General features: G+C 35.8%; 3 protein-coding genes and 2 long non-coding RNA genes across 6 annotated transcripts; 3 read left to right on the top strand and 2 right to left on the bottom strand.

Annotated features, from left to right (window-relative positions):
* Positions 1-26,750: 26,750 nt before the first annotated feature.
* Positions 26,751-27,294, bottom strand: LOC108838599 (uncharacterized). Its single transcript, XR_008937672.1, has 2 exons — positions 27,187-27,294; positions 26,751-27,073 (listed from the first exon to the last, which is right to left on the bottom strand). It is a non-coding gene; the product is annotated as an uncharacterized LOC108838599 (long non-coding RNA).
* Positions 27,295-35,231: 7,937 nt separating this feature from the next.
* On the top strand, positions 35,232-35,729 carry LOC130498851 (S-protein homolog 2-like). Its single transcript, XM_056992522.1, has one exon. The coding sequence runs from the start codon at positions 35,244-35,246 to the stop codon at positions 35,727-35,729; it is 486 nt and encodes a 161-aa protein (XP_056848502.1). The 5' UTR covers positions 35,232-35,243.
* Positions 35,730-41,023: 5,294 nt separating this feature from the next.
* On the bottom strand, positions 41,024-42,523 carry LOC108820691 (uncharacterized). Its single transcript, XM_018593690.2, is given in 7 exon segments — positions 41,024-41,255; positions 41,258-41,309; positions 41,392-41,499; positions 41,571-41,662; positions 41,745-41,928; positions 42,005-42,097; positions 42,288-42,523. Coding segments are annotated over 7 exon segments (732 nt in total). The 5' UTR covers positions 42,384-42,523; the 3' UTR covers positions 41,024-41,148.
* Positions 42,524-46,889: 4,366 nt separating this feature from the next.
* Positions 46,890-49,052, top strand: LOC130498421 (uncharacterized). Of its 2 annotated transcripts, none has more exons than XR_008937317.1 (6): positions 46,890-46,997; positions 47,297-47,339; positions 47,421-47,472; positions 47,550-47,626; positions 47,728-47,822; positions 47,966-49,052. It is a non-coding gene; the product is annotated as an uncharacterized LOC130498421 (long non-coding RNA). The 2 variants fall into 2 exon arrangements; XR_008937316.1 differs by having other exon boundaries at positions 47,550-47,632.
* Positions 49,053-58,388: 9,336 nt separating this feature from the next.
* Positions 58,389-60,284, top strand: LOC108821397 (uncharacterized protein At4g06598). Its single transcript, XM_018594437.2, has 5 exons — positions 58,389-58,548; positions 58,664-59,233; positions 59,435-59,510; positions 59,611-59,737; positions 59,838-60,284. Exons 2-5 carry the CDS (start codon positions 58,665-58,667, stop codon positions 60,005-60,007), a joined length of 942 nt encoding a protein of 313 aa, XP_018449939.2. The 5' UTR covers positions 58,389-58,548; position 58,664; the 3' UTR covers positions 60,008-60,284.
* Positions 60,285-72,089: the final 11,805 nt, after the last annotated feature.

Below are 72,089 nucleotides of genomic sequence, written 5' to 3'. Positions count from 1 at the left end.
CTGGAAGCTGCTGGATATAAGGTGTAGAGTTTGAATTTTCGTGGCTGGTGTTGTCAACCTTATATACCCATGTGTTGTCCTAATTGGTAAAATTCCGATTTTGTCCTTTAAGTCGTCCGGGTTAATATCGATCGATGTGATACTGGCGATGTCGATCGATGGACGATGTCGTTTTGCTGGATGGAGTAGATAATCGATCGATGGTGGGCGCTTGATGTCGATCGATTTTGGGAATCGATTTGAAAATCTATCATTCTCCAAGTAGTTTTCCCAAGCTCTCGCTTCCCAATAATCTGCATCATGTTCTTCACTGTGGTCTCCACTGTGGGAAGATCTAGCTATATCTACTGCAAAACTCTCATGAAATCCGCTATCTGCCAAACTCCTTACTGAGTAATCATCTTCTTTACTGCTGGGTGGGATGGCGAAATTCGGGTAGCAATGATCTGGTTGATCGAGTTCATCATCTGATGGGTCTCTGTCGATCGATAATCCATGTTTCTTTTACCACTTTGGCTGGTGGTTTGCCAAGATTTACAGGGTCGTAGTGGATCTCTGGATCTATCATAGTCAAGCACATCCTGTTGGTGTTCATGTCACATATAGCTCCTACTGTAGCCATAAATGCTCTTCCAAGTAAGAGGGAAGAGTTCCAATTTAGCTTGATGTCTAGGACATGAAAATCCACAGGGACAATAGCATTACCAATATGCATTTCCAGGTCTCTGATCAAGCCTCCAGATTTTTTCTGAGTGTAATCCACAAATGTAAAATGCTGACTGATGAACTAGTGTCACATAGTGCATGAGGAAATTCAATCCCTTGTACTACACAGGGTATTGCAAACTTCCCAGGATCACTCTTCTTCTTCAAAGTAATCATTTTCCTCATATCTTCTCTAACATTGTCAAACCTTCTTCTAATGTCAGTTTCAGTCTCCCTTGTTTCTCTGAAGAACATCCACAATCTGCTTGTGAAATAAACCTCCTCAAAAGGTTTCTCTGGTGGGATTCTGATAACTCTCTTAGTGAAACCATCAATCTCCTTTTCATTAGCTTCCCTCTTAAGGTTCTTAGGAATCTTCTCCTTCCTACTCCTTAACCTTCTTCCTTCAGTTCCCTCTGATGTAGGTGTAGTGTCTGAAGGGTTACCAGTAGTTTCTGTAGGGTTAGCTTGTGGTTTCGGTGTGGGTCTGAGTGCATTGATTCGGTTGCTGTCTATCGATGGTAGTTGCACTCGGTATGTGAGAGGTGCGTGTCGATCGATAGGTGGAGAAAATGGTCGATCGATACGTTTCTCATCTTTGTGTCGATCGATGAGTGGCTCGTCTCGTCGGTCGATATCTTCGTAGGTGTGGGTGGTTGGGTGAGGATGCGAAGCCGTGAATTCAGCATGTGTCAATATCCTAACCGCGTTGCAATCTGCAGTCGTATCCGGAAATGACATTGTTGATGTTGATCGATGTGGACTAGTTGGTGTCGATCGACACCATTGTGATCCACCGAAACTTAGTGAACTTTCCACTTCAAAGTCTCCTTCTTGTAGCTTATCCTGTTTCACCACTTGCCAGAAATCATCATCTATAATGGCATTCACGTGGTGTTTCCTATTTCCTTCCCCTACTTCCTTAGAAGTTCCAATTCTCCTGATAGAGTCTTCAGTCTGGACAATCTGTGTCTCAAGTTTCTTAACTTGAGTGCAAATGGTGTATATCCTTTTTGGTTAGATTGTTGAAGACAGAGTCAATCTTCCCATTGAAGTCTACTGTAAGCTTCTGCTGACCTTCTAGAACTCTATCAATCATGTCATCAAACTTACTCTTCTGGGTGGGTGGTGGTGGGTTTTGGTAAGCTGAGTTGCCGTAGTTCCTGGTGTTGGTGAAGGGTTTCTGATACTGTGAACTCTGGTTGTAGTTACTCTTCTGACCACTGCCAAAAAAGTTTATGTTCCCACTCTGGTTTCCATATCTCTGAAATCCAGTACCTCCAATGTAGTTCACATCTTCCTCTGTATCATCTTCTCTAGCCTCTCCTTCTTCAGCTGAGCAGACTGGCTGCCCCAGAAATGCATGTAAAGCATCTATCTTGGCTCTGACTTCATTCTTCTGGTCTTCCTCGATGGCTGCAACCGATTTCTTCTTGTCAGAGTCAGTGTTCTTGGTGCTGCTGCTGTTGGCTAGGTTCTCAATAAGTCTCACAGCCTCTATTGGATTCCTAGTGTTGAAGTTCCCCTCGCTAGCAGTATCAAGAGCCATCTGATACCTCAAGGCGATACCTCTGTAGAAAGTGCTTAGCAGCTGCACTTCATTGAATCCATGGTGTGGACAGTCTCGCTGGAAGAACTTAAATCTGATCCACGCGTCTTTAAAAGTCTCACTAGGCTTTTGCGCGAAAGTGGCGATTTTGCTCCTTAAGTCTTCAGCACGTGAAGGAGTTTTGATGTCGGCCCAGGATGTCAGTTATCCTGTAGGTAGCTGCTTGAGCCAGTGTGAAGCTTCTCCAATCAGTGAGTATTTGAAGAGCTTGCAAAGTAGGTAGTCCTCAGGGACTCCATCCATACGAATAGCAGCGATAAGATCCTCGAACCTCTCCAGATGGTCCATAGGATGCTCGTGTGATAACCCAGAATAAGGTATCTGAGACACGAGAGAGTAGTACTGAGGCTTGAGCTCGAAGTTCGGCTTCTGAATCTCTGGAAGTCGAATAGCTGATCTGTTGGTGTAGTACTCGTCTAGACGATTGTAGTCTGCCAACGATCGTGTTTGAGCTTCTCATGTAGCCTCAGCTTCAGGCTCAGGGATTATGTTTCCCTGTGCATCTAGCTTCTGACTTGTTGCATTACGCAGATGACCATCTTGGTCATACAGGTTTCCATTCTCGCCCTGCGTGAGAATAACAATCGTGACCATGCTTCTCGGGGTAGTATCGATCGATGTACGATGAGTAAGATCGAATGATGTGGATCGGCGAACAGTATCGGTCGACGGTGCTGTCTGAGTGTCGGTCGACGGATGAACGTGAGTATCAGTCGATGGTACTGTGACAACCCGTCCCGTGGAACACCTGCCCATGGACCCCAGGTTCACAGCGCTGCAGCGCACCGACCCCAACCCCAACCCCTCTATTATGAGATCTCACTATCTCCATAATTAGGTTGTTGGTGAGACTCGAACCCAGGTCCTCACCCTTTAACAGCATTCCCACAGGTACTGCGGTTCTGTCGATCGATGCGGAGCGTAGGTCTTTGCGGATTGAGCGTTCCAAGTGTGCAGGATCTTCTAAGAATAGTAGTTGATTTCCCCTATTGCTTCTGGTACTGCTGGGCATGTACCTGAAAAGACAAGAAAATTTTAATCAGAAAGGGGATAAAAAGAAAAACCTAAGATTAATAAGATTAAATCTAATGGCGATCAAGGCTCCCTGGCAACGGCGCCAAATTTGATAGTGCTCAAATTACCCAGTAGAGCTTACTCTATCAAATAAGAGGTACAGCTGTAGTACTTAGGGATCGAATCACGAGGAACTAGGAAACCAATTAAATATAATCTACTAATCAATCCTAGGTGAAGTTGTTTTTAATGATGGAAATAAAAATAGCAATTCCTAAAATGTCGTATGTTGACACAGAAAAAGAGTCGATCGACATCCTTTAGAGATATCGATCGATACACCTTTCGCTCGGCGATCGATTCACCTGTCGGGATATCGATCGACGGCTTCTAGATATGCCTAGGCGAGAGCCGATAGTGAACACTAGGTCTCAAGGAGGGCTCTCGCTCTTCTCAACAGGAGACAAACTAGTTCAAACGGATAATTCAAGATAATCAAAGATCCTAGTGATCTATATTCTAGTTAGCTAATCTAGAACAAGCATAGGATGCAATCCATTTGATGAGTATCACAACTTAGCAATTATAGTTTGGGGATAATCCCACAAACCTATTTAAACCCTAGATCTAACAAGTAGACTACTCAGACATAGCTAAGCAATTCATGACAATGGATAGATGAAAGAATTGCATAGATAGAATAAAGTAGAAATACAAAAGGAGATGAGAAATCTCTCCAATCTTTCAAAACAAATAAAACTCTAGTCTCTCTCTCACACTCTCTGCTTAGACTCTCAAAGGTTCTTCAAAACTTGCCGTCAAAAAATACTTAGCAGGAATATTTAAGCATTTCCATTAGGTTAAAAACTCGTCAGGGGCAATCTCGTAATTTGGTGAAGTCTTGGTGAAGTAGTCGGCTAAACCATTTCGTCCTCGATATAGATCGACAACACTGGATGTGTATCGATCGATAATAATCTTCTAGTACGCAGATCTTCTCAGCTACATCGATCGATAACTCTGGATGAGTATCGATCGATTCTTATCGCAATGTTGACTTCCGACTTGGTCTTGAATGGTCAACTCGGGTGTATCATCTCTTGCACTCCAAAATGCTCCAAAACATCACTTTATCACAAAACGCTCCCGAACCTGAAAACATACCTAACAGGCTAGAAACAGATTAAATATATAATAAAACACTAGTATACCATGGTTAAAACGGGTAAAATCCATGGTATATCATTTAACTACCACAATTTTGATTTATATGGGAATGTTTCCTAGTTTAATATTTTATCATGATTTTTCTTGGGTGAATTACCAACTAATCATAGTTTGCCAATTAATGCACAGCTTTTTTTAAAGATAACAAAAAATAATAATAATTTGTGTTAAGTTTTTAAATAAATGAAAAATATTAGTAGCCGCCAAAAGATGAATTTTTTTAACAATTTTAAAACCGTCACAAAAGAGTAAATCATAAACACTAAACACTATACCTTAAACCCTTGGAAAAACCTTAAACCCTTGGGTAAAAGCCCAAACACTTAACTCTAAATTCTTGGATATACCCTAAACCCTTAGATAAATCCTAAACACTAAGCTGTAAATCCTTGGGTATACCCAAAACACTAAATCTCTCTCTCTCTCTCTCCCCTCATAGTAAACCCTTTTTTGAAAAATATAAAAATGTAAACATTCTTTTAATTCACTGATTATCTTTTTACTACCACAATTTTGATTTATATAGGAATGTTTCCTAGTTTAATATTTTATCATGAATTTTTCTTGGGTGAATTACCAACTAATCATAGTTTGCCTATTAATGTACAGCTTTTTTTTAAAGATAATAAATAAATAATAATGATTTGTGTTAAGTTTTTAAAATAAATTAAAAATATTAGTAACTGCCAAAAGATGAATTTTTTTTAACAATTTTAAAACCGTCACAAAATAGTAAATCATAAACACTAACCACTATACCCTAAACCTTGGACAAAGCTTAAACCCTTGGGTAAAATCCAAACACTAAACTCTAAATTCTTGGATATACCCTAAACCCTTGGATAAATCCTAAATCCTAAACACTAAACTGTAAACCCTTGGGTATACCCAGAACACTAAATCTCTCTCTCTCTCTCTCTCTCTCTCTCTCTCTCTCTCTCTCTCTCTCTCTCTCTCTCTCTCTCTCTCTCTCTCTCTCTCTCTCTCTCTCTCTTCTCTCTCTCTCTCTCTCTCTCTCTCTCTCTCTCTCTCTCTCTCTCTCTCTCCTCTCTCTCTCTCTCTCTCTCTCTCTCTCTCTCTCTCTCTCTCTCTCTCTCTCTCTCTATCTCTCTCTCTCTCATCGTAAACCTTTTTTTTTGAAAAATATAAAAATGTAATTCTTTTAATTCACCGATTATCTTTTAACTACCACAATTTTGATTTATACGGGAATGTTTCCTAGTTTAATATTTTATCATGAATTTTTCTTAGGTGAATTGCCAACTAATCATAGTTTGCCAATTAATGTACAGCTTTTTAAAAGATAGTAAAAAAAAAATTGTGTTAAAAAGGGACGTCTACCACAGCAACCAAACAAAAATAAATGATTCGATTAATTCTTTGTTTTATTTCATATTTTTTTTATTTGGAAATCTGTCAAAAGATGAATTTTTTTTAACAATTTTAAAATCGTCACAAAAGAGTAAATCATAAACACTAAAACACTATACCCTAAACTCTTGGACAAAGCTTAAACCCTTGGGTAAAAATCCAACACTAAACTCTAAATTCTTGGATATACCCTAAACCCTTGAGTAAATCCTAAACACTAAACTGTAAATCCTTGGGTATACACAAAACACTAAATCTATCTCTCTCTCTCTCCCCCCTCATCGTAAACCTTTTTTTTGAAAAATATAAAAATGTAAACATTCTTTTAATTCACCGATTATCTTTTAACTACCACAATTTTGATTTATATAGGAATGTTTCCTAGTTTAATATTTTATCATGATTTTTTCTTGGGTGAAATACCAACTAATCATAGTTTGCCAATTAATGTACAGCTTTTTTAAAGATAATAAATAAAATAATACTAATTTGTGTTAAGTTTTTAAAGATAATAAATAAAATAATAATAATTTGCGTATTACTTACGCAACTTGGTATCATATTTATTGCTTTGTTTAAATAATTTACCTTTAGTTAATTTGGTTTTAATAACTTACCTTATATTAAATACGGATTACTTTGGCAAGTTGATATCATATTTACTGCAGACCAATTTATGATAATATAATAGGTATCTTAATGTTCTAAGATCACCTTTCCAATAAAACAAACAGATATGTTGTAACATACACTGAATTCACTGTTTGAATTTCGCATCACAGACTCAAGTCACTCAGCGCGAGTATACTATTGATAACACGTTTCAAAACTTAAACAACGTCAACGAACTTCCGTTCAAATGCATGATTGATTCAGTATCCTCCAAAAATAAACTCTCAATTTGATCTTCTGATAAACTCAAGTCTGAAAGAACAGGTAAAAAATTATATTTACCCAATCACAATTTCTAATGACGTTTTCTTTTGTAAAAACATGAGCTAACTTGGTTTATCCGTACTTTTTCTTTGGTTGCATAATATATCTTGTGATAGTTTTTCCCAAGTAGCATTCCAAACGTTTTCTGGATTTGTGATACTATGTGTTAGCAATAGGACACAAAACAACTTGCGTAGATCATTTGCTGATGCCCAATAACATGCTTATTTAATAGTTTCAATATTTTATTCATCATCGTCCTTCCGGATAACAGAAGAAGTTATTTTTTCGAAAAAACGTCATTAGATTAAGCTTTGAAAAAAATAAGCAACTTAAAATGTAGACCATAAGAAAATGTAAGATATATATATATATAAGCAATGTTGATATGATTGCACGACAAGCTAGTATCAAATAATATAGTCATACAATTTATTGCATTCTTTTTATTGCTATATAGATGTTCTGAATTTAATGCGTTAACATAAATCATTCTTACTTATTACCAATCAATCTTGTGAATTAAATATGACGAATATATGTTACGTGATGTTGTAATCATCATTAATTGCTCCTCATTAATGTGATAAACATGGACATATTTTTCATTCAAGATAAATTGTGACAACTAAATAATAAACAAGTAATAATATCATTGTTAAATGATGATAATAATAATTATGAAAATGACCTTATTATAGAGATCTGAAAAAAAAAATAATCCAATAAAAAATAACTAAAAAAAACAATAACGAATACATTGACTAAATAATAACATGTCATTAGAACGAATATTAGATAATTTCATCTCTCCCAACAGATTATTACTAAAACATGGGCATTATTACAATGCAATTGTTTTAAAAAATTTCATGAGCACAAGAAAAGAAAAGACTAAATGTGTTTTTCTTTGAAATAAATAATAATGAATAACGCGGATAGTGACAAAAACCATTGCAACATAAGTAAATTTTCACTATTTAAAAAAAATCTCAAGCTAGATATAATAAGACAAATCCATTTTTATCATAGTAAGAATGCGGAAGTAAGACAAAGCCACAACAATAGGAAATAAATCTTTTTAAAAATCTTCGAGATCACTCCCCCTTGATTTTCTTGTGGGAATGTCTCTTGTTGAGAGAGTGTTGATCATCAAGGCTACTGTCATGATCTTCTTGGCTTTTTCTTTTAAACAAGGGAGTTCCTGAAAAATCCAGAACCAGAGAAAATATCACCTGAGGACTGTAACATCAGGACCTGCAAAAGAAAGAGTTCATCTCATTAGTATGCTATTGTAACTATAAAATGTAAGCAATTATAAAGTGTAATACATGTTTAGGAGGCAAAGCAGGAAATATTAATACCTGTACAGGGTGCGGGCCGGTCACCTAGGTCTGCGCATATATAAACTAAAATTGTAAATTAAAAAACCAATAGAAAAATACATATGACTTCTCCTTATAAGCTATAACAAACAATCATTAAATAGAAAGACACTGACTACGAAAAATATTAAAAAGTAAGAATTAGAATTCAAATAAATCTACGATTAATCAAATCACATAGAGAGATAAAAAAATTTACCTGCATCGTGGTGAAATCGTTATAATAGGGCATCTGCATATAAACCAAAAGAAAAGTCAGCTCTGATGAAATATGTATATATAAAAGCTTAATGATGTAAAATAACAAAAACAATATCAACATAAAAAGTTCCGAATAAAAAGTCAGTGGCTTCGTTTCTTCTACTGTGAATGTCTTATATATAGTAAATTGGTGGACGTTTCTCAATGATTTAGCTTGCATGATAAGCTAAAATATCATAATATTTTAATTCTGAATTTGTAAAAAGTAAACTTATTAATACACGTATTTATGGTAATTCTTGCGCAAGTTATGATTAATGAGAGCAATTAATGTAACTTTCCAATTAAGTATTTATATATCATTAAGAATATAAATTTCTAATATTCTTGCGCAAGTTTTGATTTATGAGATTAGGAATTAATGTAAATCCACTACAGAAAACAGCACTTTGGCGAGGAAAATTAACGAGGAAATATAAACCTCGTAATTTTACGTCGACATTACGAGGAAATTACAAGGAAAGAAGAAAACGTCGTTATTTCCTCGTAAAGTAACGAAGAAAACAATTCGTCGTAAAAACAACGTAATTTTACGTGGTTTTAACGAGGAAATACTCTTTCCTCGTAAACACAACGTAAAACTCGCATCTTCTTTACGAGGAAATGAGGAAATATATTTTCCTCGTAAACACAACGTAAATTCGTGTCTTCTTTACGAGGAAATGGTTTACGTGACTTTAACGAAGAATTTTAAAGCACGTTTTTTTTTGCTACCTACCTATTCCTCGTAAATTCCTCGCAAAACTTCAACTACCAGATTCAAAATTTTTCTATAAATATGGAAGTTTGAACATCATTTTAAACACACCAACAAGAAAAAAAAGAAAAACGTGAAAGGAAAAAAATGTCAGGCTCCGGGAATGTTTACGAGTTGCGGAGGTGGATATATACGCATAGAGATGCGAACGGGAGAGTGACGAAATAATACATTGCGGGACTGGAGACATTTATTCATCAAGCAGATTCCACATCGCTCGCCTTAGAAAGCGGTAAGATGTTCTGTGCATGTCGAAAATGCAACAATTCGAAATTGGCAAATCGTGAAAATGTTTGGAAGCATTTAATAAATCGAGGTTTCACGGCAAATTACTATATCTGGTTTCAACATGGAGAAGATTATAATAATTATGATCAGAATGAAGCTAGTAGTAGTAATAGCAATTTTCAGGAAGAACCAGTTGCTCATCATTTGCATAATGAACATAGTTACCATCACGAGGAGCAGAAGGTAGATTTTGATAGGGTTCATGATATGGTAACTGATGCATTCGTAGCTCATGATGAAGATGAAGAACCTAACATAGATGCAAAAAAGTTTTATGAAATGTTAAATGCGGCGAATCAACCACTTTACAGTGGTTGTAGAGAAGGTCTCTCTAAATTGTCGTTGGCTGCTAGAAGAATGAATATTAAAACTGATCACAATCTACCTGAAAGTTGCATGAATGAATGGGCAGACATGTTTAAAGAGTATTTGTCGGAAGACAATGTGTCTGCTGATTCTTATCATGAGATTCAGAAACTGGTTTATAGTCTTGGGTTGCCTTCGGAGATGATAAATGTTTGCATCGACAACTGCATGATCTACTGGGGAAATGATGAGAAGTTAGAAGAATGTCGATTCTGCAAGAAGCCAAGATTCAAGGCGCAAGGACGGGACGTAATAGGTTACCGTACCAAAGGATGTGGTACCTACCAATTACAGACAGATTGAAAAGATTGTACCAATCAGAGCAGACTGCTGGAAAGATGAGATGGCATGCCGAGCATACTCAGACGGATGGTGAGATGACACATCCATCAGATGCAAGAGCCTGGAAACATTTTAACAAAGTATATCCGGAATTCGCTAGCAATATCCGGAATGTGTATCTCGGATTATGCACAGATGGATTTAGTCCATTCGGAATGTCAGGGAGATAATATTCATTGTGACCAGTCTTTCTTACGCCATACAACCTGCCACCGGAGATGTGCATGCAACGGGAGTTGTTATTCTTGACTATATTAATTCCTGGTCCGAAACATCCAAAAAGGTCGCTGGATGTTTTCCTGCAACCACTGATAAAAAAGTTGAAGGATTTGTGGTCAACAGGGGAGAGGACGTATGACTGCTCAACGAAGACGAATTTCACGATGCGAGCGATGCTTTTTTGGACCATAAGTGACTTTCCTGCCTATGGGATGTTATCGGGATGGACTACACATGGGAGATTAGCTTATCCATATTGTAATGGAGCGACATATGCGTTTAAACTGAAGAATGAGAGGAAGACAAGTTGGTTCGATTGTCATCGTCGATTTCTTCCCATTGGCCATCCGTACCGAAGAAACAAGACATTGTTTAGGCACAAAAGGGTTGTGAGAGACACTCCTCCTCCATATTTAACTGGAGAAGAAACTGAAAAGCAACTCGATTACTATGGAGCTTTGGAAACAGTTCCTCATGGTGGTAATTGGCATGTCCCCCATAATATGTCTGATTCTTACGGTGTTCATCACAACTGGCACAAGAAGAGTATATTTTGGGAGTTGCCATATTGGAAGGATCTTCTTCTGTGCCACAACCTCGATGTGATGCACATAGAGAAGAATTTCTTTGAGATCATCATGAATACAATATTGAATGTCCCGGGGAAGACAAAAGACAACATAAAATTGAGGTTAGACTTGCCGGATATTTGATCAAGAAGTGAGTTACATATAAACAGCAATGGGCAAGTTCCTGTTCCGATATTCAGATTGTCTTCAGAAAAAAAGTCGGCGTTGTTCAACTGGGTAGCATCAGAAGTGAAATTCCCCGATGGGTATGTTTCAAATCTGTCTAGATGCGTTGAAAATGGTCAAAAGTTCTCCGGGATGAAGAGTCATGACTGTCATGTCTTTATGCAATGACTACTTCCCTTTGCATTTGCGGAGCTACTTCTTACAAACGTACATGAAGCACTTGCAGGTACTATATTATATATTGCAGTAATTTTATATATAATGATTTAGTTTGCAATAATATATGACTAATAATGTGTATAATTGTTTTTGGAATATACAAGGCATTGGAGCATTTTTCAGGGATCTGAGCACTCGCACTCTTAAAGAAGAAGTCGTGGAACAGCTTCAAGAGAACATTCCCATCTTATTGTGCAACTTGGAGAAGATATTTCCTCATGGGTTTTTTGACGTCATGGAGCATCTAGCTGTCCACCTCCCATATGAGGCATTGCTTCGTGGACCTATACATTACGGATAGATGTATCAGTATGAGCGAGCCATGAAATATTTGAAGGGAAAAGCAAAGAACCTTACAAAGGTTGAAGGTTCTATAATTGCTGGAAGTTTGACGGAAGAAACTTCTCACTTCACATCGTACTACTTTGCGTCAAAAGTACGTCCCGGAAAAGAGCTCCAAGGAGATATGATGATGGTGGTGTCGCACCAACATACGCAGTTGCTGGTGTTCCAGACATCTTTAGCCAGATTGGACGACTGGGTGGGAAATCAAAAGAGGTTTGGTGGTCGAGTGAAGAAGACGCTCATAGTGCACACACCTATATTCTACTCAATTGTGAGGATCCATTGATTCGTTATTTTGAAAGGTAACATATATGGACACATATAAATTAACACATATATATAATTGCCAAATATTAATTAATATAAAACATGATTTTACAGCCTATTTATTTCACAAGTCGAAGAAACATTCTCAGGTATATCCACAAGTGACGTATACAAAAGGAAAGATCAACACTTTATAAAGTGATTGAAGAATCAGGTATTAACTCAAACTCCTTATTCATAAATGATCTGTATTTTAACGTTCACTTTGTTTTTGCAGGTTGATTGTGACGACGATGCAGATTATCCTAAGTGGTTACACGAATTATTCAATCTCCACATGTAAAGGTCACCACCTCACAGATGTATTTCACACGAGGCTATACTTTTCACACATATGAGTACGGTAGACAGCGGACGACCAGTAACTATGGAATATGTGTGAAAGGGGAAACCGATTACTACGGTATCTTGACAGAGATTATTGAAGTGAAATTTCCAGGGATATTGAAGCTGAAATGTGTCCTCTTCAAATGTGAGTGGTTCGACCCCGTCGTCAACAGAGGTGTTCGGTTTAACTAATTTGGTGTAGTTGATGCCAATGGTGGACGAAGGTACAACAAATTATTTATTTGGCATACATGAGCAGAATAATCTTACTTCTATGTTTTCTTTATAATTGCAGGTACAACAAATTCGAGCCTTTCATCTTAGCTTTACAAGCAGATCAAGTTAGCTACCTTCCATACCCTCGGATGAGAAAATGAGAAAAAAATTGAGGTTTGAGGTTTGGAATGAAAAAAATAAGATTGAGGTTTGGGGATTGGAATATGAAGAGTAGAAGATAAGAAAGATGGTGTTTGTGGTTTGGGGTTTTTGATTTTAGGCGTTTAGAAAACAAACCTCGTTAATTCCTCGTTGATTACGACGTAATAACGACGAAACTAAAAAAAAAAAGAAAAACGCGGGCCTCGTTAATTCCACGTAAAACCAAATCGTCATAAACACCTCGTAAGGTTACGTGGAGTTACAGAGTCTTTTTTTTTCCTCGTTATTTTCTCATAGGTTTACAAGGTTTTAACGAGATTTTTTGTCTAAACCCCAAACCCCATCTTTCTTATTTATTTTGTCTAAATCCCAAACTCCAAACCCCATTAATAATTTTATAATTTTCAAAATATTATATTTTATAATTTTCAAAAGATTATATTTTATAATCTTCAAAAGATTATATTTTTGTTGCTAAAAAATTTAAATAAATAATTTGATTTTGTGTAAGTTTATATTATAAAGAAGAGATTGATATTAGAAGTTAAAGAATTGTGGTTTTAAAATTTGAGGTTTGAAATGTTAAGAAGATATTAAGGTTAAAAGGAAGATAGGTTTGGAATATATGAAGTAGAATATAAGAAAGATGGGGTTTAGGGTTTGGGGTTTCTGATTGTAGAGGTTTATAAATATACCTCGTTAAAAACTCGTAATTTACGAGGAGTTTACGAGGAACAGAAAGACGGGCCTCACTATTTCGTCGTTTCATTTGGGACGGGCCTCGCAATTTCCTCGTAAAGTTACGTGGTCTTTACGAGGAATAGAAACACGGGCCTATTTAATTCCTCGTAAAGCTACGAGGAAATTGCGACGCCTCCTTAAGTTATATATACAACCAAACCTCACACTCTCCATTTCGTCCCAACTTCCTCTCCAATTCCTCCCCAATTCCTCTCCAACTCCTCTCCCATTCCTCTCTCCTTCGAAAATGGTAATTTCCTCGCTCCCATAATTAGTTTTGAATATATTAGGTGGTTAGTTTAGGGTATTTAGATAGGTTTACGGATTTTTTGTTCTTTAGTATTGATTATTGTTGATAGATTTTTAATTGTTGATGATCATAAACTCAAAAAAATATATTTTTGCAGGTTCGCAAGAACCTGCTTACTGCTCACTACAAAGAGATGTTCGGTGAGCCTGGTAGTCAGTTAGACCCGCCAGGTTCTTCTTCAGATGCCGGCGGTTCCGGTTCTTCGGATCAGGAGTCTGTTCCCGAGACTCAGCACTTCTTCCCTCCGATGGCTCCTCCGATGGCTCCTCCGATGGCTCCTCCGATGGCTCCTCCTCAGATCCCCGCCGCTGTTCATTCCGATCTGATGGTGCCACCTACTGTTCCCTTCTCGCAGTACACTGTCGAGGATATTCTTGGTATGCCAGGCAGAGCTGGTTTACCAATCATAGACCCCGACAGACCCGACGGGACTATGTGGTATGTGCATTTTTAAAATAATTATTTTATAACTTCATTAAATCATTTAAACTTTCATTTTTTTTTCAGGTTTGGGGTTGACAATTGCCTTGCAACAGATGTAACCGAGACGATTAAAGGTTATTTCTCCATGGAGCATCCAAACTGGAAAAAGACGCCGATCGACATCAGAAAGACGTGGTTCAAGATTTACGCTGTAAGTGATTCTATTAATTAATTATTTTATATATTTTTTTTAAAAAAATAACAGATTATTATTTATTTTTTTGCAGCAAAAGTATCATTGGTCTATCGGGGTCAGTGAGAGAGTGAGGAAGGCGTTTTACGCGAAGGCGCAAGTTCGCTTGTCGGACACGGTCTGCACCTGGAAGGGTGACTGGATCGTCAAGGGGTACACCCGTGGCAAACCCGCTGAGCTTACCAAGGATGTTTGGTATGGCCTCATTCGTTACTGGAAGGATCCCGACTCCCAGAGAATCGCAGCTATTTGTTCTGCCGCCCGTAACACGGTAGACGAGCACTGTAACGGCCCGATGCAACACTCTACGGGCCAAAAACCCCATGCCGGTGTCCGTTTGGAAATGGTACGTAATTAAATAATAATTTTTAATTATTATTTTTAATATAAATATATTTCTAACAATTTTCTTAAATGTTTTTAGGCCAAAGAGTTGGGACATCTCCCGACTCTTCCAGAACTTTACGAGCGGACCCACAAGAACAAGGCGGGCCAGTATTTAGATGGCAAGTCCGAGCAAATCTACAACGACGTAGTTGCTCGGGTTGAAGAGCGCCAGACTCAGCTGACCCAGCAGTCCGCCGACGGATTACCCGTTACCTTATCCACAACTGAAGTGGATAAGATTTACGAGGAGGTAAATTTTTTAACATTTTCTTTTTTTTTTAATTATTAATTCATTAAATTTAACTTTTAAATTTAACTAACAAATATAATTTTTTGTTTTTAAGGTTGTTCCTAAGAAAAATGGACGTACGTTGGGGATCGGTTCCGTCAATGATGTTCCGAGAGCGACATCGTCTTATTCTCAGAGACGGACCGAAGAAGTCACTGAGTTGCGTTCCGAGCTGGGCGCGACCAAAAGCCGTGTGAGTAGACTCGAGGCCTTCATCAACGTTATAGCGGCCACAAATCCAGAATGGGAAACTTTGTTGAGGAACATGAAACAACAAAATCCCATTCCAGGCGAGTCATCGGGCACACATGACGAGGACGATGTTACAAGGAGGAGTGAGTAATTCTACGAGGCGATGAACGAGCCTTAGTTTTTTTGGTTAATGTATTATAAAATCCAAAACTTATTTTTATATAAAATATTTTATTGCATTTGAATTTTATTTAAAATTTATTCATAAACCAAATATTTAAATACTTTTATTAAATAAAATTAATAATTATTAAGTTTATTAATATTTATTAATTCGAAAATTCTCACTATACGAGTTATTTACGTCGAATACTTAACGAGGAATTTACGAGGAATTTACGAGGAATGTTTTACGAGGTTTTTACGAGGAAAGCATTTCACGGAATCTGTAAGACCCGAACCCGGCCGGCTAGGCCGCGGTCGATGCCTCACGTCGCTCGGTCCATACCCTGACCGAACCACTCAATTTTTCGATCTTTAACTATACTTTCGCCTATGGGCGAAGTCTATCTTAGACCTTAGCTTAAGACTACCTTAGTCATTCCCTAGCTTAGATCCTTTCAACTTATGCACAGGGGAATATTCTCTACTTAACCATTGGTCTAAAACCAATCTAACACTGGTCAGATCCAATCACCTTAGCCATGGTCAGTATACACAACTACTACCAGCTCCAAGGTTGATCCTGAACCTAATCCAAGTCATACAATAACCGAGGTTTCATTCCCCTAACCATTCTATCTAGATCTATGCAATATTGCTAGATCATACCTTTGCCACATCCACGGAGCTTGTTAGCTCATTGTCTCAGCTATCCCCAGCTTGTCAAACAAGCTTGTCCAGCTCAGCTGAGCTGAACCACTTCACTTGAGGTTCACTCTCTCCCAGCTGATCGAGCTGCGAGGTAGCTTTGCCTAGCTCCCCATCCACTCGTCCAACTCCTCATTATACATGTATAAACTCTCCCCTTAGGTACTTAGTCATTCAACCAACCATCCCCACAAACCAAGTACCTTTGGGAAGTCTTCAGCTGCAAAATCAACCTCAAGCAAACATGCTCCAAAAACTAATTAAAATTCATGATAAATCATGATAATTCATAACTAAGAGAATGGTCAAGTCAGATTTCTCAGAACTGGCCTCGATCATACTGATCTCGCCCTTGAACAATCCATATGGCCATAACTGACCACCTCTAAATCAATGAGATAAAACTAATCTCTCACCATGATAATTCATGATAAATACCCATTAAGAGATATTTGAAGTCGGATCCCAACAATTCCTTCCGGAACTATCAGATCTCCACTTACCTGCCCAACCAAGGCCATGGAGAGATTTCTCTGAATCGGCCACTCTATGGTTCAGTACCTCCATGTCTGAACATCATAGAATAGGATTAATAATGCCCACCAGTTCCTGAGTCAATCAACCAACCACCCCACATGACTCAGAACTGATGAGTCTTCACACATGCCTAACCGGCCATGGAACTATGTCCCACTGAACCTGATTAGTGTTGCTCTTACCACTGGTGCATCCTTTGATCAATCAGATCAGACACCTTGATCCATCATCCATGGATCAGGTCGTCCATCCTTGCCCATGATCAGATCACACACAGCCTTCCTTGTATAAACACACCAGCACAATACTTGTGGTCCATACCAACAAGTACTAGCCTTACTCCTCTCCTTTGCTTGCTGTTGGATCCAAACGAATTGGACCTTACACTCCACATGGTTCCTCTGGTACTAGGACTCCCATGTGTCTCATCAGTGGGTCGGACTCATGGTTCACACCATGATCAAACCTAACACCAAACCATGATCCATCATTGATCACTATCCAATGAACAGCATCTACCCATCATCCCACATGGATGAGTTAGATCAGTTATGATCCACTCCTTTGTCCATGGTCTTGGATTCCTAAGACACATCACAATATACATTTCTCAAGGGGCGTGACATGCCTGGCCTTGATCCCACCCCAAGAGACACAACACATACATAAACATAAACATAAACATAAGTAATCAACACATGTTACCTCATACTTGATCTTGCTAGACCTTGTGCTTCCCTGATCAGGTCCGGCCTTGTGCCTCTTGCACTTGTCTTATTCAGGTCTTATCACATACCTCCAGTATTGATAAGATCCATTCATGGGTCGCATCCATCATCCCTTCCATGGAACTTCCATGAAAACAGTTTCTGCACTGCATCCACCTTCAAGGCTGTACATGCCTTTGGGAGTGGAGTCCGGCCTTCTCCATTCTCTTCTGGCCATTTGCGTGTGTCCCTAAGACACAGAGGAAGCCTAGGGTGTGTTCATCCATGATCAAACACCACCCAAGGGTCGTCCATCACTTCTCACTTCAGTGCCCATGAAACTGCCTTTCTACACACCACTGCCCTTAAGGCTGCTCTTGGACTTTGAGAGTGAATCCGGTCATCTCCCTTCTTCCCTGGCTATTTGGATGTGTAGTAAGGATGTAGAGGAAGCCTATGGCGTGGCAAACCATAATCAAAACACACCAGAGGGTCGTTCTCAACTCCCCTCTTGATTGCCATCAAAACTGCCTCTTTGCTGCCTTCAAGCCTCTCTTGGTCTTGGATTGTGTAATCCGACCATCTCTCTGTTTTTCTCTGTTTTTCTTTGTGTTTCAGGAAGAAGAATGAAGTCCTGGCGTGCCTGCAAAGGCACGGACTTACCCTCCTTTTATAGAAGAAGTGGTGGTTACTTTCCAACCATTGCATCCCTTCGGTTTCATTTCTGGCCATTGATTTAATCAATGGTCCAGATCACACCTGTTCGCCTATGGCAGTTACCAGACGTCCCTGACAACCCTAACTGCCTCTAGACATGTCACAAACAAGTCCTAGCTGGTTGCCCAAGCCCCTGGTCTGATCCCAAGTGCCCACCAGCTCACCGGCACACCCGGGTGGTCCACATGGTCCGACCACTGTCCGGACTTGGCCCAACTGCCCAAGACTTGAACACTCAGTCTAGCTGAGTTGAGCTGATCCCCAGCTGACCCAGCTGAGTGAGCTAGTACATCCAGCTCAGGGAGCTGACATACTCTTCAGTGAGCTACACTGAGCTGCATTACACTTCATCTAGCTGGTTGAGCTTGCTCACTGCATCGCCCAGCTGCCATACACTCTGTACAGCTCCTTTATACTTGTCTCCTTCTTGGTTTAGCTATATCTTAGCTTCCTGATGCCCTTAACCTTTCTTCCAGGCCATGATACCCTTGTGTTTAGGTCACATGACCTGACTGGTGCATCTCCTTGCACCATGGTCGATCCTAATGATCATAACCAGGATCGGGGACATGACAAGTCTCCCCCACTTAGAATGTATTCGTCCTCGAATCCTGTGGTGCTTACATCCCATATCATGACAAAGGTTCCAACTGAACTCTTTGCTTCCTGCATATCCGCTAAGGTTCATGACCCCAGTCATAACTTATTGGATCATTCCTTAACTGACCACAGCTTATCCCAGCTTGGCCCTATTGCGATCTTAGTCCCTACTAGACTAAACCGCCTCATACTTGACTTCTGTCCATCACCAGACATAGTCATACTTTGATCCTAGTCCATGACTAGATCATTTTCAGTCCGTAAGAACATACTGCATACTCGAGTCTTAGTAGATTTACCCAATCTCCAAGATACTCGATGTATCAGTCAAGTCTTAACGAACTCGATCACATTCCGGTCCTGTCCACTCCGGGACTCCACCGTCTCAATCCAACCATAGGTTAATCTCCGACTTGGTTGTGCTGCGACCCTCGTCCCTCATTGGACTTAGTCGACCTCATCTCAGCCATCTAGGCTGGTGCCAAACGATACGGACTTTTGGACATTGGGACCGTTCCCGGTTCTAGTTCGATCATGCTCGGGTCAGCCCCTGCAGGAGGCACACCCTGCAGCGCCCGAAACACATCCTTGAACTCTTGAACCAACTGAATCCTCGTCCGGGCTACCACCCTCTACAACCTCCTTAGTGTTAATGGTCGCCAACCAGGCCTCATGACCACCTCGCAGCATATTTTCCACCTGGACCGCTGAGATCACTAAGCATCCAGAGGTTGGTCGGATCCTTGGAATCTGATCGGGGGTCCACACCCACTCTCAAACTGCACTCTTCCCCGGTGACAGTCTAAGGTGGCCCGATTCTTTCCAAGCCCAATCCATCCCTAAGATCACTTCATGATTCTTAAGGCTAACCACAACCAGATCCATGGGCATCGCCCTTCCTTGGATCATCACTGGGAAGTCCCTAACAAGGCCTAGTGAATGCATCCTTTGGCCTCCGGCCGCACTCACTATCCCGGGATCATCCCCTATACCAATACAAACAACCCCTTTCCGATCATATCTGGACTCACAAATGGTGTGTAGCTCCAGTATCGAAAGGTATGTTGTTTCCACACCACCGATCATTAAGTACTTAGATGAGTAGGATCTCAGTTTGATCACACATTTGGAAAACGTCCCATAACATCCTCCAAAGTGTCACACTTCTATGAACGTCCCATACCATTCACAAGAGTGTTTATAATATACCTCAATCCCCATCATACTAAGCCACTTAACATCGTATTCCCAATCCATTCAAATTGATCTAAGGAATCCTACCTTGCCTTATACCGAGTCCCAGCTGATCCATCTGATCCCAAGCCACTCGTATACTAGCCATGTAGTGTCTCCCTTAAACCAACTTGAACCTCGCAAATGCTCACTTGTTTTGAATGGCCACCAAGGATAACACTTACCCACAAAGAGTGCTGCACGTTTCTTTCAACCTAAGCCACTCTCAGGTTCATGTTACTTCCCTGGTCCAGGTCATCCATAAAAGATCTTGCATTGCATTGATCCGTCCAACCCGTCTATTATTTCCAGATAACTAGATCAACCAACCTTCTGTTTCAGGATCTTGCCCTTGGGGAGTGCATCTTGGCCAAGATGGTTCACCTTGGAACTTTCCCGTTCACAAGCATTATCCCCTATCTTGCCTCAGCTCCCTCTTGGCTCACCTAGTAAGGTTCCATGGTCATCTTAGTTTCCAGAAATAATTTCGGTTTGGAACATAATACCTTTGAGCAGTTAGTTGAGCTGAAGTTACAACCCAATCAGAACCTCCACTCATCTGCCTCCAAAGGATCCACACTACCTGAGAAATAATTAGTTCTAATCTGAGCTATGTGCTCCAGCACCCTCAGGTAGTCCACTAACCAAGCTGCCCTAGCTGGTGGATCAATCTAGACCACCTCAGCTACTAGCCCAGCTTGATCATTAACTGCCAAAATAGCTGCCCAATCAACCGGTTAGTCCTCTCATTGTTTGCAACAATTGTTTGGATCAGCCCGGTTCACATCACAAGAGGATTCAACTTCCCCTTCCTAGCTGCAGCTCAGCTCTCCCCCACTAGAACCTCAGAAGGGTTGAGCTGACTTACAGTCAATCCAACTTCATAGTTAACTTCCTCCAGCTGAGTCAACAATAAAACTGGTTGAGTAACCACATCAGCATCTACTTGTCCGGATGCATGGGTGAACAACCACAACCCAACAATCCTAGAATCAAGCATGCTCTGATACCAACTTGTAAGACCCGAACCCGGCCGGCTAGGCCGCGGTCGATGCCTCACGTCGCTCGGTCCATACCCTGACCGAACCACTCAATTTTTCGATCTTTAACTATACTTTCGCCTAAGGGCGAAGTCTATCTTAGACCTTAGCTTAAGACTACCTTAGTCATTCCCTAGCTTAGATCCTTTCAACTTATGCACAGCGGAATATTCTCTACTTAACCATTGGTCTAAAACCAATCTAACACTGGTCAGATCCAATCACCTTAGCCATGGTCAGTATACACAACTACTACCAGCTCCAAGGTTGATCCTGAACCTAATCCAAGTCATACAATAACCGAGGTTCCATTCCCCTAACCATTCTATCTAGATCTATGCAATATTTCTAGATCATACCTTTGCCACATCCACGGAGCTTGTTAGCTCATTGTCTCAGCTATCCCCATCTTGTCAAACTAGCTTGTCCAGCTCAGCTGAGCTGAACCACTTCACTTGAGGTTCACTCTCTCCCAGCTGATCGAGCTGCGAGGTAGCTTTGCCTAGCTCCCCATCCACTCGTCCAACTCCTCATTATACCTGTATAAACTCTCCCCTTAGGTACTTAGTCATTCAACCAACCATCCCCACAAACCAAGTACCTTTGGGAAGTCTTCAGCTGCAAAATCAACCTCAAGCAAATATGCTCCAAAAACTAATTAAAATTCATGATAAATCATGATAATTCATAACTAAAAGAATGGTCAAGTCAGATTTCTCAGAACTGGCCTCGATCATACTGATCTCGCCCATGAACAGCTCATATGGCCATAACTGACCACCTCTAAATCAATGAGATAAAACTAATCTCTCACCATGATAATTCATGATAAATACCCATTAAGAGATATTTGAAGTCGGATCCCAACAATTCCTTCCGGAACTATCAGATCTCCACTTACCTGCCCAACCAAGGCCATGGAGAGATTTCTCTGAATCGGCCACTCCATGGTTCAGTACCTCCATGTCTGAACATCATAGAATAGGATTAATAATGCCCACCAGTTCCTGAGTCAATCAACTAACCACCCCACATGACTCAGAACTGATGAGTCTTCACACATGCCTAACCGGCCATGGAACTATGTCCCACTGAACCTGATTAGTGTTGCTCTTACCACTGGTGCATCCTTTGATCAATCAGATCAGACACCTTGATCCATCATCCATGGATCAGGTCGTCCATCCTTGCCCATGATCAGATCACACACAGCCTTCCTTGTATAAACACACCAGCACAATACTTGTGGTCCATACCAACAAGTACTAGTCTTACTCCTCTCCTTTGCTTGCTGTTGGATCCAAACGAATTGGACCTTACACTCCACATGGTTCCTCTGGTACTAGGACTCCCATGTGTCTCATCAGTGGGTCGGACTCATGGTTCACACCATGATCAAACCCAACACCAAACCATGATCCATCATTGATCACTATCCAATGAACAGCATCTAACCATCATCCCACATGGATGAGTTAGATCAGTTATGATCCGCTCCTTTGTCCAGGGTCTTGGATTCCTAAGACACATCACAATATACATTTCTCAAGGGGCGTGCCATGCCTGGCCTTGATCCCACCCCAAGAGACACAACACATACATAAACATAAACATAAACATAAGTATACAACACATGTTACCTCATACTTGATCTTGCTAGACCTTGTGCTTCCCTGATCAGGTCCGGCCTTGTGCCTCTTGCACTTGTCTTATTCAGGTCTTATCACATACCTCCAGTATTGATAAGATCCATTCATGGGTCGCACCCATCATCCCTTCCATGGAACTTCCATGAAAACAGTTTCTGCACTGCATCCACCTTCAAGGCTGTACATGCCTTTGGGAGTGGAGTCCGGCCTTCTCCATTCTCTTCTGGCCATTTGCGTGTGTCCCTAAGACACAGAGGAAGCCTAGGGTGTGTTCATCCATGATCAAACACCACCCAAGGGTCGTCCATCACTTCTCACTTCAGTGCCCATGAAACTGCCTTTCTACACACCACTGCCCTTAAGGCTGCTCTTGGACTTTGAGAGTGAATCCGGTCATCTCCCTTCTTCCCTGGCTATTTGGATGTGTAGTAAGGATGTAGAGGAAGCCTATGGCGTGGCAAACCATAATCAAAACACACCAGAGGGTCGTTCTCAACTCCCCTCTTGATTGCCATCAAAACTGCCTCTTTGCTGCCTTCAAGCCTCTCTTGGTCTTGGATTGTGTAATCCGACCATCTCTCCGTTTTTCTCTGTTTTTCTTTGTGTTTCAGGAAGAAGAATGAAGTCCTGGCGTGCCTGCAAAGGCACGGACTTGCATTACAAGAAAAATGTGTTTTAATAGCAGACCAGGATAGCGTTTTTTCGCTTTCTGCTATGGTTGACATATCCGTTAGTTTTAGATAGCGTTTGTATTTTTGGAAATGCTATGTTTGGTTGGTCCGTTATTATTGCTACAAACTCTTTTTAGAAATGCATTATACATAGCACTATCAATTTCAAAACGCTATGTATAACTAAGGCGAAAATATAATTGTTTTTCCCTCTCATTCTTTTTCACTTTTCCTCCTACTCCATTTCATTTGCCTCTAAAAATCTAAATCTTATACCCTAAATTTTAAACCCTAAAACCCAATTTTTTAAAACACAACCCCTAAAACTCAAAATTGTTCTTATTTTAATATCAAATCTTAAATTTAAATCTCTAAACTATAAACAAGTTTTCAAACCCTAAACTCTTAAAACAAAAATTTAGCCCTCAAACCCTATATTCCTACTTTTATTATAAGCTTCAAAAATCAGATCTAAACTTTATCAACACTTTTCAAAGTTATATAATGCATCAAAATGCATTTATAAATTTTCACTAAAAATGAAATGTAGTCACTTTGTCAAAGTTATATATCATTCATTTTATAAATATAAATTCAGTAAATATTCACACAGAGCTTAAATCTTCAATCAAACTATATGCACTAGAAGAAAATTTAAACACCAAATCTAATATTTTCATTATTTAATATTAAATCTTACCATAAACTATAAACTCTAGACCCCATACCACAAAATTTATATTATAAACATTAAACTGTAATAAAACTCTAAATCATAAATCAAACTCCAACCTTTTAAATCAATCTATAGTTATTACTTATTATACGTACACGAACCTTAAACAAAAAATAAAAATATTGTATATTAAAAAAACACAAAAGGTTGTCGAAAAAAGGTAAAAAATAAAAATAAAGAAGTTTGTCTATTGGTCAATTCATGAATCACGTGGATTGCAATACAAACCCTTAGATTAGTTTTGATCTAACGACCACAATTCATTTGTACTTCTCTTCTTAGTTTCATTTTTTTTTCTTTTCTTCTCTACGAGAAACAGATCTCTCTCTCTCTGTCTTTCTTCTTCCCTTTGGAGTCTTCTCTGCTTTATCTTTCATCTTCTTCTCAACTAATTTTTTAAAGTTCGGATGTTGAGTTTGATTTAGCAATGCGCCTTTGTCTCTGCCTCTGGCACCTTCGACTTCGCCTCTCTGGCGCCTTCGACTCTGAACTCTGCTGCTGCGATTGTCACTCAAGATACTTGGAGAAGACGACCGGGAAGACGGCGAGCAAGCCTCGTGGAGAGGAGACAATGACGACGAAGGTGGCTGGATGCGACGACGAGTAAGCCTCCTCTCTGCAACTTGACTATCAAATCCCACAACGAAGAAGAAGAATCATGGCGGGATGCGACGACGAAGGGCGTAAAAGAAGTTGACGAAGGTGGTGGTGAGGCGGCTGAGGATTGGAAGATGAAGAAGACGATGTAGGTGGTGGTGTGCGGCGGCATACGTTAGTTAATTAGTAATTAGGTTTAAGCTTTGGTTTAGGTTTTTGGTTTATTTGGTTTAGTATTTTTTTTATCTAATTAGATTTATTTTTTTATTTTTTCAATTTTTGTAAACCAATTAATTGTAAATAGGTTTAAATAATAAAGAAATTTTAAATATATAAATCAATTTCTAAATTTTATTATATTTTTATTTTTAATAATTAAATTAAATAATTTTAAAATAAACAAATAAATATTAAATAATAACAAAAAAAGAAACGCTATTAAAAAATATTTAATTGCAAATCAGAAAACGCTATAATATATAACAATACGATAGCAGCGCAAAAAAGCGCTATCTAATGTGCCTGATCTATTATGACGGGCGATGATACAGCGCTTCATAAACCGCTATCGTATCGTTAGATAGCATTTTTCGTCCGCTAATAAAAGCTTTTTTTCTTGTAGTGTTGCCCTCCTTTTATAGAAGAAGTGGTGGTTACTTTCCAACCATTGCATCCTTTCGGTTTCATTTCTAGCCATTGATTTAATCAATGGTCCAGATCACACCTGTTCGCCTATGGCAGTTACCAGACGTCCCTGACAACCCTAACTGCCTCTAGACATGTCACAAACAAGTCCTAGCTGGTTGCCCAAGCCCCTGGTCTGATCCCAAGTGCCCACCGGCTCACCGGCACACCCGGGTGGTCCACATGGTCCGACCACTGTCCGGACCTGGCCCAACTGCCCAAGACTTGAACACTCAGTCTAGCTAAGTTGAGCTGATCCCCAGCTGACCCAGCTGAGTGAGCTAGTTCATCCAGCTCAGGGAGCTGACACACTCTTCAGTGAGTTACACTGAGCTGCACTACACTTCATCTAGCTGGTTGAGCTTGCTCACTGCATCGCCCAGCTGCCATACACTCTGTACAGCTCCTTTATACTTGTCTTCTTTTTGGTTTAGCTATATCTTAGCTTCCTGATGCCCTTAACCTTTCTTCCAGGCCATGATACCCTTGTGTTTAGGTCACATGACCTGACTGGTGCATCTCCTTGCACCATGGTCGATCCTAATGATCATAACCAGGATCGGGGACATGACAGGATCTACGTGGAGTTTACGAGGAATTTATATCAAGGAAATTACGTGAAATTTACGAGAATATGTTTTCAAAGAATTTACGTGTAAATAACGACGAAACCTTTGTGTGGTATCTAAGAGGAAAGCCCGCGAGTGATTTACGAGGAAACGTGGCGACGATCTTACGACGAAATGTTTACTTCGTCTTTACGAGGAAATAAAGGACTCGCTACTTTACGAGGAAATGGCGAGGAATAATGTGTTACGACAGACGATAAACGACGAAACCCTTTTCCTCGTTAATTCCTCGTAAACTTCCATTTAAACAAGTCAGTTGTAGGCCAGACCTGTCATCAGTAGATCGTTAAACATCTTTTCTTGTAGTGATGGTCGATATTTATTAAAATTATTGCGCAAGTTATGATTAATGAGATTAGCAATTAATGTAAATGGTCGACATTTATTAATATTGTTGCCCAAGTTATGATTAATGAGATTAGCAATTAATGTAACTTTCCGATTAGTAGCTCGACCAGAAAAATAAATCAAAAAGAAAATTACAAAAAAATCAACCAATAGAATCGTTAGAATTTTGCTGAGAAGCTCTGTATGAGCGACATGTGGCAAATGTACTTCGTTTTTAATAGTAAGGAGGATATTATTTTTAATATAAATAATTTAATTTAGATTTTCGTCAAAAATATTATTCTATTAATAATTTGTTTATATATACATATTTGAAATTAAAAGATATACAAAAAAATGTCAGAAAACAAGAAGAATGAAAAAAATGAACAAGAGTAATACATAATTGAATAATCTTATCAAATAGAAAAAACTAAATGAATTCTCCACATGAGTTCTTCAATAGACATTTTGTCGTTTGTATCTCGTTTTCATCTTTAATCTCCATTAATAACATAAAACTGAATCGCTTGAGTGATGTTAACCAGATTGGAGAATATGTCACCCCAAGACCAGAACCAGTTTCCTCTTTCAATACTTCATGCCTCTGGTAGTCAAAAAAATTACTTAATCACATGATCGGATCCAATCTGGTTAACATCACTCAAGCGATTCAGTTTTATGCTATTATAAATTATAACTTTTCTAACAAAAAGAAAGGAAAACAAGAAGAAGAAGGGGAAAGAAAAAACGAAAATGATACCTTCTCAGAATTTTCCAACCAAATTCGTCATCATCATATAAGAAAAAATGGTTCAAATCACCGCTGGTTTTTATCTACTCATATAAAAAACAAAATATAAGAACCGTTAAAAAAAGTTCAAGCAATAGCGAGAAGACAAACTGCTAAATAGGATCTAGGTTTTGATTGAAAAGAATATGCTTTTTGAAGATGAAACCGTTAAAACAAAATATAATTAATTAAATTAAAGCCATAAGAAAAAAATAATAAACCCACAAAATCTCAAATGCATCACGTTGGTGAGGTTAAGATCAGTCAAAACTTGAACAACTTCCAGAAGAATCCATGTTTATTAGCACTATCACCTAACAAAATCAAAAATTGTTTCTATGTTGGTGAGGTTAAGATCAGTCAAAACTATCACCTAACAAAATCAACTGCATCACGTTGGTGAGGTTAAGATCAGTCAAAACTTGAACAACTTCCAGAAGAATCCCATGTTTATTAGCACTATCACCTAGCAAAATCAAAAATTGTTTCTTTTTTTTTTTACGTTTTCAACAAAACCAAACATAATAATGTTAAAAAATTAAATCTCAGAGAAGGTTACATTGATGACAGTGACGTTCTTGTAGACATCGGTATCAATCACAACTCTAAAATCATGATATCAAAATTAAAAGAATAGAGTCTAAATTGAAAAAAAAAAACATATTAAAGATCAAATTTTCAGAAGCAATTAATTACTTTGGAGGATTGACTCTTCTGATAAACCTTGCAATCTCATCATCCATATGATACGAATAGCTCAAACAATCATGGGCTTCTTTCAAAACTAACCTACAAATTCAATTCAACCCCAAAACCAACCTCTTTTTTTTGTCATTACTATTCACCATGGAAAATTCCAAACCATCCTTATGTTTTTAAATTATTTACAAAATTGCCATTATTATTTAATTATTTAATAATTTCGAAAATAATAAAAAACCTATTACACCCTAAACATTTCTTCTTATTTACAACAATGCAATTATCATCAATTTTTCAACCACCATTAACAACCATTTTTGAGCTCATTAAACCTCAAGAATTCATTATTCAACCACTTTGTTGTGATTCTAAACAAAAAAACTCTCATTTCTTCTTATTTTCTCTTATTTCCTCTTCATTTCAATCTAAAAAACTCTCATAACTTTCATTTTCATAACCATAATTTCATATTTTCGAGTGTACACTGTTGTGAGTAGACAAAGTTGGATCCTTTTACTCATATTTGGAGCTAGGACGGTGGAAAAGAGTGGAAACAAGCTTTACATCAGAAAAAAGTTATTGTTTTCATGGTTTTCTTCATTTCTTTCAGATCTGTGTCGCGACAGTAGACTGTTTTGTACGTCTACGGGAAGATGTAGACTTACATTGCGGTCTACAAGTCAACTCACATGTTAGTTTTGCAATTGACCAAAATACTAAAAACCTATAAAATAGACTTTCTTGGAAGTCTACGACTTTTCCTTTGATAACAAAAAAAAATAGTATGTAAACTTACCAAGAAGTCTACGTAAAGAGGTTAGTTTTTGCATTTGACCGAACTTTTGACTTTTCAAAGTAGACTTCCGAAACAATCTACAAACTGTAGACTGCTAGTAAAGTCTACAGAATGTCAGTTTTGCATTTGACCCAAACTTTGACTCCGTTGATTAAGTTAGTTTTGTATTTGACTAAAAAATTTTAAAGTTGACCAGGATGGAAAAAATGTGTAGATTTCTTATTCAGTCTACTGAACTCAGAAAAAAAAAGTAGATTGCATATGAAGTCTACTATTTTATTTTGGTCAAATGCAAAAGTAACCCATCGGATTATCGCGTAGACTTCATATAAAATCTACACAGTTGTAGACGTTTGTGTCAGTCTAATTTTAGAAAGTCAACTTGGTCAATTGCAAAAACTAACCTGTTCAGAAAAATAAAAAAAATGTAGACGGTTCATGAAGTCTACTTTTCAACTGTAGACTGTTTCTGAAGTCTACTTTTCAAAGTCAAATTTGGGATGAGTTCTGGTCAATTGCAAAAACTAACCTTTTCAAAATGTAGACTGAAAACTAAGTCTACTTGTGTAAAATCACAACGTTTTTTCTAAATACAGATAGTAACCCGTGAATTTTGCAATTGCAAAAACTAACCCAACTGTAGACCTATATGATAGTCTACATTTTTGTTGACAGAAACGAAAGTCTACTCTTGAAAATCTATAAAAAGTGAATTTGTGTATTATTCATAATGTATTTTCAAGATTTTTTTGTTTCAAATTGTGTATTAGTTAATACTAATTATTCTTAACTATTTTTAAAAGATAATATTTTATAATTAGGAAACTATCAAATTTTTGGTTTGAGTATGTAGTTAGATAACATGTGTAGACGTCTCTAGAAGTCTACGTTTATAATTTTATCAAACATAAAATTATTGTTCGCTAATTTTGTAAATGTATTATTTTGCAGGTAATGGTTAATTTGCCTGTTGTGTATGGAGAATGGGTGGTGAAAGACTCTTTGTGGGAATTTGTGGTTGATAAATGGAAAAAAGGGAGAATGTTCTTTGTGCATGATGGTTGTACATATGGTGAACTTCTTGAAATGGCACAAAAAGATTATCATCTTGACAAGAAAACCGAGAAGGTGGAGCTGACATATTCCTTACCAGACGTACTTGTAGAGAAAATGGGTCCGGATACTCCTCCTATGCATGTCACGAGTGATAGACAAGTATGGAACTTTATCGAATTATGTAAGACCCATATTGTACGCCTTTGTGTATCAAGCCAGTGTCAAGTAGAACCTGGAGGTGACGACGAGTTATGACTTGTATTGTTGCTTTGGATGTTGTCTTATGTGTTGAACTTATGTTTGATTTGTGGGTCTTTAGTCAGTGTTGAACTTATGTCTTATGTGATGAATGTTGAGTTTGTAGGTCTTTTGACATGTTTATTGCATGGCTGATTTCGGCCGAGCAGACTTATGTTTTAATCTTCTTTTAACGTAGACTTCTTGGTTAGTCTACTGTACTTTTGTTGAATTTGTGATGAATATTTCGAAAACAAGAGTAATACTGATAATATCTGATACAAAAGAAACTGCATGATAGTCTAGCAGCAGACTTAAGTATTAGTCTTCTTTTACAGAAGACTTTCACAGAAGTCTGATGCATGCAAATTATATAGTCTGTTACAGCCACAAGTCTGGTACAAAAGCCTACTACATCAGTTTTAATTGTTTGGTTGATTAGAGTATCTTATGTAAAAAATTGACAGCTAACAAAAATTAATAATATCATACAAGTGAAACACAACTAAAAAATGAATACAATATTTATAAATTATGCATCAAAAAATTATTTACAAATGAATATTTTATTATGAAAAATTATTACAAATCATTTTATTAAAAATATGTTTTTAGTGTGTTTGATTTTTCATAATCTTGATGCTTCAAATAAAGTCTTGGAAAAGAGTACCTGCAAAATAAGATAAAGTTATGAGAAAACATAAGAATAAATATAAATCATAATTTAGTAGACTTTTTATTAAGTCTACTTAAAGTTTATGGTTTAGTAGACTTCAGTTGAAGTCTACACTAGCGGAAAATTTTCAGATCTATTAGTGTACATTTAGAAAATTTGAAATACTTTTTTGTTCTGGAAGTATGAAAAAATATATACATTAAAAATATGAAATAAGTTTAAATCTAAAAAACTTTAGAAAATATATTTTATAAGAAAAAATAGTAATAAATTAAAGACATATAGTTTTAATATGTAATTTTATTTAAATATAAGTATGAAAAAACATATTTATATAGATGTAAATCTTACATTTTTGGGAGGAGGAGATAACAACCATGGAGAAAAAATTTCTGCAAAATTAGATAAAATTATTTAAAGAACATAGGAAAAAATATTCATATTTTTGTAGACTTCCAATGAAGTCTACTTAAAATTTTGTGGTTTAATATGAAGTCTACTAGCCTTAACTTATAAGCAAACTTCATTAGAAGTCTACACTATCTGATATTTTTCAGATCTGGAAAATGTGTACATTTTTAAATGTAAATCTAGTTTTAAATCTGGAAATACTTCAAAATAGAATTTATAAGATAAAATAGTAGCAAATTAAATACACAGAGATTGATCTATAATTTTATTTGAATATAACATATAAATACACATTTAAAATCTATAGATCTAAAACTTACATTTTTAGAGGAGAAGATGAAAATCATGATTGATAATACCTACAAAAAAATATTGTGAGAAAGAAATTACATAAAATTACACATTTAAAATCTATAGATCTAACACTTACATTTTTAGAGGAGAAGATGAAAACCATATATAATAATACCTACAAAAAAAGATAATATTGTGAGAAATAAATAACATAAAAGTACATATTTAAAATCTACAGATCTAAAACTTACATTTGTAAAGGAGATGATGAAAACCATGAATCATAATACCTAATATAACAAGATGATATTATGAGAAAGATATAAGAGAAGTGAGAGAATTTTAGAGAGAAGGGAGAGAGTTTTAGAGAGAAGTGAGATATGCAGCCATTTTGGAGAGATGTTGTGTAAATTTCATTTATATAGGGAGACAAAAATAAAACTAGGTTAAAATTTACGACACTGTAGACTTCTTTTGAAGTCTACTAAAATTAAAATTCTTAGAGTATATTTTATTGTAACTTAGTAGACCTTTTAGAAAGTTTACTATGATAATTTCATTATTTATTTTTTCTTTATTTTTGATAATTTTAATATATGATTTATTAAATTTTTTTCTTTATTTTTAATAGTTATAGTATATGATTTTACATTTTAATTCTTAAGAAACTCACTTAATTTAAAAATAATCATATTTTGTAAACAAAATTTAAAAATTCAAACTGAAAAATATGTCTCTAGATATAAAGACTTTATTGTAGGTCTACAAAACCCTAAACCACAAATCCAAACCATAAATGTTAAGGCTTGGTTTAAATTGAATTAGGTTAGAATTTACTTGGTTAAATCCGGTTAGGTTAAATTCGATGAGAATAGAATTTAAAGATAGTCTACGCTCACTAAAGTAGATTGATTTGTAAGTCTACGAAACCCTAAACCACAAACTCAAACCCTAAATGTAAAGGCTTAGTTTAAATTGGATTATGTTTGAATTTACTTGGTTAAATCGGGTTAGGTTAAATTCGATGAGAATAGATCTTAAAGACAGTTTACACTCACCAAAGTAGACTGATTTGTAAGTCTACGAAACCCTAAACCACAAAACTCAAACCCTAAATGTTTATTTGATAATCAAAAGAGTCTCAACTTTATTGTATTAAATTTACAAAATATAAACTACTCAGTAATAATATGTTAATTTAAAAAAAAAAATTCAATCTAAATCTAACCCTAAAGATCTAACATTTAAAGATATAACATGTTATATGACCTTTTGTTACTAAATCATAAACATTGTCTCACATGGTTACCAAATCAACATATATTCTTTTTAGTTGTTCACTTATATACAAATTTAGTTTATAAACTTTATATTAACCTTTAAATTGATGATTAATTAATAATTTCACAAAAATTAATTTTATATATTTTTAAACGTAATTAACTAGATCAAATTAAAATGTAGACTACAAATTAAGTCAACAGTGTAGACTGTGTACGACGTCTACGGATATGTAGACTATGTTTGTTATGTGTAGACTTACGAAGGACAGAACAGTAAAATGACTTTATGTTTTTTTTTTGGTCACAAGGGCTAAATAGTAGTTTTAACACCACTTTAGGTTGGGTTTGCAATTGATTGAATATGAGATATACTTTTAGGGTTGCAATCAATATTTGAGTTGGTTTTAGCAATTTTCCCAACAATCATCTTAAAGATACAAAAAAACAAAACCCAATTAAATCAAAACAGATACTAAACCCTAGAACACGATTACAAACAAACCCATGATGAAAAGATTCGACATTCACCTCTATATATAAAGTGAGCGTGAAGAGTATTAATGGCGCCAAGGTAATATTCATACAATAAATAATAAAATCGTTTAAGGAAATATATTAAATTTTTATTGTCATAAGATGATATTACCATGTTCTTATTATTTTTGTACAAGTTATAATTAATGAGATTAACAATTAATACATGTATTTATTATTATTCTTGCGCAAGTTATACTTAATGAGATTAACAATTAATACATGTATTTATTATTATTCTTGCGCAAGTTATAATTAATGAGATTAACAATTAATACACGTATTTATTATTATTCTTGCGCAAGTTATAATTAATGAGATTATCAATTAGTGTAACTTTCCTATTAGCATCTCGACCACAAAAATAAATCAAAAAAAAAATTCTAAAAAATCAACCAATAAAATCGTTAGATTTCGGCTGAAAAGCTCTGTATGAGCGACATGGCAAATGTACTTCTCTTTTAATATATAGAAGGATATAAATTTTAATTAAAATGTGAAACTGTATAATTATTATATGTCGAAGAGATTAGTTGAGAAATTGTAACGGCTGCGGATGCTCTAACGTTGCCTGACTAAAAAGTTTGACCATATATGTTAATACTAGGTGATTTTCCCGTGCTCATGCACGGGTATAAGTATTTATATAGTAATACTATAATAATGAATTGTTATTTATTTTTAATTTTATATTAGTTTATAATTGTATGCATAGTTTATATTAATAATATTATATTACTTTAATTAGACATTCGATTTTAGATATGTTATAAGTTGTCAATTTTGTTGTTTTTACAGTCGATTTAGTTATCACTTGGATATATTGATTTGCATTTATTTCTTTGAATTCAATTATAATATCTTTTATTCTACTATATTAAATTTTGATTAAATTTATTATTTGCATTTAGGTTACTCGGTTGGTTGGTTATCTTTTATATGCAAATATATTTTAGGTTGATTATTTATAAATTAAGATATATTGTGCTTAGAATGAAATAAAAGATAAACTAAAGTGTCGAATTCCAAATTCAATAAATTAATATAACGATGATATTATCAAGTCTCATGCTTACATATATAAATTTTACAAAAAAACTAAATTGTAACAGTTGGTTAATATTTTACTTTCATTTGTTAATAATATTTTGACTCATTCTATAATTTATATTTATAAAATTAATTATTACCATAAAATATATATTATTATTGTAGTTTAATCTATGATATTAGATATAAGTTGGATTAGTCGAGTTACTCATGTTGTGAATATATTAAGTTGCATGTGTTATGTTAAATCTACTCGATTTTGTTATTTTTACTATTGATTTAGTTATCATTTGGATATATTAGAGTGCATAATGTGAGTGCGACACATAAGAAACTGACTTCTCAAATTATATTATAGATAGATATATTTTGTATTGTTTAAAATTATGTTTTAAAATAAATAATATTTCTTTTTTAATATCAAGATTATCTTTCTGAAATTTATTTTTATGAAATCACATTATATACAAATATATATTTTCATTTAAGAAGCAATAGATATAAAGTAAGTATTTATGACTTCAAAATTATAATTTATGTTATTTAAAAATATTTTTAAAATAGAATACTACTATCTTGTGAAATTTCCTTTTTAATGAATCATATTATTATACATATATTTTCGTTTTTAAATTCGATTTTTAAAATTTATAAATTTTCCTTTTTAATATATATGTTATATGGAAAATTTCAAAAAGGAAACTTAAAAAAATAATAGGTAATAAATGTAATATTTTAATTCATTAAGGGTATCAATGTAATCAACCATTGTGAGAGTTAACGTGAGCGCGACACATAGTAAACTGACTTCTCAAATAATATTATAGAGATAAGAAAAATAATATTCGTATAATATATTTATGGAAAGAAATATAAATGACCGCTGACTCTATCTCACAATATATTGGCATTACTATATCGAACCCATTAATAAACAAGTGAACAACATCATATTAGCTATAAGCCTATACTCTCCTTTACCATAAAAATGGATATTCGAAAACGTTATCTATCCCTATTCATATCGATTGTCTTCATAACTACATATTCATCACTTGCGGACATAAACAACAAGAATCCAGTTCCAAATGGTCCATCACCACCAAAAGTTGCCTATAATCCTTTTGCAAAAGTTACTGTAGAAATAATCAACGATATTGGTAGTCAAGTGTCATTTCATTGTAAATCGAAAGACGATGATTTGGGTCAACGGAGTTTGCAACCGCGTGGATTGTGGTCATTTAGTTTCCGGCGTCATATCTTTGCAAGGTCATTGTTTTTCTGTTATTTTGTGTTGCCAAATATTGGAAGTTATTGGTTTGACATATATAAAGAGCCCCGAGATAATTCCGGCGAATTCTGGTGCGATAATTGTATGTGGAAGATAAGACCACTCGGACCTTGTAAGTTTAACAGGATAACTAAAGAGTTTGATCTTTGTGATCCATGGAATAAAAGTAAGTCCTTGTATTGACAAATACATAGACAAGATAAATGTAATCCTTCTCTATCGCCCGCGAGCTTCAAACATAATATATGAAAAACATATCATTTTTATTTCTTTTAAAATATATTATTTCTGTTATTTCAATTTTTTTATACATCGATAATTGTTCATCAATACTATTAAAAGGAAATGAGTTTTAATAAATCTACTTAAAAAATTGTTTGGCTATTTCCTAGGAGCTAATAATTTCACGGTCTTACTTATATTTCACCTAACAATATATTATCATAATTTTCTCTGATTTTCTTTAGATATTATAAGTGTGGCACTCTTATATTTATTGTAACTACTATATTACCTTCTATAAATTCCACCCCTTCATTATAAATTTATCCATTTAGTTATTGATATCTCATATATGATTTACTAATCAACATATTTTTTGATGCAATAATATAAACTCGTGGGTCCATAGACTAATCTATTACGTATGTGACCATGTATATTATATAATTTTTTATATTAATTCATAAATTAAGATCTGTATATGTCATTTGAATTAAATAACATATATATAATAACATGTTATTTAGAAAAATGAGTTAATGAAGTATTATAAATAATTATCACAAAATCATTTTTTTATGATAGAACCAATCAAACTTAGTAGTATATTATATTATTTACAGTTCATAAAACGATATTAACATACAAGTACTGAACAAATTTGAAAAATGCATATGAAGTTAGTTAAAGATTATCCTCGGCCCAACTTATTTAATTGAGTTTTACTATAATTCATATACAACCACTTAAACTATATTATGGAAAATTAACAAATACAAACAACTTAGAATATGTATTTTATATCAATTTTTACTTTAAAACTCATTTTTCAAGTTGAAATTCAAGTTTATGATTATAGTATACATACTTTTCATCATCTTTTAAATGTTGTTTTATGATAATAGTATTGATGCTTTTTAAGTATTAAAAATTTAATATTTTTATCAATAGAATAGATACAAAAAATATTTGTTTTGATAATTAATATAAATAGAACTAAATTTAATAAAAATTATTGCTAATTACACTATAAACACACACAAATTCATTCTCTTAGTTCTATAATGTAAAACACATGAATTCATCTTCAAATATACTGTTAATCTGATTGACAAGTATTTTAGTAAATCTAAATCGGACTATATATGAGTAACTAGATCTAAAATCTCAAACGGATATGAAACATACAAAAAGTTGTTTTGACCTCGTACATTAGAATATAATATTTTTAAATAAATTATAATTAATAAATGATTAAGAATTATTTCAATTTTAACGGATTTACAACAACAAAATAGCCGCGCTTCTTAAGCGCGGGTCAAAATCTAGTATGTTTTAAATCAGTAATGATTCGGTATAAAAATATGTGGGATATCGATCTCACTAGTATATGGTTCCTTTTCTATGGACTCGGTATAAAAGATAGCTGAGATCTTACTACTATCTTTATATATATAAATTAGAGATTTTTTTCTGGGCTACGCCCAGATTTTTCATCTAATCTATTAAAAGGGGAGAACAAATATAAACTTCCCGTTAATTTCATAATTATTTACAGTAGTATACCGCTGAAGTTATTAATTAATTTATCTTTTAGGATTTTTGTCTTTTATGTTCAATTAATCATTTCCAAAATTGAATTCTAGCTAAACAAATATGACAGCAATAATTAATAAACCTAACAATCGGCCAATGTAGTTATGATCCTTCCTAACGAAATTTATAAATAGTTTCACAATACATGCACCTTTTCTATTTTGAAAATTATGAATACAACTTTACAAATCGAATATTCTATAGAATAAATTTCCTAAATATTTTTATTTTCTTACAAATGTTATTACCAATGCATCAATTTTTAATACTATACTAACTCATATTTATCTATTTTTTTCTTACTTTGAATTCAGAAATTTTATTTTCTAGATATTTTATACATAAATCTAATTATACAAATTTTGATTTGTTTATATGATGTCCAATAAATATCGGTCATATAATTTACTGTAGAACTTAAAAAATATTCGATGTAACTAAACACATTATTATTTCTCAAAATGTTATATTAATATACACATTGCGAATCATGTATAATATTTAATACAAACAAAGATAAAAATGAAAATTGATACCCGCTTGGTCGAGCGGGTCAAAATCTAGTGTAATATTAAGTTGAAAGTCATAAGACTTTCTTAAATAATTGTGTATAGTTTGGTAAGCTGATATACTTTGTTTTTTTTATTTATAGGATTGCAAACGAAGAGTTATGAAGATATTTTTCACAACAGTTTTGGTTCTATCGGTTATTTTTATTTGTCTCTTTATAATTTATTCATTTCATAATTTATTATTCTATTGCATATATATCGTTTTATCTTATATTCATAAAAACAATAATTTTATTTCATATGTTTTGTTTTATCTCAATTTTTAAATAAGTCTTTGCTTAATCTTATAGATTTATTTCCACAATTGTTTTAGTAAAATCGAAGTTTACTTTATATAAACATACATACGTTCAATATTTCATTATATAACATATAATATTTACGACCATAACTTTTAATTTTCTAATATGTTATAGATTAAAAATTCTAGTCTATTTTATTTCATTCACCCTGCGGAGAGCGGATGTTACCACCTAGTTCTAAAAGAAAAAATAAACCATGATTAGCATTTAGCAATACAAGTTCTAAAATTAAAGCTAAATCGATGGGAAAAAAACGAAAGTAAATCGATGAAAAAAACGAAAGCTAAATCACCAGTAACAAAATTTGATGATTTTAAAGAAATAAAATTAAAGAAACAAATAAGATCTAACCAAGGCAGATTGGAGAGCTGGTATCTGCGCAAGATTTCACAAGGGGGTAAGGAAATCTTACTGAAGTCGACAGCAGCAGCGCTTCCGGTGTTTCCAATGTCTTGTTTCAAAATCCTGAAAGGGATCATCTCAAAGCTGGAGAGTATAATGGCTAGGTTCTGTTGGAGCTCTGACGCTCATCAGAGAAAGATTCACTGGATTGTATGGGACAAGCTTTTTTTACCTAAGGCGTTAGGAGGAATTGGGTTCAAAGACATGGAACGGTTTAATCAAGCCTTGCTCCAAGAAAGGATGGAAGTTGTTGTCTCAGCCTGATTCGTTGGTTGCGAGGTTTATTAAAAGCAGATATTTTCCTTACTCTGACTTTCTCACAACAGTTGTGGGATCGAAGCCGTCATTTGCTTGAAAAAGTATCATATTTGGTCGCGACTTGCTGCAAAAAGGGCTTAGCTGGAAGATTGGAGATGGAAGGAACACATATGTGTGGTTGGAGAAATGGGTTCATGACCCTATCTTGGGAATGAGAGCGCCGTGGGTGAAGAACAATACGTTTGATGTTAACCTGGGAGCTAATGCCCTGATTGACCTCTCTACAAGGAGATGGAATTTGGAGTTATTAAGAGAGGTGTTTGTACCAGAGGATGTGAACCTGATTTGGAAACATCAACCGGTGATTGCTAGACCAGATGGGTTCTTGTGGAAACATAACAGAAGTGGTTGGAGAAATGGGTTCATGACCCTATCTTGGGAATGAGAGCGCCGTGGGTGAAGAACAATACGTTTGATGTTAACCTCGGAGCTAATGCCTGATTGACCTCTCTACAAGGAGATGGAATTTGGAGTTATTAAGAGAGGTGTTTGTACCAGAGGATGTGAACCTGATTTGGAAACATCAACCGGTGATTGCTAGACCAGATGGGTTCTTGTGGAAACATAACAGAAGTGGCAACTTTTCGGTTAAATCGGCGTATGCTTTGGCGCAAGAGTTAAAGATTAGGAAAGATTTCCCTGAGGTTTTGATTCAACCATCTTTTAACTCAGTTAAAGAGAAAGTGTGGAAGGTTAGTACAGCTCCTAAAATCAGAACTTTCATTTGGAAGGCACTGAGTGATGCTCTGCCGGTAGTAGACCTGATCAGTAAGAGGGGAATGAAGTGTGATGACAGATGTCAACTGTGTGGGCTGGAAGGGGAATCGATCCAGCATGTTCTGTTTGAATGTGATCCGGCGAGACAAGCGTGGGCTCTCTCTGGAATTCCTATGCCAGAACTTGGGTTTCAAAATGGTAGTCTTGTGTCAAACATCAACTACTTGCTCAACTTGAAATCCTTGAGAGGCGAAGAAGGTGAAGCAAAAAGAACATGGCCTTGGGTGATTTGGCTTATTTGGAAGAGCATGAATGATTTTCTCTTCAATGGTCGAACATGGAATCCAGTAGATATACAGGAAAAAAGCAAAAGCTGATGCTGAGGAATGGTTTCTAGCTCAAGTTGTAGATGAGGAAATTGCTAAGGAGCTGAAAACGGTGGAGAAACAGAGAAAACACAGATGGAGACCACCGATTGAGGGATGGCTCCTGTGCAATGTGGGATTTGAATGGAACCAGAGATCGAAGGTTTTGGGTGTAGCGTGGGTGGTAAGATATCACAGAGGAGTCGTTCTGCTTCACAGTAGAAGGGCGTTTTCTAACATTCTGAGTTTGGAGGATGCGCGTTTTGAAACTATCTTATGGGCGGCAGAGAGCATGACGAGTCTGCGCTACAATAAGATGGTTTTTTCTGGTGATTTCAAGGAACTATTTTTGGCAATACAAAAGCCTCACCAGTGGCCTAGTCTTGCGTTTCAGGTGGAGGAATTGTCGGGGAAGCTTAGGTTGATGGAGGAGTCTCAGCTTAAGTATGTGACGATGGAGGAGAATACAGGAGCGACAATCATTGCACAAAGTGTCACGAGACAGGGAAGAGTTCGCTCTTACGTGGCTAAGGGTCATCCGGAATGGCTTTTTGAGCTCTTTGTGAATGAAAGTCAATTCCTCTGAGTCTGTCTCTCGTTTGAGTTGTTGGTTTTGGTGCTCTGTTTTTGGTTTTTGTCCAAACAGAGTTTGTTGGTTAGTAGAGAGAATGTGTTGTAAAAGTAAAACGTTGAATCGGGTTTAATGAAATGAATCTTTGAAGGAAAAAAAAAGATCTAACCAATCACCCACAATATTTGAGCAGCAAATATGCTTCCTTTACGTTATAGAACTTAAATACTGATCTCAAAGGTTCTATCACTCTAATCTCATACCTCAAAGAGTTAATAACTTAGTACATACAAAAGGCTTTCGAGTGTTCACAAATCCCATTGATAACAACACCAAGTTATGGAATATTCTACTAATCTGATTTCAGAAGAATCTCAACATACACATGAACAAGAATTATAAAGATGGCATCTACGAATAATGTAGCTATATTGAGAAATCAGAATACTGTTAGCAACGTATGCATGATTTCACCAAGCCTGATGATCTCAAGAGCTAATATACACCAAAAATTATGCGTGTCATTTACGTTAGAGCTTATACAACGACCTCAAAGGTACTACAAGCTTCACATGTGATGTACAACGCCTTCAAATTATAGAGACTCTGAACACAGAACTTTGGTTTCAATCTGCATCCTCTCTCAAATGTTCAGCGTGCACTTCCGCTAACCGTTCTTGCAGAATGTTCAGATTAACCTGATGGAAAAGAACGGAATCAGATAACATAAACGCAAGGGAAGGTTCAGTGGGTGACTCAGATAGCGCATAGAATCTGCACCTCTTCGCCTTTGATCAGCTGCATTTCACACATGTTGCAATAGATAAATCGGTGATTCTCCATAACCTCGCCTTGCTTGCAGATCGGACACCATATCTGGTTTGGCCCCTGACAAACACATCACACTAGTGTAACTAACTACCTTGTCAGACAAGGCTGGTCGGTGAAAGGAAACCTACCTGTTCACCGTTTAAACGCATATTCTGAGAAACTAAGGCGGCCAAGTACTCATCTTCCTCGTCATCCCATGTTTCAGCCTGAACATGTGATCCTGGAAGAAGAAGTAAGGAGCCACAACAGTGCATCAAAATCCAACTCCTACAAATCGGATGGAGAGAAAGTAAATGGTTTACCGTTTATGGTAGTCTCTGAGATCAAATCATTGTAAAACATATGTTGCAGTTCTAGCAATATCTCTTCACTATCACCTTCATAAGCATCTGCTGGGCCTTCATATTCCCATAATATATCATGGGAATCCTCAATCTTTTTTAATTCATCAGAAACAATGTCATGGAAAGCAGAATTGATAATCTCCTGAAACACAAAAAAAAAAGAAAAGAAAACATCAAAGTCACTGACAAAGCAAAAGCAAAGAAAGAAGAGAACAAACCTTCTGATGTAAAGATTGACAATCAGAGTGTCTCAATTTCCACAGCAGACGTGTCCTTTCTTCTCTAACTCTTCTGAAGCAACTTTCTCTGAGCTACATTTCATAAATCTTACATTAAAACAAAAACGGGCAGAAACTAGTAAAAATTTTTTTTTTTAATCAAATACAAAGGAATCAAAAAATTGAAAATTAACAAAAACCCAATTCAGAAAATGAAAATAAATTTCAACAGAGAGATTCAGGTATTGTAAAACAGAAATTGAATAGAGAATTGAGAAAGAACCTTTTGCTTGCGGATGGAGTAATCAAAATCGAGTTGGGATTTAATAGAAGCTCGTTTCGGAATTGTCGAAGCTGATGTTGCCAATTTATCGTCCATGGAAGCCGATGAACAAAACCAAGAATTGAGAGGGTTATTTTCTTCTCTTTTCCTTTTTTTTTTGTTCGGAGCAACCTTTCTCTCCTCTTCTCTCCGGTTTAATAACCGGTCGAGTGATCTAACGAAAAACCCTAACGAGTCTTACGCGAAACGGAGTCGTTCTATGAACAGAGATCTTTTTTTTAACAACATAAGCAGAAATGTTTTATCGGGTGGTCACAAATTTTCTTAATCTATATTATACGATTATCAAATTTATCAATATCATTGAACGTAAATGAAGATTCAGTTACAACGCTAGCTGCAACCATATTTTGCCGGAGCTAGTTTGATCCTAGTGATCGCAAAAAAAATTAAAAAAACCACTAGGATACATGAAAATTAACTCCAAGCTACACACTAAGGAGTCTTGAAGTTAATAGGATCAGCTCAAGTAAAACAACAATATTAATCCCCTAATGGAAGCCTTCTTACATAAGCAAGAGAATAGCCAGTGAAGTTCAGTCGAGTACTCACCAAAGTGGCTCCAAACAGGCATCGACGGAAGCGCCTGGCATACGCCCCGGAGCTCCGCTGGAGGAGGACCTCAACCAAGCAACCAAACTATCTCGACTGTGAGACAAAGACTCTGCCTTTGCAACGCTGCGGGACACTGAAGCTCGAGCTACGGTCAAGCGTTGACGGTACAAACATGCTCCCAAAACCGCCAACGCGACACACAAGATGCAGCAGAACATCGAAAGAGCACAATGCCAAACTTGTCGGAGCTTTGAACAGGGGCATGAAGCACAGCAGGAGACATAACTCTCCCGAAAAGCATCACACCAGGTAATAGAGAACTCCACCGAAAAGCCTGCGCGACTCCACATGAGGTTGTCCTCAAACCCTAGCAGAGGACGTCACTAGAAAGAGGGGGAGTCGATCATATCTCCCTAGAAACCATGGTTATTGTCACTTGAGCTAAGGGAGAGGTCCCCAACGAGCTCCTCAGACTCGCCGTTTCGTCTCAGACCAAGGGAGTGAGACGGGGGAAACTCTACAATTGCGGCCGACGGAGGTGATTAGGGAGAGCAGAGGAGACGGAAAGCCGGGGAAGAAGAGGCAGCGACGCACTTCATTCCGACACATCCCCGTGGTGGAACTGACCCAGAACCACCTTCAGACAAACCCTAGATCTACCAAATCGATGGCGCCTCCTGTAAGAAAACGAACTATCTCGACATCGCCCTCTCTCCAGAGACACCGGGAACGCACCCAAACATCAATTCCCCACCGGATCTGGCCACAATCCGGGGAGAGCCAGAACAAGAGAAGCAAGGAGGAAGAGAGGAGCCCGTCACACGAACATGAAGAGGAAATTGGATAAAGGGAGAGTAGGGGTGGCGGACCGACGGGAAGCACCCTCCGCCGGCCACCTAAGGAAAAAGATAACGAGATCTGGGTGAGAAGAAAAGTGTTGGGGGGGAGAGAGAACAGAGAGAAAAAATCGCCTTCTCTCACCTCTCTCTTAATTCGACTTTTGAAATTTAACATATTAATTTTGGATATAATATATTGTCTTTGCATTATAGTATTGGTGTGTGTTTGAATATACAGTAGAACCTCTATAAATTAATAATGTTGGAACTTTAAAATTTTATTAATTTATAGAGATATTAATTTACAAAGTTTCTTTTCTTAGATTTTTTATATTTTTGTTTATAAAATAAAAAAATATTTGATTTTACCATATATACATTATTTAAATTTTGGAAATTTGACTTTCATATTTGTTTTATTATCTTACTTGTTGTATATTTTTATGTTTCATATAATTGTTATGTGATTTTCGATATAATTTTACTAAATATTATCAAAATATTTTGAAATATTAATAAAAATAGATGTGCTTTCATTGTAAATATAAATTCAACAATATAATGTTTAGTTTGTAGTTATATATAAAAATATATATTGACAGATTATTAATTTATGATTTTAATGAGATTATATATTTACATGGGAGTTTTAAAAATATTATTATCTTATTATTTTATCAATTTGTATCATATTTTACACATGCCCAAGTTGGGACCGGTGAAATTTATTAATTTATAGAGATTATTAATTTATCGAGTATTAATTTATAGAGGTTCTATTATAATAGATAAATTGTATATGGTGTTAGTTTTAAATCTATAATGTCCATATATATAATTAATTGGTTGTTTTATTTTGGTTATTGATTGTAATATCTGTTATTTTAGTGCATACAACTAAAGATTTATTTATTTTTGTCTAAAGTGCATATTTTTAAATTTACTTTATAAAAAGTTATTTATTTAAAACAATTTGTATATTCATTAATTTAGGAGTGTAAACTGTTTTATCTCATTTATCAATAATATGGTAATATAAATGTTAGGAATATTATTTTTATAGGTTTTATTCATGTATGTTTTTAAAAACGAAATAGTCCCACAAAAAATTATTTGCTAAATTGGTAAGATCCATAAATCAATAAATGTAATAATATGAGTTTTTGGATCAGGTCCGATATAATCAGAACTTGATTTGTCCATAGCCATTTTGCCTTTTAATTTATGATTGTGTAAGAAGTTTAAGTGATGGAAGATTATTTATAATCAGTTGATTGTATACATTATGTATAATGAGGATCATTAGGAATATTTTGATATAATATAAATTATAGCTAAATTTTTTAAAAATAAATTACAAAATACAATATTTATATATAGATACAATATAAATTATAGCTAATCTTATATATTTGTATGAATTGTATGTTGTGCTATGACAAACAAAAGTCAAATCATAATTGGCATAAAATGTGAACGGATCTAATGCTTATATGATTCATGCTATTTAAAAAAAGTAGTGTCCATAATGGAAGGGGTAAGCATCTTAGCCGATATCTCAATCAGAAACCCGAAGCCGATTTGAAAACCCGAATCAAAATTCAAACCGAAGTAGTTAAATAGACGAACGGATATTGAGTTAGCAGAGATTAAATATCTTAATCTAAATGGGTAATATTCGAACCCGAAAATGAATACCCAAAGATAACCGAACATATCTAAACCTAACCCTATATTTCTAATTTTGTTCTTTCATTCTATTCAAAATATTTATACTAATATTATACATGACTCAAAATCATATTATATACATATAGTAGTGGACAAAATGATATTTAGTCACTTAAAATACATATCTAGCTTCTTTTTTTATGCACTAACAAAAATTGTATTCAAATTTTCAAAACAACAACTAAATTAGTGTTTTTCTACTTTCAAATTTTTATTTCCAAACTTATTAATCGGCCAACCTATTAAATATTAAAAATCAGTTAAGTTTAATGTAAATTTTAAATGTAAAAACTTGAATAACGAAGAATTTGTTTTTTCAAAATTTTAAATATACGAATCCAATCTGAAATAACCGGATTCGAACTAAAAATATTTGAACATGACCTAATATGTAAAAATACTCGAACAGGTACTAAATTTCTATCTTGAAATATCCAAAAATCCAAAGTACTTTACCCGAATCCGAACGGATACCTAAACGTCCATGCCTAGATTAATGTAACAAAAGGTAAAGTGATTTTGGTTTGGATGCCTAGGTTAATGTAATAAAAGATAACTAGATTTTGACCCGCGCTTAAGAAGCGCGGGTATTTTTTTGTATAAAACCAATCATTAAATGAATTTAATTTATTATTAGATATCTATAGTATTTCAAAGTGTATCTTTATTATTATTTCAGTCTTATACAATATTTTCATTGACTTTTGGATATCCTAGTGAGACCGGGAGTTGAACCGATATAGTGACATTAAGATATTATGAAACGGATATGGTAAAATGGCCATAAATAAAAACCGTAATCTATCAATATGTATTTGACTTGCATAAGAACTATTGTCTTAATCTGTTTTTGTTAAGACCAGGTTTGTCTATTTTAATAGAATAAATGAGAGTGAAATATAATTTTAAAAAAATCTATCATGGATGGCTACATTAACAGTAAATGATTTCTAACATATTTCATAAATAACTGAGCATATCCTGTATTTAATTTATAAAAAACCTAAAAATCTTTAAAATTCTCTTTATAAATCAAATTACAGAAACAATTATCTTAATATTTTTATTCAAAATATTAAAAATTATATGAATTATCCTATTTCAAAATTCAAACCAGCTAAATTACCCGTTACCTAAAGCTCATGATATTTTAAATTTATGAAAATTCAATAAAAATGTATCATATGCAATTTTAGAATTTTTAAAATAAATAGACATTAACTACTTAAACCAGTATTTATTTTTTTACTAATTCCATTTAAATAGGATTATTGTAAATGGGTCTGAATTTTATTGGGTTTGTAATTTTGTTTTCAACTTAATTGAGTTTTAATAGTGAAAATTGATTTGTTAAAGGCCCAAGCCTACACACCTATTTCTCTCTGCCGACAATAAACTAAATCAAGTGTCTTGTTTTAACTTTTAACAGATCGAGACAGTAAAAAACAAATTTCTCTCCGATGGCGATGCATTATTCATCCTCTCGACCTCAGCCAGTCGACTCGTTCCTCTCCGATATTCCATGGTAAATCTTCTCTCCTTATCTCTTCTTTCTACGGTTGGTCAAAAGCTCAACTCTTGTATATTTGATTTTGTATACATCGGTCGAATTGAAATAATTTTTGATTTGTTTGAAGAAATTCTGAAACAAACTCGCCTTGCATGTAAGCGTTCGCAGCAGAAACCACAATTTTTTTTTAATTTACATTGTTGTATTAAAAATTTATCGGTTCTTATTACATGATTCTATATTTGTTGAAATCAATATATATATTCTGGTTATTCTATATATTTTGGATTCCTAATTATCCTTTCTGTTTTCAGTTATACGATATCTATGGAAAAGAAAAAAAAACACGGCAACATCGTAAGATTCAGATACATGGATTGATATATAGTAATTGAAATCATTTTCTTCTTCTTATAGGTTCTTATTTTTTATATGCAGGGCAAATATGGATAAATTCCTTAATTACCTACGGAATATCAAACGTGTGAAGGTAAAGATTTGTTTATGTTTGTTGTTTTGTAAAATAGAATGGCATCTACACTTAAAGATTCTAATTTCCAAATTCAGGTTTCTACAAACGACATGGGGGAACTTGGAAGCGACATATATATTCTCAAAGAACAGATGGGTTACCAAACTCAACAGTGAGTGTAAGGGAATATCTCAAGAAAAGAACAACTTTTTCTATTTCAGAAAACAGAATTACATCTAAGACTAAATATCTATAACTTTGAATTTGTTTCAGATTTATACAAACCATAGCTGGAAAGTATTCACTTATGAAACCATACTTCAACGTGACTTCCGAAACCAGACAACAGTAGGAAAACAAAAAGATAAGTAGGAAACATTTAACTATTGTTTCATATTATTATGTTATATTTGAAAAAAAAGTCTGATATCAGTTGAACAAAATTAAAGAGTTTGATTGTTGTCTTTTTTTGGCCGGCCATGAGTTAAATTTTATTTTATTGGAATGACAGTTTGATGGAGCTGCAGAAGTATTTATACTGTTTTCAACGTCAATAAAAACAGATAAGTCATTTTCTTTAAAGTTTTGTCATTTAGTAGTTGGGTCAAGTTGCCAACTTTTGATGAAAATATATCTATGTTGTTATGCATATGGTTCTTAGTTTTGTTTGTAGGATCTTAAAATATAGAAAGTTAAACTTACATTTGCATCAGATAGTATTAGTTCCAAAGATTCTACCACATCTTTAATGAAATGTCTCCATGTATGGAGGATTTTCACTTCTATGCGCCAAGCAGTCTTGCGTGGTTTGATTTGGTTCAAGAAAGCGGGGTTTGATTTGGTTCAAGAAAGAGAGTTGCAAATTGTTAGCCATTGGGTGTGTTTAGACTTGTTTGAGGTATAGGGTGGAAACCGATGTTATATTTATATTAGGAGAGGCTACAGAGGTTGTAGGTTACGCTAATTTAGGGTAAATATTATGGAGATTTAATTAGATATGTTAGTTTGTTGATTAAGGAATATACTGCGAGTATATAGCAATAAAAATCTAATTAGGTGATAAGGAGATCGAAATTAATTATGATATTAAATAAACTTGTACACCAATTAATTATGATATTAAATAAACTTGGACACCAAGAAATCAAGTTTCCTTATTAATTATTAAAAATAAGGAGATCGAAATTAATTATGATATTAAATAAACTTTTTTTAACGTCTAGATATTAAATAAACTTGTACACCGAATAATTGATATATTTTCGGAAATCTGGTGTTCAATATCGTATGTACAATATACTGTTGGCTGTTAATCATTTTAGAATATTTCATGGTTTAATGGTTCAGATGTCATAGTATATTTGGTATAATTGGATTATTTAGCCAGCTATATTAAACAATGTCTAGATAGGTGTAATGGTTTTGAGTAATTGACATTTTGTACTTTTGATGTAGGATTTTTCATATTGGAGAAGAAGACACGTAATGGTAATAATATGGCTGCATTCTCCATCTAAACTGATACATTGGAAGAGATTTAGAACTTTGTATATAGTATGGTTAATAAGATGTATTTGTATAAGCTTTGATGGTATTAATTTTGATCCATTTAAAAAAATTGAAATTGTATTGGGCCTAAGATTATCGGATACCAAACAATGACCAGCTATAAAAAACATAGATATTGGGTTGGGCCATTTCATATCACGAAAGTTGTGGGGGCATTAGAAAAGAAATCGACATATAGGTTGAGTAATACACGGTAACAATATTGGGCAAAATATAAGTGTAACATTTAAATGAATGGGTGCAGTAACCTTGCATAGGTAGATTTTTTCAGAATGTTTCTCTTTTAATAGAATAGAAGTGATTTTTGTTTGGATGCTATTATAAAGAGGAGAAAAACATGATATTGTTGTACAAAAAATATCAAAAGGAACAAACACAATTTTTGTATACAACGATGTACTCATTATTGAAATATAATGAGAATTGTGTATTGACCATGTCCGCTAGGTCCAATCTAATTTAAAAGGGATTGGTTTGATACACACCCGAATCAGAGTATAATATTTAGTTGGTTTAGTTTAAGTGGATTTGATGATATTTAAATAGCATGTAATTTATTTATAACATTTTTGAAATGGTTTAAAAGTTAATCACAACTTATATCAGTAGATAAAAATAAGACTATATTTTAATAGATTAGATTTATTGATTATTCTGTCACAAATAACAAATACATACATAATATAATGGGAAGCAAATGGACAATTAATAAATTGCCGCGGAATGAGAAGCAAATGGACTATAAGCTATCTTAAGAAAATATGGCAAAAACATAAACTGGATTTCTTGTTTTTATCAGAAACAAAGTAAAACTTTGAGTTTGTGCAAGGATTCAATCACACTTTAGATACGATAATCTGGTCACAATGGACCCAACTGAAAGAAGTGGTGAATTAGCTCTATTTTATAATAATGAGTTTTAGATCAAGATTCTATATTCTAGTAATCGAATGATAGATGTGGAAATAGTGACTCTTGGTAAAAAGTATTTTTAATTTTCGTTAAGGGAACAAGTTTGGAAACGTTTAACTAGATATGGGCTAGCGAGATCAAAACCATGGTTTATCATTGGAGACCTAAATGAGATTACTGGCTCTGAGAAGTGAAGAATCTTTTATTCCTTTCAAAAACATGATAAGAAATAGTGGTTTATTAAACTTTCCAGCCTGGAAAAACAAAATGTCATAGCAAAGAAGAAGAGGGAAGAGGAGAGGGGCAATGACGATTAGATGTCGTCTAGATCACACTCTAGCTAATGAAGATTGGCACACACTATTCCCATGTTTTTACACATAATATCTAGGGATGGTAGGGTCAGATCTCGCCCAGTAGTGGCTTACTTAGAAGACAAAGTTCCTAGACGGAGAGGGCAATTTCGTTTCGACAAGAGATGGATTGGACATGAAGGTCTTATGGACTCAATTGCTAAAGGTTGGTCAGAAAATCATAGAGGCAGCGGTGAGGATATTGTTACAAATTAGCAATTTTCGTCATAAAATTGCTAAATGACAGGAAGGAAAAATTAATGAATAGGTCTCAGGAGAAGATTTTGGAGGTATCGAAAAAATTACAGGATGCGTACAAAGATAAAGAGGAATACTGGTTTTAGAAGAGTCGTAATATGTGGTATACGTCTGGAGATCTAATTACAAAATTTTATCATGCTTTAACAAAGCAACAGAGGGTTCAAAATAGGATTGTAGGACTACATGATGAGCATGGAAATTGGATCACAGAGGATGGAGGTGTTGAGAAGGTGACAGTGGACTATTTTCAGGATTTATTTAGTATCACTTCCCCATTAGAGTTTGATAGCTTCTTGGAGGAGATAACACCGTCTATGATAGCAACTGAGGAGGAGGTAAGACATGCTCTGTTTATGATGCATCTGGAGAAGACTCTAGGACTGGATATAATGACAGCTCTTTTCTTCCAACACTCCTAGAATATAATAAAGAATGATCTTTTAGAGATGGTGAATAATTATCTGGTTTCATGAGAAATGGACTCAAGGCTCAACAGCACCAATATTTGTATGATTCCAAAGATGGAAAGGCCTACGAGGATGACATAACTACGGCCAATAAGCCTTTTTAATGTCGGGTATAAGATTATCTTGAAAGTGTTTTGCCAGCGATTGAAATAATGTCTCCCTGCACTTATTTCGGAGACCCAATCGACCTTTGTGGCTGGAAGGTTGATATCGGATAATATTCTTATAGCTCAGGAGATGTTCTATGGGTTGAGAACCAATAAAGCATGTCAAGAAAAGTATATGGCAATCAAAACGGACATGAGTAAAGCGTATGATATGGTGGAATGAGACTTTATCCAGGCTCTTCTACAGAAGATGGATTTTGATGCTCATTGAATAAAACTAATGATGGAGTGTATACCATCGGTTCAATATTAGGTTTTACTAAATGGTAAGCCACGCGGCCTCATAATCCAACATAGGGGTTTACGTTAGGGGGACCCATTATCACCATATCTATTCATTATGTGTACCGAGGCTTTAATTGCAAAAATCAAAAAGGCTGAGAGGGAGAAACAATTAACAGGAATGAAGGTTTCTAGAGCTTGTCCACCGATATCTCATCTGCTCTTTGCAGATGATATTCTCTTCTCTTGCAAGGCACAAAAAGAAGAGGGTCAAACCTTTCTCAGGATTTTAAAGGAGTATGAGGTTGTATCAGGTCAACAAATAAATTTTCAAAAATCCTCAATTCAGTTTGGACACAAGATTGAGGAATGCAGTAGACAGAAATTGAGGGATGTTTTAGGAATTCAGAACCTAGGAGGAATGTGATCTTATATGGGACTTCCAGAGAATCTCGGAGGGTCTAAGATACAAGTTTTTGGATTTGTTCAGGAGAGTTTGAATAATACGATCAATGGCTGGACCTTTAAATTGTTTTCTAAAGGAGGAAAGGAGATTATCATTAAATCAGTAATTACATCATTACCAAATCATGTGATGTCCTGTTATCGCTTGCCAAAGGCTAACGCAAAGAAACTGACGAGTGCGGTAGCCCAATTCTGGTGGAGTCCAGGTGGCAGTACAAGGGGTATGCATTGGATGTCATGGGATAAAGTATGTTTAAACAAAGATGAAGGTGGCTTGAGCTTTAAGGACCTAACTGATTTTAACACGGCGATGCTTGGTAAGCTACTATGGCGTCTAAATGAGAGACCAAATACTTTATTCTCTCGAGTTTTTAAAGGACGGTACTTCAGGAATGCTTCACCACTGGAACCGATCCGATCATACTCTCCGTCGTACGGCTGGCGGCGTATTATTTCTACTATATCTATGGTTAGCAAAAGACTAATTAAACGGGTGGGATCCGGCTCATCTATCTCTGTATGGAATGACCCCTGGCCCTAACCACTCGCCCGAGACCAGCAAATAAAAATCAACACAACATTTAACCCAGTCTTACAATTGACTCTCTTATTGACTAAGCTTAGCGAACTTGGAATCTACAGGAAATTCAGGCTTTAGTGGACCCTAAGGAAGTGAAAATAATAGAAAGGATACCACTAAGCAAGACTTATATGGTGGACATGGATGGATGGCATTTCACAAAAAATGGGAAATACACGGTCAAATACGGTAATCAAGTAGAAAAGGTTTATCTGGACAAGGAAAAAACAACTGCAATTTAAGGCCCCACACAGTTGATATACTAAAAGAGTTTTGCTGGAAAATACGCTGCCCACCAAAGGTTAAGCACTTTTTATGGCAATTGGTGTCAGGGTGTATAGCAGTGAAAAAAAATTTGCATGCACGAGGGCTACAAGGGGATCTATGTTGCGCTAATTGTGGAGCTGCAGAGGAATCGATTAACCATGTGTTTTTCGAATGTCCTCTAACACGTCAGGTTTGGGCACTCTCACAAATACCATCAAATCCGGCTATCTTTTCCCACTGAATCCCTTTTCACAAATATGGATCACCTATATTGGAGGGTTCAACCAAAAATGGATGATCATCAGATTGCCTGGATTTTATGGTACATCTAGAAAGGAATGAATAATAAGGTTTTTTAGTAATTTAGACATTGATCCCATGGAAACGCTAAAATTTACGGAAACTGAATCAACACTTTGGACGGAGTCACAAGTCTTGATTACACAGCGGGGACGTAGAAAATGTAAAGGTTTTAGATTTACTGTTAATCCCAAGGCGGTGGTGCTTTACAGATGGTTCTTAGAAAGATAATGATTTTTTCCGGACAAGGGTGATATAGTACTTTAGAAGGTTTTGATGGTTTGATGGGAGCAAGTAATGTCTGGGAGAGCCTATCCCCTCTTTATTCAGAGGTGGAGGCACTAGTTTGGGCAATGGAGTGTATGAGAAATTTGCGTCAGTTTCATGCTACGATTGCAATAGATTGTTCTCAATTGGTGAAGATGATTTCGGGTCTGCCTTTGCAAGTTATTTGGAAGAAATTAAAACCCTGCAAGAAAGTTTTCTCAGCTTAGAGATCATTCATGTACCACGAGCGAAGAATTTGAAGGCGGATAGTCAGCACGAAGTGCCAAGATTCAACCGTATTTTGTCGTTCACATGAATACAGAGTTACTAGTGTGGTTTACAGAGTCAGTATAAGTCTATCTTTTAGTTGATGACAAAAAAAACAAATACATACATAATACATAAGCTAATAAAAAGTAGCTAATAACATAATGAAGAAGACAAAATAGTTTCTCTCTCTTTCTCTTAGAGAGAGAATTTTCTCTCAACGGCCTTCGTATCTGTTCACACAATCTCATCTTTCACAGATACGAAGATGCAGAGTAGAGATTAAACACCTTTTGTTTTCTGTTTTCGGCTTTGTCTGATGCTTTACTTTGCTTTGGCGATCTGTTTATTCGTTCGGCGATGTTTTGATTCGGCAGTCCGGTTTTTGTTGTATTAAGAACTCAAATCAGATCTGTTTCTAAAGTCTATCCTTTATCTCTGATTTGGAAGTTCAAATAAAAAGTCTGATTGTTAGAAACTCTCCTCTTTTGCAAATAATTATAAATCATGTTTAACTTAAATCGTTTTATTTTTCTTCTCCGGTCAAGCACTAAATCTTTTCTTAAAAGGAGTCAAGCTTTTCTCTTTTAAGAGGATTGATTGATAGCTCCTGGAGTGAAGTATCCTAGAGAGGAAAGAGGTGGTGACGTTGATATTGTCTTGGCTGATCTATAGGAGGTCTAGAAGAGTTGGCATCCAATGGATGGTCCGGCGAAGAGTCTCTTCAAATCATCCGAGATTTTCCATGTACAAATAACCAGCGATGAAGAATAATACGATTTCAAGTGGAAGATTTGGAAAGAGAAAGAGTCTAAGGAGTACAAGCGTTTTGAGGCTGTGCGCGGAGAAGATAATACCGTGACGGTGGTTCATGATCTGAGAACTTTCTAGCGGCGGAGCTGAATGTCTTGTTTTGCATGTTCTTTCTTTGCCACGTTAGCTTCACTGTTTTTAATCTGCCTACACGTGTAATGTAATATGATATATTAATACATGTTCAGGCTCAAAGTGTGCTCCTTTAAACAATTAAAAAGGTTGAAAAAACAAACATAACAAAGAAGACGAAAGAATAACAACTGATAAAATAAAAGAAATGGTAAAGATGTTATTCTCTCAGATATTCTTTATGAATAGAGTATCAACTCTATTAATCTTCTTGTGAACTTTAAATCTTGGTCGCATCATAGACAGCAATTTTCTTGGTTGTATTACGTTAATATCATCCCAGTTTAGAACTATAAATAGTTACGGTTTAGATTCCAATATTACTTCAATCGTAGAAAATAAGACTGGAACGACCAACTTTCAGCGATTGTAAGAATATCGTCATACAACAAAGAAAATTCATCTTCTAATCGTTCTTCTCATGGTGGTTTCCACGGTTTCAACAATTGTTCAGACTTATCCATGTTTTGATACCAAATACTATATTGTATCAAAATATAGATTTTAAAAGATTCTTATTTCGTTTCTGAAACTGATTTTCTCCTCTCAATCTCATCGTGTAATTGCTTCAACAAGTTTCGTAATTTACTTGGATCCCAAATTCTTCGACCAAAGCACCATCTATAACGATGAATAATCAAAACTGCAATCGAAAATTGATAATACCTTGTCAAACTGACATCGCAGTGGGTCTTAACCACCACGGAGATGGAGAATGTTGGAGTAGAACTATAGTAGAACTGTCCCACACCAACATAAATATTGGGTTCCAATAGCATGTTGCGTACAAAATGAAGATGGAGACTTGTTGTTGATGACGTAAAAACTGATAAGGAATTGTAAATTCCCAGATTTTGTTTGATAAACATCACCATCCAAAGAGAATCATTCAAAACTTCAGTCACAAGAAAGAGAACTGAAAAACGTAACTTTGGAGAAACGCCAGAACAATGGTTAGTTTCATCAATAAGATCATCATGTGGGTATCTAGATCATACGATTATCACCAGAAACACTCCTCACTTTTTTGATCATACCAAGCGTTGAAGAGATGAGAGGAGAAGAAGATCGCACCAGGCCCGGCCCACAAGGGAAGCAAAGTAAGCGACCATTTAGGGCCCATTAAGGGCCGCATTAGTGAATTTTTAGTTTGAATATTCATTTTTTTAATCCAAAAACGTAATATATTTGTCTCTATCCTACTACGACTCGTCTCTTTCGTCAAAACGAGGGTTTTTAACTTCTACAAATTGTTAAATTAATGTCATCAATCATTGATATTCGTTTATTTGCTTGTGAATTGTAAGACTCCTGGTTCTCTTTCTTTTAGTTTAGAGAATATTATCCTTAAAAGAAAAAAACCTTTTTGATTAAGATGATACTCTGTTTTAGTATTTATTTATAGGTTTGATAGAGGGCACATCTTTTAGTTTTGAGTAGGGCCTTCAGTAGCCATGGACCGGCCCTGGATCGCCTATAGCCGTCTCTCCGCTTCTTTTGCATGTGCCTCTTTATTTCACTTTCTTTCTTCTCCCTCTGTTTTCTTATTTATTTTCGCGGATCCTTTTTCGGAACAGAGATCTTTTAGGTGAAAAAAGAAAAATCCCAAAAAATAATACTCTCCCCTTTCAAAAAATGCATATTCTAGAGAATTTTTTTGTTTCAAATATATATATATATATATATTTCCAATGCAGTTTTTGTTAATTAATAATGAAAATTATGAAACTCAAAAACATTAATTGCATTTTTAAAAACTTATTGGTTTAAAAGTGTAGAAAATATAAATTACATAAAACTATGCATTTATAATAGTTTTAATATATTTTATTAAAAAATGTGAAAATTCTAAAACATATATGGTTTCGAAACGGATGGAGTACTTAACAATTTCTCTTATTAAAACATAATCATTTTCTTACACCCAACATTTTTTTGTAAGATTTTAAATTAAATTCATCCCTTTATAATACAATAATTGTAGAAACTATATTATAAAACTGTATATGTCTTCAAACAACACAATAACTAATCTTATGTTCAAACAATATAAAACATTATAACTAAAAGATTCAAATAATTTATGAAAATATCAAAAAATTAATATTAATCAATTATTATATTTCTATTTATAAATAAAAAATTACATTGATTTAAATTTAGATAAAATTTCATATTAATTTAAAGACCATATATATAATAAATTGACACAAATGAATTTATAATTAAGAATTATTTAAAATATATCATACAGTCAACCAAATAAATAACACAGATTTTGTCAAAACAATTTCATAAAAAAACATATACAAGAAATAAAGCTATAGAATATTATATAGCTAGATGAACAAAATTTCATATGTTTCATTTAACTAAAAACATAATTTTACACTGTAGAATAAATAAAATAACAAATAAATTATGAAAATATTCAAGATAGATATTATCTGAAAATAAATACATAACACTAACTAAAAACAAAAATTAAACTATATATGATATAAACTAAATTATTAGCAAGATAAATTACACAAAACAATTATATCTATCATATTAAAAAGAAAAATTCTCTTAGACCTAACCTTTTGTAGGATTTTAAATTTAATAAACCCTTCTATTATAAAATAATTATAGAAACAATATTAATACTATCTTTATTTCCAAATAACATGTTATAATTGCTTAAAACATTATGATAGTTTATGAAACAAAAAATCAAAATAAGTATACTTATTTTTCAAGTTTAGATATTACCAAATAATTTCAATCAATATGAAAACAATTAAATTAATTAATTATTTATTTTATATTTTTATAAATAAATATAATTTAATAAAATTTATATAAAATTTCATATTAAACTAAAGCCCGTATATAAACAAAATGCAATAAATTGAGATCAAATAAATTTAAAATTTAAAATTCATTAAAATATATAATACAATTTTTGAAATATATAACATATGTTTCATCAAAAAAAAATATAGCAAAAAGAGTTGAAATAATTAACAATTAAATTAAAGAATATCTTACAAAGTTTAATATTTATAAATACAAATAACATATTATATATATTTTTCATAATATAAATTTACAGTCATTTAAATTTAAATTTCATATTAACTTACTTTCGAAACGTCGATAAATTGATATCAAATAAATTTTATAATTAAATTTTATTAAAATATATCATACATATCAAATCAATTCCAGAGATATTACTATAAATAATAAAATAGTTGAAGTAACTAAGAAAGTTGTAAAATTTTAAAAAGGCTGTGAACTTAAAAAAAAACAAATAAAAATTGGTGTAGACTTAGGGCTGTAGATGTAATTGTTGATGTGGAGAGCATCTACAGCAATAGGCCAATTATTACAACTAGATTAAGCTGAGTGGTGTTACTACCTATATCCATCACGTTATCATCGTCTTCTTGTTCAAGCAAGGCGAGTCTGTCAGTCAATTGCTAAGCCTCATTGATCCGGTTGTAGAACGTTCCTTCAAATTTTATTTTGATCTTATGGCTTTAGGGGTGTGCGAGGAGTGCTTAAGCACAGGGTCCTAAAACTTTTTCTTTAATCTTTAAGATTTAGAGTCCATAAAATTTATAAAAATATCATTATATAGCACTGGGACTATGGAAGTCTAGAGCCGGGCCTGCATATGATATATATATATATATATATATATATATGATAAAATATAACATGAATGAATTATTTGGTAAACTAGTATTGTATGTACCGTACGTAATGAAGCAATGTTGAAGAAGGCTATTTTTGGACATGACAACAAGAAAAACAAAGTAGTAAACTAAATAAAGAAAAGAACAAAGAACGATTGTTTTCACGAAAAGCACGCTATGGAAACTATCAACGTGAATTGTTTTGATCAGCTATTTAGCGATTGGGAGATAGTTCATTGTCTTTTCGCATTCAAAGAAAGAAGGGGTAATCGGCACTAACACAGGAGGAGATTACATCGAGGGAGATACCATTTTCCTCCACGTCGGAGGTTTGGTACTACACGTCTCCTAAGTTTGTCCTGTCAGGTATGTCGGAACAATCTTCATTCAAGAATGGGAGAAATATTAAAATAATTGTTTCTTTACTTTTTCGTTGACGATTAAGTTTAATACATGTAATTCACCCTTTTTGGTTTTCAAGAATGGAAGGTTCAAGCAGTCTATCCAACGCAGGAAATTTTGGATCTATTGGAAGACAATCACAAGCTTCCCCAAATAACAGGGATAATAGTATTTCTCCTCCAAGTAATATGCACCATCATCATAGTGCTTCTTTAAATAATCTTCTCATAGATGAGCAACCAGCTTGGCTCGATGATCTCCTAAGCGAGCCAGCGTCTCCCAAGATCAACAAAGGTCACAGGCGTTCAGCTAGTGACACATCTGCCTACTTAAACTCGTCTTTAATGCCTTTTAGAGAAGATGACCTTCTGAATAGTCATTTTTCTGGGCCATCTTGGCTAGTCCAGAATATTAACCAGCATGATGATTTGTGGCATCCTAACTCTTACGACAACCACAGTAAATTGGGATGGGAGTTTTCTAACAAAACTGGAACTAACCTCCAAACACATGTGTCATGGGGAGCTGTAAATAGAGCAGGTACCTCTGCCTCGAAATCAGCTGAAATACAAGCAAGTAAAATGAAAGAAGGCTCTTTAACAAAACCAGACGGTCCTGGATCAAAAATTGACTCTAAACGTATCAAACAGTAAGGGGTCTTATTCTTGTACATATAACTTAGTACAAGTAGGCATATATTCCATCTACCGCTTGCTTTTTTCTTGATGCGGGTTATAATCATCCACAAACAAAATTGGTTGGGTTTATGATTGCTTGTACTCTAATCACCTTGTCTATAGGGTGTACATTTTCCCATTATTGCTTTATCTAATTCACACTTAAACTGCAGCCAAAATGCTCACCGGGCACGTTTAAGGAGGCTTGAGTACATATCAGATTTGGAAAGAACCATCCAAGTGCTACAAGTAAGATTTTAAAATAAGCATATTCCATATATTCTTTAATTTCAAGGACATCAGTGAACGCTTATGTGCATTATACATGATGAATTGTTTTTTCCAATAGGCTCAAGGATGTGAAATGTCATCTGCCATTCACTATTTGGATCAACAGCTGGTCATGCTTGGTATGGAAAATAGAGCCTTGAAACAACGTCTGGATAGTTTAGCAGAAATCCAAAAACTTAAACATGGTAAAAAGTCTTCAACCACCAATAAAGTTTCTCATTAAAATTCCGAAAATATATTTCATTTTTTTCTCTTCTGAAATTGTATTTTGGGTGGTTGATACAGTTGAGCAACAATTCCTTGAAAGAGAGATAGGAAATCTGAAGTTTCGAAAGCACCAACAACAACCACAACCACAACAGAATCAGAAACAAACACAGCAAAACAGATACAACAACTACCGCCCACCCACCACGCAGGAACCCGAGTCCCAGTTTGCAGCCTTGGCGATATGATTTTAGGAAAATATGGATCCACTTCCAGTTAAATTTCTCAGTATGCTCTATAAGGTCTTATAAACCTTTTTCTCAGTGTTCATATACGATAGGTAAGTCCAGTAATGCTTGCAGTCTGGAATGAATGCCTGAGCAAAGTATAGTCACATATATTATAATGTGGATGTTCAAATTATTATTTTTTATATAATTATTTTTATTAAAGTTGTGTAAGAGTCTGTGAAACAACTCTATCATGTTAATTATGTTGTAATATATATACTATTAATTTTCTACACTTTCTTAACCTATTTATATATGAGACATTTAGATTAGTTTTACTTCTTATTTATATTCTAGGACAGTTTTAACTATTAATACATTTTTGTTTTTTCCAACAAAGTTTTTTGTTTTCTCGACCTCTTAAAACTTATGTGACTAGCCCAACCTACAAAATTAAATCTAACTAGTGTTTAACTAAATTACAAAACTCTATCAAATGTAGTTTTTGTCTTTCTCGAGACATCATCTCATATATTTCATCTAAAATAAATAATACTTAGTTGTTTAAATCTGTAGTTGAAATCAAAAAAACATGTAAATACAAAACATTGAAAAATAAAAGAACAAATCTAACCCAAAGACAAATAAAAACATGGAATTCTCCTGAATTCCGCCAATTTCATTTTTGGATCTGTCAAGCATCGACGACTGATACTTCAGATGGAGCCATCGCTGTTTGTCCTTTGGTTACTGAAATTGTGTTCTTCGATATTCATGAAGAGAAGAAGAAGAAGAAATCAAAGAAGAATGAAGAGAAGAACATAGAAAAAGAAGAACTAAGAGAAGAAGAGAAGTTTCACCAGAGAGAAGAAGAAAGAAGAAGAAAATGAATATAAGAAATACTAGATTTGACTGATAGATATAAGAGATTAGGGTTAATAGTAAAAGTGTAATGTACTATTTTTTAGAATTAAGAATAAATGAAAATGAAATTCATTTACGAGAAAGATATTTTAGATTTTCCGTTCATTCTTTTTGCGTCCCTAGAATGGGCTTAGGATTCTCTCTCAAGTGGATGTAAGCAAGTAGAGTGTGGGTCCCAGTAAAAGCAAGAAAAACACGTTTCCTTTCAATTTCGCAACAACTTTGGTGTATTTTCTGTGTACTTTCGAGCAAAAAAGAAGATAAGATCTAGGGTTTTTAGGTCTTGAGTTTTAATCAAGAGATCTTTTGGGTTATTTGATCGGTGAAAAACACTTGGATTTCGTCAAGTTTGAAGTTCGATTTCCATCTGCAGTGATGTCGGCGGCCATGGATAGAGCTCTGATGGCGCTCTCTCTGGAGGAAGAAGAAATACCTTTTGAAATGCCGGATCTGCCGGGATTTTGTTTGAATGAGAAAAATAAGCTCAGTTTGGTGGGTAGGATGCTAAATCCGGAATGTCAGAAGATGTCCCCTCTAATTTGGAGAATGCCGAGAAAATGGCAAAAAGAAGGAAAGTGTAGAGCGGTTGCTCTGTCTCGGGAAAGATTCCTGTTCTTTTTCGACCACGAGCACGATCTGTTAGATGTCTTGGAGAAAGGAGTTCACACCTGTAATGAATGGGCTTTGGCGATAGAGAGGTGGGTAGAAGAGCCACCGGATGATTATTTAGAGTACATCATGCTGTGGGTTCGTATAAGGAACATTCCAGTGAACTATTATACGAAGGTAGCTATCATGGCGCTGGGAGATGATAGCTAACCCGTTGAAGACGTCAAGGGTCGTCAACCTCAAAGGAGCAAAACCGGTGACCATCCATTACAACTACGAAAGAATCCAGAAGAGATGTTTTACTTGTTTTAGGCTGAACCACGAGCAAAGCATCTGTCCCCTTGTAGTGAAGAGAAGAAAAGATGAAGCTCTTGCGAGGCGACAGATGATTTCAAAGGAATTAGCCTGAAAAAAGCTGTCCTAGAAGAAGGAGATTCTCTATTTGGGGTCCTGACTGAAGAGCAAGTGGGAATTAATGTGGTGACAGGGAGACCAAAAATTGTCAAAAAGGTTTTGGATGAGATGAGACAGTATCTAACACTGGCTAATGATGAAGACATATCAGTTAGAGAAGAATGAGAAAGGAGCTCGGTTGCAGCCGTTGAGAAATATCCTATGCCCCAATGTATTGTGTTAAGACTTGAGGCGCCTCCCATAGTGTCTCGAGATTTTAATAGGGAAAAGGGATCATCTCGAGGCAGAAAGAGGTTAGAGTTCCAAAGGAAAAATTGATGGCGTCTGCAATAAGAGCTGGCACAGCTGGGAAGTGGAATGCTAACAATGTCGTCATGGATGAAAGTGCTGATGAGAATTTTGGTTATATCCATATGGGTTCTTCTGAGGGTTCAACGGTATTTAGCACTGGTTTCTCGGAACCTTGTGCTTCAACCGGGACCAAGAAGAAACCGTATCAGTGCAGACGTCCTCCAAAATCAAAGAGAAAACCAAGACCTTTGTTACTGGAATTTAAGGAGGAAGAAACTCTGTGGGATAAAGCGGCAGGGAAGAGAGTGGAAGGAAGTAAGAAGAGGAAGGTAGAAACTGAAGTTGGGGATCTTCTAGTTTCGGCGAAGTCTAAAACCCTAAAGGTGATCCCAAGGGAGGGATCGCCCAACCTTTTAAATGAGCATATTCAGTTGGAATTGCCAGGGATTGGGGCGCACTCAAGACCTGACAATTCAACGGCTCCGGGAAGTACGTCGAAAATATTTTCCGGAGATCATGTTCTTGATGGAGACAAAGAAGTGTAGAGACATTTTGGTGGATTTAAAGCAGTGGTTGGGTTATGATAGGGTTTTCACGGTTGATCCTAGAGGCTTGAGTGGGGGCTTGGCAGTATTTTGGAAAAACGACATCAAGCTGGATTTTAAGTATGCGGATAAGAATTTGATCGATATGCAAGTTCAATATGGTGAAGTTAGTTTCTTTCTGTCATGTATATATGGGGAGCCGTCCTCGGTGGGGAAAGAGATTGTATGGGAAAGAATAAGCAGGACTGGAGTCGGTAGAAAAGAAAAATGGTGCCTGATTGGGGATTTCAACGAAATTATCAAAAATGATGAAAAAACAGGAGGCCCTTTGAGACCGGAATCATCGTTTCAACCTTTTGGAGACATGCTGTCGGTTTTTGGGATGGAGGAATTAGAGTCTTCTGGGATAAGATTCACTTGGGCTGGTCAGAGATGAAAAAATTGGATCCAACGTTGCTTAGATAGAGCTTTTGGCAATAAAGCGAGGAGGCGAGAATTCCCTGGGTCCAATCAATTTGTTTTGGACAAACGTGGCTCTGATCATAGACCGGTCTTGTTGAAATTGCAAGCGTATCAAGACAGATCTGGGGGCCAGTTCCGGTTTGATAAGAAATTTCTGTTTCAACCAGGAGTAAAACATAAGATAATTGAAGCCTGGAGGGGTTCGGCGGAGAGGTCTGCTAACCAAAGTGTGGCGAAAAGATTGAGAGACTGCAGGGGAGCTTTAAGCGCTTGGAAAAAGGAGAGGAATTTTAACGCTAGAGACAAGATTCATTTACTTGAAAACAGGCTAGTATGCCTGGGCATTTTAACCTGGACCCGAAGACCCAACCCAAAACCGACCCGAAAATACCCGAACCGGTACCGACCCGAAAGTTTATAAGTACCTGTTGGGTCCAAAAATTTTCTACCCAAATAGACCCGGACCCGAAAAAACCCGACCCAGATAGATCCGACCCGACAAGAACCTATTCATACCCGACTTAAAAACATTAATATCCAAAACTAGGTTTTGTTGTGTTTTATTTTCTATATTTTATCCTACGATTTAGTCGAAATATTTTTTTTTGTTAACAATCTTTGTTCTTATTTTTGTAAGATTTTCAAGTAATATGAAGTTTTAACTGTAAAATTTAGAATTCAAATTTTTTTTTTTAGTTTTAATAGTTTATTCTAAGTTATTTTTGAAAGATTTTAGATATATATATGGCATATTTTGACTAAATTTGATTAAATTTGTGTTTTTTTGTATTTTTAGATCTTAAATAACCAAACCCGACCCGGACCCAAAAAATTATGGATATTTTACAAGTAGTTTAATTACAGACCCGAACCGACCCGGACCCGATCAAGAACCGACTCGAGCCGACCCAAAAATTTAGAAGTACCTGTTGGATCCAAATATTTAGGACCGGAAAGAACCTGGACCCGAAAACAACCGACCCGAATCCGACCCGAACCCGACCCGAAGACCTGAACGCCCAGGCCTACAGGCTAGAATGGTTCCAATCTAGGAACTTTCCTTGTTGGCATGCAATTAGAGTGATGAAGAAGAAACTGTAGAGCGTACAAAGAAGAGGAACTCTTTTGGCAGCAGAGAAGTATGGAAAAATGGCTCATGTATGCTGATAGAAATTCGAACTTTTTCCATGAATCTGTGAATGGGAACAGAGCAAGGCGAAGATTGCTCAAAATTAAAAACGCTAATGAGGTGGAACAGTGGTTAGAAGCTGCAAAGGCTCAGGTGGCTGTGGACTACTTCAATGACCTTTTCAGGTCTTCTAACGCCCCAAGCTATCAGCCTCTGTTCCAGGAAATGAGACCAAGAATTTCGGAAGTAATGAATCTGCAGCTGATGAGAGAAGTCTCAGATGAGGAGATTAAGAGTGATGTTTTCAGTATTAAAGCTTCAAGTGCACCAGGTCCGGATGGCATGTCGGAACTGTTCTTTCAACACAATTCTGGGAAGAGATTGGTTCTAAAGTAACACTGGAGGTGAAAAAGTTCTTTGAGAGGGGGTGTATGCCGAAAGATTGGAATTTCACCTACCTTTGCCTCCTTCCAAAGATACAGGAACCTGAAACGATGGCGGATCTTCGGCTGATAAGCCTCTGCTCAGTCTTGTATAAGACCATATCGAAGGTTCTGGTGAGGCGTCTACAACCTATTCTCCCTGATATTATCTCGGTTAATCAATTAGCCTTTGTGGCGGAGAGATTAATCACAGATAACATAGCAATTGCACATGAAGCAGTTCATGCATTGAGGGTTCACCCGAGCATCATGAATGAAAACATGGTGGTAAAAACGGACATGTCAAAGGCCTATGACAAGGTGGAATGGAGCTATCTCAGAAGTTTGTTAGAGGCTTTCGGGTTTGATTCTACTTGGGTAAAAATGGTCATGGCTTGTGTTACTTCGGTGTCCTTCATGGTACTAGTCAATGACCAGCCTTTTGGAATGATTAGGCTGCAACGTGGACTACGCCAAGGAGACCCTCTCTCGCCATTCCTGTTCGTGTTGTGTACGGAGGGTTTAACGCACTTAATGAATAGGGCAGAAAGGCTAAGTTTGCTCCAGGGGTTAAGGTTTGCTGACACGGGACCCTCAGTCCATCATCTTCTGTTCGCAGATGATAGTCTCTTCATGTGTAAGGCGTCCTTAATCCAAACCCAGACTCTGCATTCAGTGCTTGAGGTTTATTGAAGAGCAACATGCCAAACTATCAATCTGCAGAAATCAGCGATCTCCTTTGGATTGCAGGTTCACCCGGCCTTAAAACTTGCCATACAAGGAGTGCTTGGTATTTCAAATGAGGGAGGCTCGAGCAAGTATCTTAGGTTACCGGAGTGCTTCAGCGGCTCAAAGGTTGAATTGCTAAGCTACTTAAAGGAAAGAGTGAATGGAAGGTTGAATGCTTGGTACGTAAGAAAGTTATCCCCAGGCGGCAAGGAAATACTATTAAAGATGACAGCCTCAGCTTTACATGTCTATCCAATGTCGGTGTTTAAACTCCCCAAATCAATTTGTGCTAACATATCAAGTGTCATGGCGAAATTCTGGTGGGGATCAGATGCGCACATCCGGAAAATACATTGGATAGCGTGGGAAAAATTATGTCTACCTAAGGAGGACGGAGGAATGGGCTTTAGGGATCTAGAAGCTTTCAACCAAGCCTTGTTGGCTAAACAGGCCTGGAAGATCTTAACATCGCCTTTCTGCTTACTGGCACAATTCCTCAAGAGTAGATACTATCCAAACTCTGATTTTTTGGAAGCCAAATTGGGGGAAAGGCCGTCTTTTGCATGGAGAAGCTTGTTGTTTGGAAGAGACCTTCTAATGAAGGGACTGCAAAAAAAGAGTTGGGGATGGGAATTTTCTTTGTGTGGACTGACAAATTGTTTGAAGATGAAACGGATGGGTGTGGAGTGCGGGCTCCTTGGATCAAAACTGTACCTTTGATGTCAATCTGAGAGTGAGGGATTTGATTGACTTTCATAACAGAAGATGGAATCTGGAAGCCCTAGAAGAGGTGTTCGTTCCTTCAGACATCCAAACGCTGCTTAGGACCCAACCGATAACATCAAAAGAAGATTTATGGGCATGGAAATTCAACAAATCAGGGGCCTACTCTGTCAAGTCTGGTTACTGGTTGGCATTCCAAGAGAAGAGTAAAGAGACTCGTCGAATAGCTGAAGCACTGCCTTCGATCAATCCCCTCAAAACACAGATCTGGAAGGTCAGTACGGCTCCGAAGATCAAAATGTTCGTTTGGAAAGCTCTGTCTCAAGCCTTACCTGTCGCTGCTCACTTAATAGAAAGATGTGTTAAATTTGATGAGACATGTCAGTTATGTGGCTGTGAAGGTGAGTCGGTAAATCATGTGCTCTTTAGTTGTCATCTGGCAAGGAAATGTTGGGCCTTGGCTAATATCCCATCTCTGAGGAGCGGCTTCAGTCAGTTCTCGCTGTATCAAAACATGGCATATCTTCTCAAACTGAGTAAGAATGCAAGGTTTGAGATTGAAACTACTAGATGTTGGCCATGGATTCTCTGGTACCTGTGGAAGAATAGAAATACCTTTATCTTCGAAGGTAAATATTTTGAGGCGGAAGAGATCATCAAGAAAGCTAAAGACGAAACAGACGCTTGGTTTTTGGCTCAACAGGTGCAAAGTGGAATGGAGAGAGCAGAAGCTGATGTTGCAATGATGGGTATTAGTTGTCATAAGCAGTCGGTTCCATCAGGCTGGGTCTTGTGCGAGTTTGATATGGACTGGACTAAGTGTTCTCAGGAAGTGGGTATGGCTTGGATTGTTAAAGATGAGAACGAAAAAGTGCTGATGCACAGCAGGAGAGCCTTTTCGAATGTCAAGTCAGTGGGTGAAGCAAAGTTGCAAGTTTGGATGTGGGTTTTAGAAAGTATGAAGAGCCTAAGGAAAACCAAGGTTATCTTTCTCTCAACTTTTGGTGATTTCGTTGAGGCAATTGAAAAACCGGGTTTGTGGCCTGTCTTGCAATTTGAAGCACATGAGATGAAAAGAGAGTTGCGAACGTTTGAGGCATGGGAGCTACGGATTGGATTGCCGGCTTCAGTCAGATGTGCGTCTTTCATCGCACAAATTGTGAGGTCCCTAGTGTTGGGGAAAAATATCCAGACATAAGTTTTCTCCAGCTTCCGGATAGGTCCTCGATTTCCAGACCCTTGCTCGAGAAGAAACCAGGGACCGACCCCTGCCTTAGGTCCGACCCCTAGATCGGACCGACCCCTTGGAGCAAAATAGAAGTTTTCTACCTAAGGGGAAACTTCCATTTTTCCGATTATGGAAGAGTTCTATTACTTGAAGCCGACATCTACAACTATAAAAGGGGAGCTCAAACCCTAGAATAAGGGATCCACTAGCACAAGTGGCAAAACATTCCTTACCATTTGAATCAAACCCGGGTTCAACACCCAAACGAGATTCAAATAACCAATAAAGGTTTAAACACCTAAGATCGACTTTCGGACACTAGAAGATTAGAGTTTAGGCGACTAGAACTAGGGTTCATACACCCAAACATTGTAGTCCCGATTCAAACACTCAATAACATCTTCTAGTTTACGATTTCTCTTGCTTTCATACAAATCCTCTAGTGTTCCGTAGCACTTAAACGATCCTACACAAAAATACCCTAACACCTAGGTCTTTATCAGTCTTATGTGGCTGTTGGGCATCCAAGATGGCTGGATCACCTTTACACGAGTGAAAGAAATTCATCTGATGGTTAGCAGAGCGTTAGAGTATTCTTTTTTGGTCCTCCTCTGTTAGGAGTTGATGCTCTATTAGTTAATGTGCCAATTCGTCTTTTGATGGCTGATGGAACTTTATGTTCCTTTCTGTTGGTTGCTTGTAAGGCCTTTTGGGTATATATAAGTGATTGTTGTTAAAGTACTCTTGAATATCACCTAAAATTATGGGATTTGAGTTTTAACTTTTTTTTTTAACTAAGAAACTTCACCCAAACACTTTAAAATCATCTGAAAACTTTAAAACTCCACAATTTAAAATATTTTCAATAACAGTGGATTTCAGAGTACTTTACGAAATATCTAGTTTAATAACAGTGAATTTAAAATGAGTTTTTAAAATTCATGTTTAAATAACAGTGGATTTTTAATTTAATACAAATCACCCAAAACTCTCAGTTGAATACATGAAAAAGAAAAAATGATCGCCTTCATGTTGATATATCCAAGTCTTTTGTAACTTTAAAGACTTTTAATGCTGTCATTTAAGTCAATTTATGTAAATTAGTTATTTTCTATCGGCCATTTCCATAATATTCGAAGTCGAAGCCAAAGTATTTATTGGAATCCAAAAAGGAAACATTCTAAGGTTTCCTTCCACTTTCCTTATAAATAGGAGATAATCTTTCTTTTTTTCATCAGAGAAATCCTAACAAAATTTTCTAGAGATCCTTAACCGTCAAGACACGAACCCTATATGGCATCCACCACCTCTGACAACCATAGGTCCTCCTAAGTCATCACTATAAAGGTTTTATCAAGTTTCAAGAAATGCATTTTGGCTAGAAGTTTCCCTATTTGCAAAAAGAACTTGAACATGTTTTAACCTATTAGTTTATTTTCCAACTACTGTTTAGGCTACATTTCTTTTAAGCTTTGTTTTAAGAATGGAGACAATAGAAGAACTTTTTCGGAGTCTTCCTGTAACTCATGTGGATTTATCTATGATATCTATTCAGTCTTTGATTGTGTTCTCATTATTATCATGTCTAGTAATCACTCTGTTATATTTAGGATTTCATTAGTGTAATGTCAGACTGAAAATAGATTGATTGCTGCAGTCATTCAAAGATTTCTACACTAGTATGATTTGTAATACTAGGATCTAGAGTAATTAACTTGAACCTAGGATCATAGGACAAATGAGAGAAACTAGAGTTTAATTGATTGATGGAACCCGAATCCTGCTAGACTAAATACATATTCACAGCGAGACTTTTTCTAGGATTAACTTGAACAATATCAAATTGGATTTAATGCTTGTTTGATTCATCATATTACAAATGACTTTTTCTAGGATTAACTTGAACAATATCAAATTGGATTTAATGCTTGTTTGATTCATAATATTACAAATCTGATAGTTTACCACAACGAGAGTTGGATAACTTACTATTGATATTCGAGTTCTTGAATTGAACCTAATTAAACCGTTGGCACTCTTGATTTATTTTTTGGATTACCTGTTTGGATTCCACAAATCTAGCTTATTCTCATCTGTTACATAACTTATCTATTTATTGTTTGGTTTTATTGTTTTCATCCTTCTAGCTTAGCTAGTGTGGAACCATAAGTCTATTGTGTGAACCCCAGTTCATGTGGATTCGATCATTAAGTACTACAATGATCCTCTTATTTGAGAGAGTAGCTTAAATGTTAATTTGAGCATATCAGTCTCCATGGTTTATGATTGGTTGTAATAGATCTGATCTCTAATACTTTTTTCCATTCTTGTTGAGTGTGAGAGTACAAATATGTAGTGGCAATGTAGAAACTTTCCTCTTCTTTAGATATGGACCCATGACGTCGAGTAAGGCTAATATGAGGACCCAGACATGAACTTGTATCATGTCGTGTAAGCCATCAGGGCACTAGTCCTTTGTTATTATCGTCTATGTTTAAATGTGAATGATTTGATGTGTGCGAGATTTAGGTTGATTGTTATGTTGTGATGAAAAGGCACCTAAAATGAAATAAGATGTTTAAAGGGAACCAATTGTGTTTTATGATGAACCATTATGGGTCAATGATGAGTAATGATGAAAAATAGTCAGTTAATAATAATGAGTAATAATGTATGATGTGATGCTTAGACACCGAGAACGGGTGGCATCTAGAAAGAGGTAATGAGTTAATGATAGGGGATCATAAGATCAAGGCAATTCCGAGTCAAGGCATAAGTTACTATCATGACCGAAAGGTAGAAAATGATGAAAGGGGCCACCGGGCCGTGACTAGGGAGTCATATAGGAAGCTGCAGAAAAGTAGGCTAACAGGATGTACCCGTGGGGTTGTCCGACACAAGGTGGGACGTCTGTGAGCCTAATTCCTAAAGGTATAAGTTGTTTGATGCATTCTAGATTCTATTAACTTATGACTGAGCTGGTTTTCTTACTTATATTGAGATGAGTTTGTGGGTTCCTAGAATCCACCCTCACTAAGTAGACCAATACTCATCCCCTCCTGTTGCAGGTACGTTCGAGAGGGAGCATGAATAGAAGTCCATATGGAGCTATCTACTTTGGTTCTTTTGTTATTTTAACACTTTTCACTATGATTTCTAAACTAGTGTTATGTTATTCAGTTTTTTTTCAGTTTAGTTACTTTTAAGAACTTCGGTCTTGAAATAAATGAAGTATTGGATTGAACAAAAGCAATGTTAACGTTAAAGCAAGATCCATGGGAACAGGGCCCTTACAATTTGTCATCAAAGGGGGGAGGGGAGGGGGAGGGGGTTAAACGCAGCTGGTGCTGTCCGGGTGGGTAGTCTTGGACCCAATTTTGGTTCATTCTTTAGATGGGCCAGCATTGAGAAAGTAGGCCGCATAGACAGAATCCCACAACGAGATAGGCGAGGTCGAGACGAAGTCCTCAAAAGTCCAGAAATCGCGAAATTGGTTGCGGGAAAGATGGAGGATGCTATTATAAAAGGGAAATGAGATCAAAGAGAAGGACACGTCGAAAACCCTAGAGAGAGCACATTATACACATCGACCTCCTTTCACATCGTTTTAAATCTATTCTTACTTGATTTCCTTTGTAGTGTTGAATCTAATTTACATTCATTGTAACCGATCTCTTACTCAATAAAAGTCTATTTATGTCAACCGATTTCCGATTACATCGTTGTGTTCTAAGGACATCGTAGCCTACATCCTTTCCATTCGCTAGTTTACATTACAAACACTATCAAATACTTAGTGTGGATTTTAGGATCTATATTTTGGCCCCGACTGCGGGGGAAGATAAACGAAAGGCATCCTTGCTAAGAAACGGATCTAGGATTTCTAAACATGATTATGGATCCTAATCAACCCAGACATGAATTCAATGGATCGAGATCGAAACGATCTGCAACCTTCAATAATACCGTGAACATCGCCCCCGCCCCCGCCCCTGTAATGGGAGGACGATCGCCGATCGAAGAAAGCAGCTTCGAATAGAAGCACGATAACCTTCTCCCAACATGAAAACGCTAAGCTCGACACACCTCACGACGACACTCTGATCATCGCATTAGAGCTCGCCGGAATAACATTCTTGAGGATCCTTGTCGATACTGGAAGCGTATCCAACATCCTTTCGTGAGAAACCCTCGAGAAAATTAACCGACTTGATATAATAATCAACCATGAAGCCCCCCCCCCCCCTCCTCTTTAGTTTCGAAGGAAGCAGGGTGCAACCGTTAGGAACTGTAACAATGATAGCCAAAACACATGATATAGAGCTAGAAACCGAATTCTCTGTAATGGACGATCTCTCACCTTTCGATGCCATCTTAGAACGACCGTGGCTCCACCGTAAGAAAGTGGTCCCCTCGATTTACCATCAATGTGTAAAATTTGTATCCCCAACGGGAGAGAAAACCATTTACGGAAGCCAAAAGCAGTCACGATCCTGCTACATGGCAGGATATCAAAATATTTTCCTAAAAGGAACGAACCAACATATAGTTCCGGACCCCTTGGTGAGAGATCCCTAAAAAGATCTTTCGAGCACCATTCCCTAAATGACCGCTCACCGAAAAA

The sequence above is a fragment of the Raphanus sativus genome, chromosome 8, assembly GCF_000801105.2.
Source record: "Raphanus sativus cultivar WK10039 chromosome 8, ASM80110v3, whole genome shotgun sequence".
Taxonomy (NCBI): Eukaryota; Viridiplantae; Streptophyta; class Magnoliopsida; order Brassicales; family Brassicaceae; genus Raphanus; species Raphanus sativus.
The sequence above is the reverse complement of the archived record's forward strand: the minus strand, read 5'-3'. Positions and strand labels throughout refer to the sequence as shown.

Bases quoted from the DNA above. Each gene is read 5' to 3' on its own strand.
- LOC130498851 (XM_056992522.1), top strand. From the start codon at position 35,244: ATGGATATTCGAAAACGTTATCTATCCCTATTCATATCGATTGTCTTC.
- LOC108821397 (XM_018594437.2), top strand. From the start codon at position 58,665: ATGGAAGGTTCAAGCAGTCTATCCAACGCAGGAAATTTTGGATCTATT. The intron at 59,234-59,434 runs GTAAGGGGTCTT...CTTAAACTGCAG, and splicing joins GACTCTAAACGTATCAAACA to CCAAAATGCTCACCGGGCAC. The intron at 59,738-59,837 runs GTAAAAAGTCTT...TGGTTGATACAG, and splicing joins AATCCAAAAACTTAAACATG to TTGAGCAACAATTCCTTGAA.